The sequence below is a fragment of the Lutra lutra genome, chromosome 3 (assembly GCF_902655055.1).
Source record: "Lutra lutra chromosome 3, mLutLut1.2, whole genome shotgun sequence".
In the NCBI taxonomy this organism is placed as follows: Eukaryota; Metazoa; Chordata; class Mammalia; order Carnivora; family Mustelidae; genus Lutra; species Lutra lutra.
This window is the reverse complement of record NC_062280.1, coordinates 124,196,411-124,268,499: the sequence shown is the minus strand read 5'-3', so window position 1 is coordinate 124,268,499 and position 72,089 is coordinate 124,196,411. Positions and strand designations below refer to the sequence as shown.

At 43.8% G+C, this 72,089-nt stretch overlaps 1 pseudogene; it reads right to left on the bottom strand.

Annotated features, from left to right (window-relative positions):
* Nucleotides 1–23,522: 23,522 nt before the first annotated feature.
* LOC125095610 (60S ribosomal protein L7-like 1) lies at nucleotides 23,523–71,366 on the bottom strand (annotated as a pseudogene).
* Nucleotides 71,367–72,089: the final 723 nt, after the last annotated feature.

Genomic DNA, 72,089 nt, shown 5'->3' with positions numbered 1-72,089 from the left:
CCCACGAGTGGAGTCATTCAGTCTTTGTGCTTTCATGCCTCACTTATTTCCCTCACCATCATGTCCTCACTGTTCACCCGGGGAGCAGGTGTCGGAACTTGTTTCCATTACAGGGCTGAGGAATACTGCGTTATGTTACATATCCCATGGGTTTGTCCATTTATCTGCTGATAGACAGTTGGGTTGTTTCCATCTTTTGGCTATTTTTTTTTTTATTAAAGATTTTATTTATTTATTTGACAGACAGAGCTCACAAGTAGGCAGAGGCAGGCAGAGAGAGAGAGGGGGAAGCAGGCTCCCTGCTGAGCGGAGACCCTGATGCGGGGCTCGATCCCAGGACCCTGAGATCATGACCTGAGCCGAAGGCAGAGGCTTCAACCCACTGATCCACCTAGGCGCCCCCCTTTTGGCTATTTTGAAGAATGTTGCTGTGAAGATGGGTGTGTAAATATCTCTTTGAGTCTCTTTCTTTCTTTCCTTCTTTCTTTTTTTGAAGTAGGCTCCACACTCAGCATGTAGCCCAACACAGGGCTTGAATTCACGACCTCAAGACCTGATCTGAAATCAAGAGTCGGTTGCTTAACTGACTGAGCCACAGGCACCCGCCTGCTTTCAATTCTTCTGTGTATATATCTTACCATGGATTTGCTGCATTGCCGGGGAATTCTATGTTTAGCTTAGGAGGACCTTCCATAGCGCTTTCCACAGCATTTTACGTTCCCATCAATAATGCCCAAGGATTCTAGTTTCTCTGCTTTTCTTGCCAGAACTTATTTCCCCTTTGTTTGCTTGATAATAACCAGCCTAACAGATGTGAGGTAATATCTCCCTATGATTTTGATTTGCACTGGATAGTAATAATTTCAAAAATTCCCCAGGAGGTGCTAATGAGCATTCAGAGTTGAGAACCACTGAGTAAATGCCCATTATTTATTGAGCACATATTATCAGCCGTGGAATTTTTCTAACTCCCATTTGTTTCCCACAACCACTCAGTGAGGTAGGAGACACTCTCTTTCCTACAGATGAGAAAAATAAAGCACCCAGCAGTGAAGACCACTCATCCAACAGGTGATGGGGCTAAAATTCAAGTCCAGATCTTTTTTTTTTTTTTAAGATTTTATTTATTTATTAGACAGACAGAGATCACAAGTAGGCAGAGAGGCAGGCAGAGAGAGAGGAGGAAGCAGGCTTCTGGCTGAGCAGAGAGCCCGATGCGGGGCTCGATCCCAGGATCCTGGGATCATGACCTGAGCGGAAGGCAGAGGCTTTAACCCACTGAGCCACCCAGGTGCCCCTCAAGTCCAGATCTTATGGTCCCTGGAGCTCCTGAGCTCATTTGGGGTCCTCCCACTTCAGGAAGAAGAGAAGGTGCCAAGGGCTGTGAGGGAAGCTGCAATTTGCAAAGGGTCAGTGCCATCTGAAAACAATATCAGCGTGTGATGTGATCTTAGTTAAATTCTTGAAAGGAACTTTTTTTCACCTCCCTTTTTTTTTTTTTTTAAATAAGAAGGAGGTTTAATATAGAAGAGTGTTTCCTTTTAAATAATCATAGTTCTTTCCCTTTGAACTACACTTTAATAGTTATTTTAAAGTCATTTATTCAAATAAAACTCAGGCTTCTGTGTTTTTAGAGGGACAGAAAACTAGAATCCATTCTGTGTGTATCTCTACGTATTAAGAGCTTGGAACGGGGCCATGGGTTAGCATTGGAGTGTAACAATACTGCCATCTTGTGGGAAATTAAAGTGTGGTCATTCACATTTACAGCAACTTAATCCTCAAACCAGAGTTAAGAATTTCTGTGCACAGGCTTGTCTAGTCAAGGTCAGGGCAGGGGCGGTGGGGGGCGGGAGAGGGGTGAGCAGTGTGTGCGGAAAAAACGGTGATCCGTCAGAAGCAATTCATACTGTTGAGGGCCAAAGTCAGAATCATGCCCTTGGGTGACAGGGGCAATGGCAGATACAGTCGTTGTTCCCTTTGACACTCCCAGACTCCACTGCCCAGAGGCAAAGCTGTGGCTGGAGCCATGGGGGCATCAGGAGGAGGGCTAACTACCCAGCAACCGTGGTTCCACCCCACCCACAGAGATAAGGAGGACAAATCCGAGCTTGGGAGGCCTACCCATAATGTCCTGAGCTGAAGAAGGTCTAGAATGGGCAAGGGCTCTCTCCCCAACCCCTCCCCTTCCCTCCTCCTCCATCTTCTTCATAACTACTCTATTGAAATATAATTCATGTGCTCTACATTTCACATATTTCAAGTGTGTAAATCAGTGGTTTCTTGTATATTCACAGAGTTGGGCAACCATCACCATCATCAGTTTCAGGACATTCTCATCACCCCAAACAAAAACCCCCATATATATACCTTTTAGCCATTATTGCCCAATCCTCCCATGCCTCTGAGGCCAAGGCAACCACTGATCAACTTTCTTTTTATTTCTTGTAATTTAAAAAATATGGTTATCTATGAATTACATTTATTATTTATTTATTTATTTATTTAAAAAATTTTTTTAAATTTATTTGAGAGAAAGAGAGAGAGAGTGCTCGCACAAGCAGGGGGAGGGGGCAAAGAGGGGAAAGCAGACTCCCAACTGAGGAGGGAGCCCCATGTAGGACTCGATTCCAGGACCCCTGGATCACGATCTGAGCAGAAGGCAGACGCTTAACCCACTGAATTACCAGGCGCCCCTACATTTGTTTATTTGTTAGTTGAGATCTAAATGGATGTATAACACATTAGTTTCATGTGTACAACATAATAATCTGGTATTTGTATATATTACAAAATGATCACGCCAAGAAGTCTAGCTAACATCTACAGTTATAGTTATAATTTTTTTTCTTGTGATGAGAACTTTTGAGATCTATTCTCTTAGCAACTTTCAGACATACAGCACATTATTTTATTATTATTTTTTTTAAGAATTTATTTATTTAGTTGACAGAGAGATCACAAGTAGTCAGAGAGGCAGGCAGAGAGATTGAGAGGAGGAAGCAGGCTCTCCGCAGAGCAGAGCCCGATGCGGGACTCGATCCCAGGACTCCGAGATCATGACCTGAGTCAAAGGCAGAGGCCCAACCCACTGAGCCACCCAGGTGCCCCATACAGCACATTATTATTAACTCTAGTCACCACGCTGCACAGTTCATGTCCAGGTCTACTTTATTTTGCAACTGGAAGTTTGTACTTCACTAATTTTACTTTCTATCTCTGTTGATTTGTTTATTCTGGACATTGAACGTAAACAGAATCATATGATTATGTCATCTTTTGTGAAGAACTTTCATATACAATGTTTCCAAGGTTAATCATGGATTGACTTGTAGTAATAATTCATTCCTTTCTACTGCTGGATGCTACTTCCTGGGACACATACATATATCACTTTACATTTATTTATTTGTTAGTTGCCGGATGTTAATGGAGGGTTTTTCCCTCCACTTTTTGGCTGCTAAGAGTAATGCTGCTATGAACACGAGTTCTTATGTGAACATGTGTTTGCTTTTCTCTCATGTATTCTCCTTGGAGTGGATCTATGGGGTCAAGTAGTAACCCTCTGTTTAATGCCTTGAAGAGTTGTCACACTGTTTTCCAAAGTGGCTGCACTGTGGTGCTTAGATGGTTCTGGGGGTTAAGTGTTTGCCTTTGGCTCCGGTCATGATCCTAGGGTCTTGTGACTGAGTCCCCCATTGGGCTCCCAGCTCAGGTGGGAGCCGGCTTCTCCCTCCGCCCCTCCCCTAAAGTGGCTGCACCATTTTCCGACCCCACTGACAGTGTAACGAGGTTTCCAATTTTTTGACATTGCCACTTAGGTTGTACATCTTAAGTATAACTCTCTTATTAAATGTATAATTTGTATTTTTTTTTTTAACCATTCAGTTGGTTGTATGTTCACTTTCCTGATGGTATCCTTTGAAGTGCAGACCTGGTTAATGATGAATCAGCAAAATAAAATGATTTATTTTATCTTTTTTTGCTTTTACTTTAAGCCTTATATTGGAGAAACCTTTGTCCAATCCAAACTCAAGATATATTCTGACCTGTTTTTCTAAGACTTTTATAGCTTTATCTCTTTTTTTTTGATTTGATAAATTTGTATATTGTAATATGATTACTGTCCTATTGTTAGCCAACACCTCCATTATGTCACAGACTGGTCATTTTATTTTGTGGCCAGAACATTTAAGATCTAGTCTTTTAGCAACTTTGAAGTATGCAATACAGTATTGTATCTTCTCCCTTTTTTTTTTTTTTTAGTCTAGCTAGAGGTTTGTCAATTTTGTTTATCCTTACAAAAAACAAGCCCTTAGTTTCATTGATGCTCTATTATTTTTCTGGTCTCTACTTCATTAATTTCTGCTCTAAATTCTGTTATCTCTTTCCTTCTGCTAACTTTGGGCTCAGTCTGTTTTTCTTTTTCTAGTTACTTGTTTTTACTTTTTCTAGTGAAGTTAGGTCGTTCATTTGAGATCTTACTTTATTCTTTATGTAGGCATTCATGGCTATGAACTCCCTAAAAACTGCTTTTGCAGCCGCCCTTATATTTTGGTGTGTTAAGTTTCTACTTTCATTTGTTTTGAGATTTTTTAATTTCTCTTTTGATTTCTTCTTTAACCTCTCGGTTGTTCAGGAGTGTGTCATTTAGTTTCAACATATTTATACATTTCCTAGCTTTGCTCTTGTTGATATCTATTTTCATACTATTATGGTCAGAAAAGCTATTTGTACAATTTCAATTTTTCTGAATTTGCTAAGACTTGTTTTGTTGCTGGAGAATGTTCTGTGTGCACTTGAGAAGAATGTGTGTTCTGCCATTGTTGGATGGAATGTTGTTTATATGTCTGTTAGGTCCATTTGCTTAGAAGTATGTTTTCAAGCCCTGCGTTTCCTTGTTGATTTTCTGTCTGGATGATCTATCCACTGCTGAAAGTGGGGAACTGATGTCCTCTGCTGCCATTATTGTTTCTATTTCTCCCTTCAGATCTGTTAATATTTCCTTACTATATTTAGGCACTCTGATGCTGGTCTGCATATGTTTACAACAGTTACATCTTCTTGATAAGTTGGCCCCTTTATCATTATATAATGACTTCTTTGTCTTTTATACCTGTTTTTTTTTTGTTTGTTTGTTTAAAGTCTATTTTGTCTAATATAAGTGAAGCTATCCCTGCTTTCTTTTAGTTTCTATTTGCATGGAGTATCTTTTTCCATCCCTTCATGTTGAGCCTGTGTTTGTCCTTAAAGCTGAAGTGGGTCTCTTGGAGGCAGCATATAATTTGGTTCCTTTTTTTCTTACCCATCCACTTTCTTACCATGCCACTTCGGGCATTTTGATGGGAGAATTCCATCCATTTACATTTAGAGTGTTATTGGTAAGTAAGGGCTTGCTAATGCCATGTTATTAATTACTTTCTGGCTGTTTTGTAGTTCCATTGTTCCTTTTTCCCCTCTCTTGCTGCCTACCTTTGTGAATTGGTAATTTTCCTTGGTGGTATGCTCTGATTCTTTTCTCTTTATATTCTGTAAAGTTACTATAGGTTTTTGTTTTGTGGTTACCATGAGGCTCACCTAAAACACCTTACAGATAAAATGGTCTGTTTTAACCTGATAGCAACTTATTTTAACCACATACAAAAACTTCCTTTTTACTCCCTCTACTTTTATGTTTCTGATGTCACAATGTACTTTTTTATACTATGTATTTGTTAACAAATTATAGTAGCTATAGTTAACTTTCATACTCTTTTCCCTTAACCTTTACACCATAGTTATGTAGTTAGCACACCATCATATTACAGAATTGAAGTTCTCTAAGTCTGACTATACATTTACTTTTACTCTTGTGTTGTATATTTTCATATGCATTTATGTTACTAATTAGTAGCTTTTCATTTGATTCTGAAGAGCTCCTTTCAGCATTTCTTGTAAGTCTGGCCTAGTGTGGCTGAACTCCCCAGCTTTTGTTTGTCTGGGGAAGTCTTCATTTCTTCTTCATTTCTGGAGGATAATTTTGCCAGATGGAGTATTTTTGGCTGGCATTTTTTCTTTCAGCACTTTGATTATATCATTCCAGTTTATCCTGGCCTGTAAGGTTTCTATTAAGAAATCTGACTGCCTAATGAGGGTTCCTTTGTAGAATTAAAATCTTTTTTCTCTCTCTTGCTGCTCTTAGGATTCCCTCTCTGTCTTTCATTTTTGACAGTTTCATTATAATGTGTCTTGGAGAAGACTGTTTTGAATTGAAATAATGGGATGGTCTATTAGATTCATGAACTAGAAAGTTCTCAGCTATTATTTCCTAAAATTAATATTTTTCCTCCTCTTCCTCTCTTCTTCCTCTGGAACATTAATAATTCTGGTATTCATTCTTTTTGATGGTGTCCTATAGAACACTTAGGCTTTTTTTTTTTTTTTTCACTCCTTTTTGTTTTTCTCCCTTGTTCTCCTCCTACTGGGTTATTTCAAAGTTCCTATCCTCTGACTCACTGATTATATCTTCTATTTGGTTCATTCTGATGTTAATGCTTTCTGTTGCATTTTTCATTTCATTTATTCAATTCTTCAGCTTCAGAATTCCTGTTTGATTCTTTTTTGTGTGTGATTTCTATCTCTTTGTTAAATTTCTCATTTTGTTCATGTATTGTTTTCCTGACTTTGTTGAATTGTCTTTCTCTGTATTCTTGTAACTCACTGAGTTTCTTCAGAACAGCTGTCTTGAATTTCTTATTGGATAAGGTCACAATATCTTGGGATTTGATGTCTGCAGGATGATCTTTTGGTGGAGTCATGTTTTCTTGATTCCTTGGGTTCCTTGGGGTTTTGCGTTGCTATTTTTGCATTTAAAGTAACAGTCTCCTCCTCCAATCTTTACTAGCTGCTTCAGGTGGGAGATACTTTTCATTGGTCCTACTTGTGTCTGGAGATTTTTTTTACTTTGTTTGGAGGTACCTGCTCCATGCCTCTTGTTCCCTCTTGTGGCTGAATTCTTCAGCTTGTGTGTCTTCTTTCTTATAACAGACCAGGCTGACTGTTGGAAACCACTCTTTTTTTTTTTCCCTCCCAGAAGGTGGCACTATAGCTCAACATGGTAATTTCTTCTTAGCTTATAGATTCTGGCTTGTTTTTCACGTGTTTTCCTGGTCCACTCCACCTCACTCTCACTGTTGCCTCCAGGAGTGACCCCAGAAGCTGCCTTCAGAGCCAGAGAGGTGTGAGTGTGGCACTTAGCATGTTGGGGATGCCCATGGGCCAGGTGGGAAGATCCTTGGGTGAGGTTTTCTCAGCAGCTCATAGGTGGGCTTTCTCCTGGAGGCCAAAATGCAGTTAGCAGGAATTGTGTTTCTTTAACACCCTTGGATATTTGTATCTGCCACTTTCCCAATCTCCTCCCTACCCCATCGCCCACCCCCTACCAGCCCATCTTGAAGAGAGAGATGGGAGAGAGATGGGTTTCTTCAGCAGCACCCTGTACAGCCAAGCTGGATGCTGACACTCACTGCTCTTCCCTTTTCTCCACAGGAGAGATCTCTGGTGTCCTATAGCTCTGGCAATGTTCCTCTTACCGACTAAGGGGCCAGGATATATTTTTCTCTTTTTTACACAGTGGAGTGCTGGAAAGCATTCTCTGGAGAACCTGGTCTTCTACAAAGGATCTCTTGTTCATGGGTGTCTGCCTAAGTCAGTGTTCCCTAGTTATGCCCAGAATGTGCCCAAGAGGACTGAAGCCAGTTTACAGGCAATAGCCAATACCATAGCCTGTACTATTCTGTCTGCTTATTACCTGATTCACAGGTGGGTGAGACTCTTCTGGGACCCTTGGCATGTGGTATTAGATCTCACAAGTCCCACAGAGACACTTTTGGTCATGGATGGATGCTGAATTTTAGCTGTTGAAGTTGGGACAAAAGGGACGGACATCTTATGCCACCATGATGCTGACCTCTCCGACTTTATCTCTTACATTTAGGTCTTTGACCCCTTTTGAGTTATTTTTTGCGTGTTCAGTATGGGGTAAAAGTCCACCTTCATTTTTTTGCATGTGGACATCCAGTTGTCCCAGCACATTTGTGGAAAGGACTATTCTTTCCCCCATTGAATTGTTTTGTACTCTTGATGAGAATCAATTGACTATGATTGTGAGGGTTTATTTCTGGACTGTCATTTTTTCCCCCACTGATTATATATCCTTCCTATGCCAATACCACACAACCTTAATTACTGTAGCTTTGTAGCAAGTTTTGAAATAAAAAAGTGTGAGTTCTACTGCCTTGTTCTTCTTTTTCAGGATTGTTTTGGCTTTACTGAGTTGCCTGAATTTTCTTATAGATATTAGGATCATCTTATCAATTTCTGCAAAGTCACTAACTGAGATTTTGATAGGGGTTTTATTGAATCTCTAGATTACTTTAGGGAGTATTACCATTTTAACAATATTTTAAGTCTTCTGATCTGTGAATATAGAATGTTTTTCAATATATTTGTATCTTAATTTTTTTCCAGCAATGCTTCATGGTTTTTAAAATATAAGTTTTGCATTTTTTGGTTAAATTTAGTCTTAAGTATTTTATTCTTCTTGTTACTATTGTAAGTGGTATTGTGTTTTTTCATTTCATTTTTGGATTGGTCATTGCAAATATGTAGAAATACAATTGATTTTAGCATATCAGTGTTGTATCCTACAACCTTGCTGAGTTATCCTATTACTTCTAAAAGATTTTAGCCGATTCCATAGGATTTTCTATATAAAAGACATTGGGGTGTCCTGTCTGGTTCAGTTAGTGGAGCATGCAACTCTTGATCTTGGGCTTGTGAGTTCGAGCCCCACACTGGGTATAGAGATTACGTTGAAAAAAAAAAAAGGACATGTCATCTGTGCTAAACAGTTTTAGTTCTTCCTCTTCAATCTATATTTCCTCTATTGTCTTGCCCAACTGCCTGGCTAGAACCTCCAGTACCAGGTTAAATGGAAATGGCACAGTAATCTTTCTTGAGACCTAACTGTTGTCCCATCAAAGTATGTCACCTGCTGATATGTGACATCTTTGAGAATTGAGTGGATCAGAACAGTACCAAGAACTGGCCCATGGCACAATGGCAAAAGATTTTTCTTATTTGGTATACATAAATCTTTTAATCAATAGTCTGAGTATGACAGAAACAGTTAATACACATCCCTGTATCACTATTCTAAATTCCTTTATTTTGACCAAAAATATTCTCCATGAAATGTTGTCAATTATCTTCCTGAAGACCACAAACATTATGTCTGTAGATATTGTCATCTACCAGGCTAGTGCTAGTGACTTGATAGGTTCTCAAGAAAGGAAATTCACACACACACACACACACACACACACACACACCCCACTCTTCCCTCTGCCTTCTCAAGTCCCCCAAAGCTGGACCAGGTTCAGCTGAAGATCTGTTCATTCTCTTTTCCAAATTAATCTGAATATGGAATGAACTGAATTTGGTGCTGGTGTTGGGGTTCTTCAGCCTCATTAGCATGTGAGGCCACTGAAAGATAGGAACTCATCTATCTTTTTCATTTCTGTACTCTAGACCCTATACAGGGTTTTCCACACAAGTGGCACTTATTAGGCAGAGTTGCCCCTTGAAAAATGTGGAGGTTAGGGATGCTGACTCCCATGTAGTCAAAAATCTGTGTATAAGTTTGACTCTCCCCAAACATAACTACTAATAACCTACTCTTGACTGAAAGCCCTAACAATAACATAAACAGTTGAATAACACATATTTTGTATGTTATAGGTATTATATTTGTATGATAAAGTAAGCTAGAGAAAAGAAAGTGCTAATAAGAAAATCATTAGGAAGAGAAAATACAATAACGTACCGTTTCATATTTATTGAAAAAAAATCTGCATATAAGTAGATCAATGCAGCTCAAGGGTCAATTGTATTTGCTAAGTGAGCAAGTGAAAAGGGCTTTTTAGGCATAGGGAGGGGGTAATGATGGGATGATTGTGGGCTGGCGAGTGTCAGGTAGAAATGGAGCCAAATGGACTCAGGAGTGACCCTTGGTGGGAGAAGGAAAAGAGGCAAGGACCATGTTGGTACTCTTCACCACTCTGTCTTCTGTGCCTGATGGTGTCTGCAGTACATGATGCTCAATAAATATGATGTTCATAAAGTAATGAATGTAAGAAACAGAACAGAGAGTAGAGAAACTAAAAGAAGAGCAAAGCAGAAATGTACTCGAAAGGTGAAAGAAACAAAAAAAATCTGCAACCACAATAGGTTCCCATCACAACTCATTAAAAAAAAAAAAAGTTTCTAGGATCTGCTTACGAAGCCAAGATTTTGTAGGGAGAGTATACTGGGGTGATCTGGTTGAATGACTAATATTTGCTCTTCCTGGTCATAGAATTTGCCCTTTATCTCTGCTTCTTTCCTACCCTAGTGAGCTGGGCTGAATGGCATCTTTTCTCTCTTTCTCTTAAGGACCATAGTTCCCATGGTCCTTGCTTCTTGGTTCCACTGCTCTGGGCCTCCCTCTGGTGTAGTTCAGATTCTTAGGGAACTTCCAAGCAGGTGACACACCAAGACCAAAATTTATATTGAGAATGTTAGGAGAAATGGACACTAGAGTTCAAAACCCTCAAAAGGACAAAGGTCCAAAACCAAGTCTGCCCCTCCACCCCCATTTTCTTGGCCAAGACATCCTTCTTTGTTTCACTGATACTCAATGTTAAAATATCTTATTACCAAAGGCCCTCCTGCACTTAAGGATTTGGAAACAAGGTTTTCCCCACTAATGTCTAAAGTGGTGGTAGAGGAAACAGGTCTGCAGTGGGGAATGAGAGAGGTAAGAGGGAACTTGGAAGAGCATAGCATCAAAGAAGAGAGTTTTGAAAGGGCAGGAAGACTCCACAGTACCAAGTGCGGAGAGGAGTTAAGAAAGATGGAGACTAAAGAGTGGGAGTTTGGGGATCCGGGGCCCTTGTTTATGAAAACAGTTCCCATTCTCATGGAGCTAGGAGTGGAATAAAGGTAATAGTAGGTTAGGAGTGACTAGGAAATGAAGCAAGGTGGGAAATGCTTATATATTCCCAAGGTCAGAGGACTGCAAGGCCTTTTGATGAGATTGAACAAGAGTGAGGCAGATAATTCAGCAACAGTGTTCACAAGTAAGGAATAGCTTTGGGGAAGAACAGGAGAAAACGCAGGAATGCTGGGCTGGACTGAGAGCTCCAAGGGCAGTATGGCTGGTGGGGTCTGGGAAAACCAATGTCTGCATGGGCTGCTGCCCTTGTGAAATGTGGTGATCTTCTTGGGAAGGGACCTGTTGCAGTGACTCTCAAATGTCTTTGTCTGAGGTGGAATTGCTCCACCCTTGCCAGGGGCCTGGCTGAGTAATCTGCTCGGTTTGCTCTTGGGAGCTTTTGTTCCCTGAACGCTTTCTGTAGAGTTCCAGAGGATGGGAATGAAAATGGCGGCCTCCCAATCTCCAGCCTGGAGGAGCCCAGAGCTCTGGGCCCCACTCCTTAGTCTGCCCTTGGAGAAAAGCACTCAATCACTCCCGCTCCTTGGCCTCCGGCGCCTCTCAGAGCTCACCTGGCCTGTGAGCGAGCGTTTCTGTCTCTGGTACACAACCCTGCCTGGAGTCTCTAAACCCCGCACATTCCTGCTGTGGGATCCCAGAGGAGGAAGGTGAGTCTCCACGGATCAGCCACTTGTGGGGTCCCTACTCAAAGAGCAGTGATCTGACTGTGTCACGGAAAACAGTTTAAGGTGACCCAGAGCTGAGAGCTCACTCCTCGGCTCCGTCTCTGTAGCCGGCTTCCCCGCTCTAATACCTGTGAGCTCTGCCACACTCAGACACCAATGATCCTTCTGTGACCCTGTGGGACCTGAGACCACGCTGTACCCATGAAGGCTCCAGACCCACTTAGCCTCTGGAGTGCTATCCCTCAGTGGAGCAGACTTCTAATCGTTCTGATTTTGTGCTCCACTGCTCTACCACTTGCTGGGAACCAGCCCCTCCTCCTGCAGTCTCTTGTCTGGTAGATCACCTCAGATTCACTTCTCTGCATGTCTTACCTTCCAGAAAGTGGCCGATTTTCTGCTCTTCTTCTCGTCTATCTCCTGTTGAGTTTGAAGGTGTTCAGAATGGTTTGATAATGCTCTAGCTAGAACTCCTGGGACACCGTGATATCTAGGTCTCCTACTCCTCCACCATTTTGCTCTTCCAGCTGTTTTCTGAATTCTAAACCACCCTCAAACAGCTCAAGGTTCAACTAGCACCCTCCTCGAAAAGAACAGGAGCCAGCAGGATGAGAGGACTTGGCCAGAGCAAGAGGGGGCCCAGGGAGAGCTTCTAATGCTGGGGCTGATTCAGATTAGATTTCCCTAATGTCAACCCCAGGGCCAGCTGATAGGTCATCTGTCTGTGTCACTGCAGGGCTCTGGGCCCCCTAAAAGCTGTGACCATTTTCTTGGACTCTTATTGGGGTGGAGAGCTGCTGGGAGAGGTTCCTCCTAAAGGAGGCCTGGTGTGACCTGTTGTGGCAGGTGTGCATCCCCAGACAAAGAACCCAGGGGGAGCATCTCTGGTTGCTAAGTGACCTCTCCTAAAACCAGAGGCTGAGATGTCTGTGACGGGAATGCCACACCCTGCACACCATCGTGTACCCCTGTGTGACTGGCCCCTCACCCCACACTCCTGCATGTCCACAGCCTCCAGATGGCTTTATTCCAGTCCATCTCAGCTTTTCTCTGAGCACTGAGGAGGTCAGGACCATGGTCCCTATCTTAGACAGACCGGCACTGCCATGGGAAGTGAGAACCACCAGCAAATTGGCCTGCATGTCCTGCTCCTGGCCCCAAACCCAGAAGCTTCTCTCTTCAGAGAAACTCTAATTCCTCTGCTCCTGTGCCCTGACATGACTATCTCCCTTGGGCTTCAGGGCACACCCTGGCTTGTTTTGTAATATGAGGGCCTGGGAGGTATGGATTGAGTGAGTCAGCCGTGGAGGGCTAAGGGTAGCATTTCCAGGCAGGAGTGTCCTGCGCAACCCTCCCTCTCTCCTTTCCTTCTGTCTATCCTTCCTTCCTTCCCTCTGGCATTCGGTGCACGACCAACACCCCTCCCCCCCCAATGGCAGCTTTCCTTCCTTCTCACTGATCATTTAAGCAAAATATTTTCCCACTTATTAAAGCCCCTTCCTCCAGGTTGGATGCAGACTCCTGCCAAGGAGCCTGGTGTGGAATCAGGCATGTGTCCAATGTTAGCCCCAACATTCCCCCCAGACTGGTACCATTGTGCGGTGCACAGACTGCACAACTATATGTGTCAATCCCGAGAGCTGCTACTGCTCTAAGGCCCTGATGTGGACAAATATATGACATATTTATCTCCCAGTGGTCACCGTCCTGGCTAGAACACACTTCGGACCCAGTATCATAATAGTGGCCCCTTTTATTGAGGATCGCCATGTGTTAAAGTCTGATTTATGCTTGCATTAGCTCATTTAAGTCAGGACCTTTGCAGCTTGCCGCTGCCCCCGGTTCCAGGGCTCAAGCTTCTTGTTGTGCCCACTAAGACTGGACCACTGAGATTTCAGCTCCTCTCTGAACTAAATGAAATCTGTCTTTAAGAAGGAAGCTGTCTGCATGTACGCATTTCATTGTTTGACTCTTAACTCAGACTTGCCTTTTGTTTTGTTTTGTTTTGTTTTCGGCATTGGCTTCAAGGACAAGAAAATGAACATTGTTTATTGACCTTTGACTGTGAATCTGATGTAGTAATTCATGCAATCCTCACATCGGTCCTTTGAGGGAGCGGTTGTCAATCCCTTTTTGTACATACACAAGTGCAGGGAGGTTTCCAACTTCCCCAAGCCACACAACCAGTATCCAACCCTAGACATCCTGACCTCACAGGCTGGTTCCCAACCACCACCCCTGGCCATGACTTTATGATCTGCTGACATGGAAACTTGGAAGATGGACATTTTCTTTCTTTAGGGATTCTTTAAATAGGAAAAATGAAGTTGAGGAGAAGAAATATTGGTTAAAAGAAACACAGTGATTACAAGTATGTACTTGCCCAGGGTGACCCAGACACAGGTGCCACTGTGCCACCTAAAATCATGCGGCCTTGTGCAAGTGACTGAATTTCTTCCTGCCTCAGCATGTTCATCTGTTAAGCGGGCTTAATAATGGTACCTTTGGGATATGGCTGTTATGAGTAGTAAGGGAGAAAATTCAGGTCAAGTGCTGAATATGGAGTTAGGCTCATATTAAAGGCCCACTCATGAGTGCTCTTGTTATTATTCTTATGAACATAACCTTCCCCACTGATGTCATCTCATTGCCTGACAGCTCCAAGCAGCCTATGAGGGCGTCCTATACCCTCCAGTGTCTTGGGTGTGTTGGCTGGCTATCATGGGGATGAAGACATTGCCCTGAGTCAATGACAAAGGTTCTAGAAAGGGGCCAGCAGCTTTCATCACCTCCACATTTGCAAAAGAAAAAAAATGTAATTTCATTAGAAACCCCTGTAAGGTCCCCGGATCAGCAATGCTGTGGCATTCCTCCTCAACGTTGTGCTGCTCTGAATTGTTTTACAAGATGTGGTCAGAAAGAGGCTGGAAGGCCACCCATGTTTCTTGAGAAAGAGGTCCACCAAACCCCAGAGCTTCACCACCAACTCTGGAAGATGATATCCTTGAGCATTCCTTAAATAAATTCATTTTCAACTCAAGACTCAGCAGCTGAGTGGGGAACAGTTACCACAGGCCACCACGAGAGGGTGCCCCAAAGCCACCTGTAAACGTCGCCCACACCCCTGCAGGCAGGAGACCAAGGTTTCAGGATACTTCTCATTGAAAAGCAAACACATACCAGGATACAACCTGCTATCTTAATCTATTTGCGAACATTCTAAAAGCCTATAAGTGTGCAGTCTCCTTTTCTTGCTGTACTCGGCCCTCCAGGAAAGGATTGGAAAATGGATTGAGAAACAGTTATTAATAACCAATAATTAATGACCCCATTTTAGGTAGTGGGAGAGACATTTTTTTATTCATTGCCTCTAATTCCTACAGCCACCCTGTCTGGGAGATGCTGGTATGCTCTTTTTCTTTTTCCTTCTTTCCAGGCATATTCTAGAAAGCACAGGAATGGTAAGGGTGTGGACAACATGACCTTAGATTTATCTATTATTATATGTACACTTTCCAGGGCACTTCTTTCCTTCTTATATTTCCATGCTTCCACCTGGGATCATTTTATTTCTGTCTAAAGAATATTATTTAGTTGGTGTGTGCTGGAAACACATTTTCTCAGGTTTTGGTGTCTGGAAGTATTACGAGTTTACCTTAAATTTTGAAGAATATTTTTGGTGTCTATTGAAGGATGGTAGGTTTCAGCTGTTTCCTTTCAGTGTTTTAAAGATATGATTCCATGTCTTTGGGGTTCTAGTGTTTCTGATGGGAGTTAGTGGTCAGTCTTATTTTTGGTGTTGTGAGGGTGACATTCCCCCTACCCCCACCCCCAGTTTCTCAGAACTTGTTCTCTTTGTCTTTGATTATTATAGCACTATATTATCATATATGCTTGGGGTTCCTCTTCTTGAGTCTGTAGCTCTATGTCTTCAATCGGTTTTAAGTATCTTTTAAAATATTGCTTCTTCATTATTTCTCCTTTCTCCATCTAGGATTCCATTACACATATTTTATTTTATTGAAAAATTTTTTTTATTGTCTTGTGTTAATCACCATACAATACATCATTAGTTTTTGATGCAGTGTTCCATGATTCATTGTTTTCATATAACACCCAGTGCTCCATGCAGTACCTGCCCTCCTTAATACCCATCACCAGGCTCACACCACCCCCCACCGCCCTGGTAAAACCCTCAGTTTGTTTCTCAGAGTCCACAGTCTCTCATGGTTTGCCTTCCCCTCCAATTCCCCCCTTCACTTTTCCTTTCCTTTTCATAATGTCCTCCGTGTTATTCCTTATGTTCCACAAGTAAGTGAAACCATATGATAATTGACTTTCTCTGGTTGACTCACTTCACTCAGCATAATCTCCTCCAGTTCCATCCATGCTGATGCAAAAATTGGGTATTCATCCTTTCTGATGGCTGAGTAATATTCCATTGTGTAAATGGACCACATCTTCTTTATCCATTAGTCTGTTTAAGGACATCTTGGCTCTTTCCACAGTTTGGCTGTGAACCCTTCTTTTTACTACATCTGTATCTTCAGGGTAAATACCCAGTAGTGCAATTGCTGGGTCATAGGGTAGCTTTATTTTTAATTTTTTGAGGAATCTCCACATTCTTTTCCAAAGTGACTGCATCAGCTTGCATTCCCACCAACAGTGTAAGAGGCTACACTTTCTCCACATCCTCTCCAATATTTGTTGTTTCTTGCCTTGTTAATCCATTATACATATTTTAAATCTTGTTTTACTTGACTAATATATATCTCTTATGCTCTTTTCTGTGTTCCTATCTCTTTTTTCTCCATGCTTTGGCCTGGATAGGTTATTCTGATATTCTTGACTAATTCTCTCTAAACCTAGCCATTGAATTTTTAATTATAGTATAGTAGTCATCCTTTTGTTTTTTTCTACTTTGCAATTTACTGCTAAAATTCACCATCTTAGTATTTATTTCTTTTAAAGATTTATTTATTTATTTATTTGACAGACAGAGATCACAAATAGGCAGAGAGGCAGGCAAGGAGAGAGGAGGAAGCAGGCTCCCTGCTGAGCAGAGAACCCAATGCGGGGCTCGATCCCACGACCCTGAGATCATGACCTGAGCTGAAGGCAGAGGCTTTAACCCACTGAGCCACCCAGGCATTTAATTCCTTGAGCTTTTGATCACAGTAATTTAAAGATGCATGGTTGAATACTCCACTTTGTGTCTGGATCTCTTGGGGCTCAGTCTATGGCCTGGTTGTGGAGGAGGCTGTTGTCCATCTCGGATTGATGGGAAATCCCTCTAGCCAAAAGCACCAATAGGCCTTTTTGCCTCTGCTATTTCAAGTCACTTAGGCCCACCCTAATTTCTTCTAATATTACACTCAGATTGCTTCTTACTGGTTTATATTTTCAAAACTTGTTATTTCAATTCAAATTATCCTCACCAAGGACCAAATTGAAGCATGGAGCAGCTCAAAGATTTTGCCCAATATCAGTGGCTTTAGTGGACATTTGTTAACTTGACTGCAGCCTGGTGTGTCAAAGCCCATCTTATGTTTGCAGCATAGGAGTCAGAGCTTGGGATATTCTCTCTGCACAAACACATGACCCCTCTCTTGGTCAACCAGATGTTCCCACTGGGACTTAACATCTGGAGTGAGTAAGGTAGACGTGTAGGAAAGCCCATTGACCTCATGCCAGTGTTGGTGGTTGGTTCTGATCCAGCAGCAGGAGGCATGGCATGCCTGCCAGATTTGTCCCACTGCATGAGTTCCGGTGTCCTTGTAGCCACCTGCCCCCTGGCCCCTTGGTTCTAGCCTCTTTCTGAGACTTCCTTTTAATTTTGTGAGTTATCTGATACCCTTTCAATCCATTCCTGTTGTGTAGAAACTAACCAGGGTGGGTTTTTATTGTTTGCAACCACGGATCATGACTAATTCAGTGACCAAGCAGTTGAGAGCTCGAGAGGGCCAGGTGGCTGCTTTATCCTTTGCCGCAGACTCAGCTGAGAGATGGCTGTGTTTCAGACCCAGAAACTTGGCGTGATTCAGTCTCCTGCCCAGGAAGATTGTAAGGGATGCTGAGCTTGCTATGGAGTACTCACTAAATTGTGTGCAATTTCCCTGAAAAAGTAAAATAATAATTTAGGCCCTTTAACAAGCGAGAAGGGACTCATTAGGGAGAGAACAATGAGAAACAAATTAGGGAGAGAACAATGCATGGGATTGTTCTGTGGTTGACACAGATGGAGGCTGGGCCTGTGTATTGACCTGGCTTGGCTGGCCTGATAGGCTTATGAGCCGTGGTCTGAGCAGCCATGGCAGAGGTGATGGAACCTTCCTCATCAGGGCCACCCCTCTTGGGAGGCTTCTCTGGGTCTTCTCTAATGTTTTTGTAGAGGTCAGTGTTCTTAGGACAGCCAGGCTCTGGCAGCTCCACTAGCCAAGGACTTGGCTCAGTTCCTGACCCTGAACCTGACCCTCAGCTGCACTGCACCTGTCCGGTTACCCCATAAAGAGGGCTAAACTCAGTTTCCATTGCTCAGACGATTGAAGGCTATGACATGTATCGCAGATGCCTCTGTCCTGCCTCTCCATCCAGAAATGAGTTCCAGAAGCACAGGGCCAAGTTCTTATATCTCCTTATATACTGTGCACTCAGTAGGTTTTACTTTTTTTATTTTTATTTTTTTTATTTTTATTTATTTGACAGACAGAGATCACAAGTAGGCAGAGACAGGCAGAGAGAGAGGGGGAAGCAGGCTCCCCGCCGAGCAGAGAGCCCGATGTGGGACTCGATCCCAGGACCCCGGGATCATGATCCAAGCCGAAGGCAGAGGCTTTAACCTGCTGAGCCACCCAGGCACCCCTCAGTAGGTTTTAATAAATGTTATTTGGCAGTGATGTGGCTGGCAGGTTTCTCCTTCTTCTCTTTGCTAACCCTTACTTCCAAATTGCCATGTTGCTCGGCAGGTAGATTCCAGTGGACAAGTACACGTGAAGTGAGAATGTTGCTTCCTGTCAGATGTTCTGAATTTGGGGATGACAGAGAGAGGAGGACTTTGCAGGAGGATGGGTAAGTCTTGTCTTTTTTCTTGTTATAAAGCCAACACTTGGCTTCATGCTGCTACAGACATGTTGATGTCTACTTGATGGTCTGCACGTTGATGGTGTACTTTGAAGATTCTATCATATATTTTCATATACATTCAGGATGTCTTTGCCCCATGTATTCCAGATGCAGTCTGGGGGTGTTCTCCCACTTGTGCCCCATATTTACATCAGCCTGGGCTTCTCACTCAGGGGAGAAGTGCATATAAACCAAGAGTAGCCTTCCAATACGTTTCCCACCTTCACTTTTGCCCAAGGTTGCTATTTAAAGTATAAATCAGATCAAATAACCCCACTGTTGGACGCTCTCCCAAGGCTTCTTCTAATCCTGGGCGCTCTTCACCATGGCTTTTTAAAAAGCCTGTAGAAGCTGGTCTCTTTCAATCTCTGTTGCCATTCCTTGACTTTTACTTCCTTGCTCACAACTCTCCAGACACACTGGCCTCCATTCTACCTTTTATACTCTTTAACCCTCAGGACCTTTGCGTTTGCTGTGTTCTATGTCTGGAACACCACCCATAGGTCATCTCACATCTTGTTGCTTCTTGTTGTCATCCAGATCTCAGCTCAAATGTCACCTCCTTCCCGACCATCCATCTAATTTAGCCATCCCTCCCTCTATTTTTTTTAGTTCCTTTATAACACTTATCTTTTCCTAAAATTATCATATTCATTTATTTGTACACCTAGAACCATGCACGGTGCATGGTTGTTCCTTGGTAACATTTTGTTGAGTAAATGAATCAAGGAAAGAACTAGTGGGAAATGTTTTTAATGTCTGTAGTCATATTTAAAAAATTTAACATGAAATTTTCAGTTGACTCAAAACCTTTATGTTAATTTACTATAAAACTATAATTTAAATTACCTATGGGTTAAAAATACTTAGTATATGGCAAATTGAGTAAATTGATTATTCAACAAATGAAAAAATTTACTATTGAATGAATGGATGAATGAGTGAAAAGTTGATTCCCCAGAGATGGGCACCATTTTTATCCTGTGGCATCTTGCACATTCTGGCACCATGCTGGGTACACAGACCAAAGAAGAAACAATCTTGTGAACTTGAAGGGAACGTGCTGCTCTGTTGGTCTCCTTCCTCCTTATGGAGAAGGAAGAGTTCTCTGAGTCACAGAATGCTTCCCAAAGCCAAAAGAAGCAAGACTTTCAGATTGTTTTCTCCTTGGGATTTCACAACTCTGTATGGGTTCAGATGACTAAGAACCAGGTTCATGATCATTATCATCACTGATCCAGACTTCCCACAAAACAGAAGGAACAAAGTTCCCACCCCTGCAAAAACATTCATGTCCAATCCCTCTCTTCCTCGGTGAGCAACTCTGAAGGAGACCCCTTCATGGTCTCTGCCCCAGTAAGTTTTCTAGCCAGCTCTCCATCCCCTGCACTGAATCAGCTGCCTTTTAGATCACGTTCAAGAAAATTACACCTGCCAGATTGATTGTCCCCTTGCACCCAACATCCTTTGGATGGTCTTTCCTCCCAGGCATATGTTCAAGAAATCTCTCTATGCAGATCGCTGGCATATTGTTAAGTAGAATCAGATAAGGGAAATTCCGGGGGGGGGGAATTCAGTTTGTTTCCTTTTTTTTTTTTTTTAATTTATTTGACAGAGAGATCACAAGCAGGCAGAGAGGCAGGCAGAGAGAGAGGAGGAAGCAGGCTCCCCGAAAGAGCAGAGAGCCCGATGCGTCAGTTTGTTTCCTTAATCAACTGGAAATGCCTCTTATCTTTTTAGTTGGATAGAATGCAGTCTTTCTCACTTTGCAACTTCTCATTTATAGATTTTTATAGCTTTTTGGAGACAATTTTCTATGGTACTTTTGCTTTTTTGTGTATCTTATTAGCAGAGGCAATGATAGCCTTTATTCTGGATGAGTTTTCAAGGACGTTTGTGTAGTAAACAACTTTAAAATGTAGAAAAAGTGACCCCCTCTGGACACAAAGCACATTTTAGCCTGACCAAAATAATAAAGATAATATCTCCATCCAGGGCAAAGTTTGGGTGGATTTGCCAGGAGTCTCTTACAGGATTGAGGGTTTCCTAACTAAGCATAGTGACAGAAACATAGTTTACTGCCCATTGGACTGCTCCACTGTGCCCCATGAACTTGGGGGAGTGGTTCAGGGGAACATGCTTCTTTATGTGCCATGAGTAATTAAGTCCTTTGTCTGCGCCACTAGAGTCTCATGTCTTCTGCCCACATCCATGGAACTGTGGCAGGCTAATTTAATGGGAAAGCAGGGTAAAGTCCCACACCCATCTTGATACTCCTCTGGTTTATACTCTGTAACTTAACATAAGTATGTATACTTATACATAAATATGTATTATTAGTATACATTATACATAAAATTGGACTGAATTTCAAATAAATGTGTCTTATCTCCTCAAAGAGAAGCAGGTGCACTCTCTAAATTATCTAATAAACATGGGTATGTACCCTGTGATAAGTACCCTGTATCTTCTTGCTGTCATTTCATTCTTTGGATTGCCTTAGTCGGGGATGTGCCTCTACTATGTCCACAAGGGCCACCACTGAACATTGACTCTGTGGTGGTGGTAGTGGGTCTCCCAGTTTTTAGAGGTCTTCAAATTTAACCTAAGGTCATCTTCTCCACTACTCTGTACCATTTCCCACCACCCAGTGAGTCAAAGAGTGCCAGGTGGGATGGCAGGAGTGGGTAGTTAATAAGAACAGACCAGATGAATGGAACAGGAGCTCTGGAGCATGAGTCAATGAGGCAAATGCTGAGACATGATGTGCTGAGAGAAAACATCAAATCCCAGCTCCAAATAAAGGGCTAATGTCCAGACGTCCAGGAGGCCACTCTGCCTGGGAAACAGAAACCCATTACCTTGGGTATCAAGAATACTATGAATAGGAGACCTGGGATCAAGGCCAAGTCTGGATCCATTCCAGGCTGTCCCTTGGCAGGAGACACAGGCCTTCAGTGAAACAGAAAGGAACCAACATAAGGAAACCACCAAGCCCATCTCTGAATCAGGATTTGGCAGCTTCTCATTCCTCTTTTCATTGTGTTATCCTCTATGATGCTATAGATAGAAGAAGCAATAATCATGATTTTATAAAAGCGAAACAAAACACAAAAACTGCTACCAAGTGTAACTCTTGCAGAGAGAGCTAGGCGGGCAGAAGAATGGGCCTCGAGTCTGGAGCCAGAAGTTCTGAATGTGGGTTTTGGCTCTGCCACCTGTGCACAGAGGGGACCCATTTCCCCACTTATAAAAAGGAGGACCAGAACATGACACTAGGCATCGTGTGTGCAAGAGCTCTCAGGCAATTGGTGTGCAGAAGTGGGCATAGAGCAGAAGGCTCAGGTGAGGTGGAGGGAAGGGAAAATTAGCCCTCAAGGGGTCCACTGAGAACACCAATGAAGTCTCCTTCTAAAAGTCGTTCCCCCAAAATGAAATCCCACACTTCCTGGCTCTCAGTCATAGTAATATTAATAGTAAAGGCCATGATTTAGTCAGTGTGTGTGATAAGCCAGATGTTTCACACATACGTGATGTTACTTCTAATCTTGAATCATTATGATAGTTGAAATATTTACAAAAACGCTGAACTATTCTCATATTTCAAATGGAGAAATGGGTTCTCAAGAAACATGCAATGCATGTCCAAGGTCACACAGAGACCTTAGAGCTGGGAGTCACACCCAGGAACGTCTGACTATGAAGATGGCCAGAGAGGGAGAAGCCCTAGTCCTGGGATAGTTCTACAGCTGCCCAGAGTGACACTCAGTGGAAGAATGCGGTTTTCTCCTTGGCAGCCATATCCCTAACACTGGTACCACGGTTTGTTAGAATGAGAAGTCCTTTTCCATGTGTTGACTATTGAACCCTCACATCCGTCCTGCTGGGTGGTTTTACTATTTGCACTGGAGCTAGTGTGGCTCCTGGAGGACTGTGACAGCAGCAGAGTCTGCAAGGAGATGCAGAGAGCAACCAAGAAGTCCTGCCAGGATGGGGACAATGATGTGGCCAGTCATGTAGATGGGGCTGTGGATGCTGGGGGGTGGGACAAGTACCCCCAAGGGGACTGGTCTTGACCTTGTGGACAGAATAATAACATATTTTTGCCAAATACATCCTGTGCTCCAGGCCTGGTCTGGCCCTGCCTCTCCTCACCACTACTGCCCAATACCCCCAGCTTGGAGCCGGCCAGTGAACCACGGCAGCATGTTGCTTGGGCTCCCTGACACAGCCGATGTAGTGTCCAGGCTCTAAGTAAACTGGAAGATAACCTGGGGGCCCAGGGCATGGTTTTGGAATAAGACGCCAGAAGTACCAACCTCTGACACAATCTTTCTCATTCCTCAGGATGCTCTAGACTTGCCCTTGGCCCACAGATGGACCCAGAAGGCATTCAAGGTCACCTTAAAGGCAGGCAGCCTTGTCAATTGGCTCTCAGAGCCTAGGGATTGTTTATTACTTTTCTTATTTTGCAGACTAGGAGCCTGAGGCTTAAAGAAATTATCTTGCCTCTCTCTTTCCTTGCCCATAGCACCATCAACACTTCAGGCATTGGCCAGGGAGGTGAGCGGACCTCAGTGGTTAATAAAGATGAGCATGTGTTCCTGAATTGGTGGGCCTAAAGTCAGACTCTAATGGGGAAGCTGTGCGGTTTGGTTGTATCAGGGCAGGAGGCAAGGCTGAGCAAGAGAGAGAAGGCAGCCTTAGGCAGCAAACTGGAAACCTGGGCAACGAAACAGGCAGATCTTAGCAAGGAGCCTAATGGTGCAACTTTACTGGTGGTGGAGGGTCTAGAAGGGTGCCTGGGGACACCGTTATTCTTTTCTTGGAGTGATGGAGCCGGGAGATGGACGGAATCATGGGAGAGTGCATTCCCACAAACAGGGAAGAATGTGGAGGCAGGACCATAGACCCAAATGTGGGTGGGCTTGGAATCTATGAGAAATGGGTTCACTGTTCCCCCAGAACTGTGGTTTCAACTTTGCTTGCCCACTGGAGTTGCTTGAGCAGCTTTAAAAATACTCATAGTTGGTACCCACAGAAATTCAGATGCAATCAGTCTGGGTTGAGAGCTGGGTATTGGTATTTTTAAAAGCTCCTATTGTGATTCTGATATGCAGCCATGGTTGAGAACTGCTGGCTTAGAGAGGGAAGGTAATTGTGCATGTCACAGACTGGGCCTGAGGTGAGAGATGGAAGTGAACAGTGCTGTGCAAGGAAGAGGTAACGTAAACGACCAGTCTGTGGGTTCTTAAAACAGGAATTAGATTTCCTAAACAAAATCCTACTAAAATGCCCCACAAATATCTTAAAGCAGCCCTGTGGTGGAAAAAAATAGAGGAATCGCCTAGTTTATTCCTTCAGTATGAGGAGATTTGCATCCATTTGTCTTTTTCATGATGTGTCCTTGGAAAGAGAGGAACAGTTGGATGCCCTAGGGTTTAAAATTGTGGGACCAGCCTTCAGCTCATCTCATACAGTTCCTAAAATCATGTGCAAAATAAGTTTGTTTGAAATGCAAACCCCCCACCTCTGGGCCCAAAGATCGGAAAGCACTAATGTTTTGTTTTGTTTTAAGATTTTATTTATTTGAGAGAGAGAGAGAGAGCACATATGCATGCACAAGTGGGGGGTTGTGGGCAGAGGGAGAGTGAGAAGGGAGCCTGATGTGGGGCTCGATCCCAGGACCCCAGGATCATGACCTGAACTGAAGCCAGACTCTTAACCAACTGAGCCATCCGGGCACCCTGGCACTAATGTTTTTAGATGGAACCTAGAAAAGCTGTGTCTGACAAACTAACAAACTCCCCAGGTGATTACATGACAAAGATGATCTGTGGCCCCATATTGAGATATGCTGATTTAGGGACAAGGATATAGGCTTAATGTATTTGGTTTTCTTAAGAGCTCTGTAAGCCACCCTATCAGCATCCGCTGTGAAGAATATTCACAGTTTAATGGAAGCTGGAGGGAGGAAAATCAATTCCTAGTGCTCCAATCTAAGTGTCTATCTAGAGCGAGTGCAAAGGATGTCCCATTAGGTATGTCCTCACATATCACAAAACTCATGCCGGCGCCTGCATGCAGAATTTCAGCCTGTCAGGAAGCATTTTACACTCCACAGCCCAAGGCAGCCTCATATCTGAAACACTGTTGGAAATGCTGAAAGCCCTCCAGAGCCTTCCACCTGAGGCTGGGGGAACATGGGGTAGCTGGCATCCTAGTTCACCTTTGCTTAAGGCCCTCGTGGTCTGAGAGGGAAGCTCTAAAGATTGAAGGTTGCCTAGGAGTTTTGCCTGAGGGACATTGTATGGTTGGGATACTCCATGAATATTCCCTCAGCACCCGCAAGGTTTCTAAGGTGACCAGAATAGTGGGGATGTGTTCATGAGCCCTCATGCACAATAGAGAAGCAGGCCCGTGCTAAAGAAAGAGAGACAGGTCTGCTTCAGGGGGAGTCATCTTGTTTTCAGTTAGGGATGATCATCTCGTTTTATTGTTTCATTGGGGTATTATTAACCACCCTAACTACAGGGAGAGAGCACATGTCATGCATGGTCCTGAGCAGAAGAATGCCAGGCTAAAGGGAGGGGACACAAAATAATAGTGACGGGATTCAGGAAGGGAGTTAGGTAGCCAACCCCACTATAAGTCTTGGACGTGATTCCTCTTAGCATCTTACTTTTCCCTCATTGAAAGGATTCATGCTGGCTGTCCCTTTGGGGGTTAAGGAGATTATGTCATCCTCCCACAAATCAGGTCAGCTGCAAAGAATGGAGACCAGAAAGTGAGTTGTACATTGGAGAAGACCTTTGCTGATGGTTTGACTCTTGCTCGAAGATCAAGAGACCATGACAGAGCAGCAAAATCTCTCTATGAGCAAACCAGGCTCTCAAGAGGAGCAGAAGTAATGAAGAAATATTAGGAAGAAATTCAGGAACTGAATGAAGACTCAAGATACTGGTGAAGGCACAGCCGAGATCAGATGGAGACTGGTAGCAGGAGCGCAAAGAACTTCATACATCCCTGGAGGGACCTCAGTAGGCTTTGGGACTTCAAATGAGCAAGTACTAAGGCAAATGTTTGGGTTGCTAATGGCAATCCAAAAGGATGACCTTGGTATAATAATGAAATATAATGAGCATCACTCTAAGATACTACGAGCCCGTGCTGACCAGGTAATGGAAATAGCAGCAATAATGAGGAAAGCCACTGAGATGGGTGAGCACCAGGGGTGCTTGAAGTAGGAAAAGAATTTTCATCTTAAACAGGAAATCAAGGATTTGAGGGAAATCCTTCAAACTCGAGATCCAAGTTTTAGCCTCAAGGAAGATGATGCATAAGAAAGTACACTCTTTATCAAGTTATCAGTCTCTGTCAATTCGTACCAATTGATCTGAACCTGAGAAGGACTGAACATTTCCGTGACATGGCCCCAAAAAAGCCTCAGGGCTGGCCTGCTACATTAATTAATTAGTGGAATAATAGTGAAGAAAGAAATCACCACCTGAATCATTTATTACTTTTAGATTATGTACAATACACTGGCAAATGATCACCTCTGAAAATGCATAATAAATTAACAAGGCATTATTCTTATTAAAATATAATAGAAAAATAATTCAATACAGTAAAAGTTCTCAAGATGATATCATAGGGCAATTTCATGTTTATTTTTTGAGGAATTCCTGCTCTCCAAAGTGGCTGTACCATTTTACATTCCCATCAGTGATGCAGGAAAGTTTCAATCTCCCCACATCCTTATTATTTTCTCTTTCTTATTAGAACCATCCTATTAACTGTGAAGTGGTACCTCCCTGTGGTTTTGATTAGCATTTCCCTAGTGATTAATAATATGCGCTTTTTTCCATGTGTCCATTGACCTTCTTCATATATCTTCCTTTGAGAGATATCTGTTCATATCCTTCGCCCATTTTTAAAGTGGCATGTGATTTCAAAGATACAAATTCATCTTCTTCTTATGGAGTGTTGAGAGTTCTTTACATATTCTGGGTACAAGTACATTAACAGATAAGTGATTTGCAGCTACTGTCTCTGAGTCTGTGGGATGTCATTTTTTTTTTCTTTCTGATTGTATTTCAAGTTCTTTCCCAAACATGGCTCTAGGAATGGCCAGATTCAAGTATACCCATAGGCTTGGTCCACTACTGTCTTGTATTCATGCTTAGTATTCATTCGCCAACATTAAGCTCCAGGATGGAAGATGTGACAAAGCAGGACCCTCCTCCATGGCAAGAGTCCTTTGCTGATTTCAGAGATGGCAGTGGCAGCCAGTATTGAAAACACACTGGAACTTCCCCCTGGAGCTGGGCTGTGATGGGATGTGTCTGCCATGGACATCATCATTTTTTCCCTGACCTCTCTGCAGCTTCTGAAGACATGGCAGAAAATAATCTTCTTTGAAGATACTGTATAACAGTTGCAAAAAGCAAAACAAAACAAAACAAAAACACTTCCAACACATTGTGCTTACTGATATTTTTGGTTTCGTTCAGTTGTCGAATGAGCTGATTGATGCATTTATCTGGAGAGCCGGGTAAGCCCACCCTCTTGAGGAAGCCCACTCTATTCTCTGTAGGAGGACAGGCTACTGTCAAGATATCATGAGATGGAAAGGGTACAAGAACCCTGAGACTACCTGGAAGTTTTTTCCTAGAAAGGCAATTTCATGAATGATGTCTTTTAAACAAATGACACCAACCTTCCTCAGGTAGGTTGTCTGTCAAAGAGATGCTTTTATTCTTGACCTTGGCTTGTCTGCATTTCAAGATGAATTCTCAGACAAACTTCATATTGGGAAATCCCTAAGTCACATAGGATTCCCATAAGCAACATTTTTATGGCCTGGGGGATTGCTTTGACAAATACACTACTAAAAATAATCTTCAGGAGAAGTCTTGCAGTGGTCCCCTGCACCAGAAAACTCACCCCATTAATCCCTTGGATTCAAAAAACAAAGGCCGAGGGATGTTTATCTGGCATTTCCAAGACATAAAACTGCACTTTTAATCATCTTAGGTGCACCTTGTCATCTTGTTGCCTCCAGGAACCATGTAGGAACCAGTCCAGTCATTTAAACTTGACCCCTTTTCCTTTCTATTTCTCCTTCTTTTCCAAAAGTGCCTGCCTTGCTTAAGTAGCTTTGAGGGCTTGATAAGATTTCTTTTTTTTTTTTCCCAGATTTTCTGGAACTAAAGGGATCATGTTTCTTTACTCTTGTTCTATCGTCTTTCCCCCTTCTTACGTTCTTAATGGTACTGTTTGAAATATAAATGTTTTTAGTTCAATGAAGTCTAATTTATCTACTTCTGTAGCTTTTGCTTTTGGCGTCATATTTAAGAAAACATTGCCAATCCCAGGGTCATTAAGACTTACTTTTGTACTTTCTTGTGAAAGTTTTATAGTTCTAGCTTATACATTTAGGTCTACGATCTCTTTTTGAGTTAATTATTGCATATCGTGTGGGGTAAAGGTCCAAGGTCATTCTTTTGTATGTGGGTATCTAGGTGTTCTAGCACAATATATTTGGGGAAAAAACTATTCTTTCCCCAATAAAATGTCTTGGCATCTTTGTTAAAGATAAACTGGTCATAAATGTAAGGGCTTCTTTCTGGATTCTCAATTCTAGTCCATTTACGTATCTGTCCTTACACCAGTAGAACATTGTCTTGATTACTACAGCTTTATAGTAAGTTTTGAAATCAGGAATTATTAGTCCTCCCAACTTGGCTGTTCCTTCCATGATTATTTTGGCTACTTGGGCCCATATGAGTTCTAGGATTGGTTTGTCAATTTCTGCAAGAAAAGCCAGCTGGGATTTTGAATTGGTAGAGTAATTGGAAGGATATTGCCATTTTAACAATATTAAGTCTCAGCATCCCAGCTCTGACAGATTCACTGAATACATCTATGTATCACGAGTCACCAGTTTCCTCAAGAAAGGACACCAAGCACACATCTAGTATTTTCTTTTCATCTAAATTCAGGTTACAACACTGAAAAGTTATAGAGACACCACTGGGTGAAGTAAACAGATTGTGCTTTGATTTTTAAAAGGAATTGCGAGAGATTGTTTGAAAGTCTTCCGCCTTTTAATCATGTCCCTTAGTTCTGGGTTCCGTGTGTGTGTATGTGTGTGTGTGTGTTTCGTTTTTGTTGTTTTTATTTTTTAGTTTCCCTCTGTGCCTGTACGGTGCTAGTCATTACAAAAAGCCAGTTTATAATGGACAGTCTCTGGCTGTCCTCAGTGGTTGATAATAATGAATCACTGGCACCTGGGTAGGACAATATTGAAGATGGAAATGTGACTGTTTTATTTATTTTTTTTCTCCAGACACTGTGGTGTTTGTTACTCATCTGTTACAGGTCAGTATTTGTAGCTCCCAGGAGAAAATTGCTTTTCCCTGAAAATTCATTGGCCCTGGACACAAGTAGGCAGTCTGCCGGAGTGAGGTGGAAAACCCCAATGGAGGTTAAGAGCAGGGGTCCATGTCCCCACTGCACTTGCGTGAGCCAGGGGAGGGGAGCAGTTGCAGCGGGACACTGCAGTGGGAGGGATCATCCGCTCTCCCCGAACCTTAATGAAACAACACTCTGAGACACAAGAGGTGTGAATGTGGTTGAATTTGCAGAAGTCACAGTTCCTGACATCATCAGGAGGTGTTAATGTTTTTGCCTTGGACTTGGACTTGCCAATGTCTGCTCAATACAGGCTCAGACCTTTCCTCCTCACTGGCTTCCCTCCGGAAAGTCAACAATGTTGTGATATTTAGAATGGGAACTTCTTACCCAGGCCTTGCATGAGCAGTCCTTTGATCTTTTCATCCCTCGGCTGGGTGGCTGATGGTGGTGATGCTTTCAGGAACTCTTCCCCTGCACTTGACCTATGGAGGGCCCCGCAGAGGGCTTGGCAAGGAGCCAGTGAGGTGGAGAAAGAATGACGTGCTGGAAGTAGGTCTGCAGCCTTTGGGTGGATGAGCCAGAGTCTTTCGGGGACCAGAGTCAGGGCCTGTTTAAGAATCATTCTTGATTCCACTCCAGGGTCTCAGTCTGAGCTGAGGATTTGGGATCTAACCACACACATTCTCTTGAGAATTTTTAAATGTTCGAATTAACACAACCAGATATATTGTCAACATAGTAATTTATATGTGACCAGATGTTCACCTTCTTTTCCTCTCTGAAAGCAGGATGTAGGAAGAAGGGCTAGACTGGTTAGTGAAGATTTGAGGGTCAGAGGCTGGGGGTCTGGCTTTCTGGAAGCCACCCCAGTCCTTCCCGTGCAGCTCAGCTGCACCTACTAAGGAGGGAGCACTGGTCCACTGAGGAAGCCCTGATTCCCTGAAGCATGCTGGGCTTGGGCAGGCCTGATTATGGATGGAAAACAGGATTGTTAGTAAATCGTTAGGCAGTAACTATGAAGGTCCACTAAAGTAGAAGTTCTGCTTATGCCCTTCCAGCTGCCAACCAGTAACCTGACTGCTGGCTGAATCAATCTTTTTTTTTTTTTTTTTTTTTTTCTGTACCTTTGTTTTCATAAAACCAAGAGTTATTTAGGGAGGAGCAGATCACTGAATATAAAGTGAACAATTCCTGGGCACTGGGGTCCATTCCAATCACTGGGTAACAGTGATGGTAAGAGAAACAGCCACCGCCCTCACGGGCTGGTGATTGTCTAAGCTAGAGAAATGGTAAAAGTGGAAACCAAGGCAGAGCCTTCAGGCAGATAGACAGGGCTAGAAGAACACAGGCAGCCATACAGCGTTGTAGCCAGAGTGCTAAAGCTCGTTGGGACGGAACATGTACTCACTGAGATCCTTAAACAGGTGGTTCATGTAGAATATCCCATGAAACCCCCCATGCGGGGAGGAATCCCATCCTCCGAATGGACTCGGTAAAGCTGAGGCTCCCTGAGGCCAGGATAACATCTCCTCCCCAACTCCCTCCAACCCCCATGGCTATGCAGAAAGTTATTGTACTATCAGGTTCAATTCCGGGTCCTCTGAACCCAGACCCTGTGCTCTTTCCATTATGCTGCCCACCCAGGACCCTCTTCCAGCCCCTCATTTTACAAAGGGTCTCCGAATGAGCTCGTGGGAAACTGAAATCCGGAGACTTCCACCGCGCTGTGCGCAGTGAAGCCCTCTCTGTTTTTGACTCATTGTGGGAATGAATCAGAATGGGCTACAGTGGAAATCCGGCAGCAAGACCTTGTCCCAAGGTCAGGGCGTCCAAGGAGAAAGTCCTTCAGTTCTCACAGAGGAGTCCTGGGGCCCCAAGGAGCTCCCGAACTTCTCCAACCATGCCCAGCTGTCTCCCTCCTGCCGCCTCCCTGACTGCCAGACAACGGCTCTCAGGCTCCCAGCTGTCCCCATCACACCCTGAGTGTTGGTGCTATTTTTAAACCCCTCTTTTCTGTGCCCTTTTAATCTGACAGGTGAAGAATTGCTGTCATTTTCACACTGAATAACATTCATTATTTAGTATCTGTGGTAAAAGACCCGATTTAATACCGGGGTACTTCCTCCTAAACCGTGCCCAGGAGGCCGTTTTAATACAGAGAGGGAACTGGTTGGGTTTTAGACCTGCTGACATGGGACAATAAATGGAGGATGGACCTCTCTGTTTAGGGGGAGGGGAAGGGCTCTGCCGACTCAGGGGGTGGGCCCTGAGTCATGCCCAAGGAAGAAAGGGTTTTCAGGAACATCTGAAGCTATCAGGATCAGCAGCCCAAAATTATCCTCTGTGTCTGGAACGCGGTCACCAAATAAGGACAGTGACTTCTCAGAATAATAAGTTATTCAATTTAGTGCACCAAGTTCATTTACTGGCTTATGCAGAAGAATATCCCATCGCTATGAGGTCTGTAAGCATGTGTCTATCAAATGTCAGGCATTTGAGCAGTTTCCTCTTGCCCTGCCTCATGTGGCACAAACCCAGCCGCCGTCCAGTGAATGTGTGTAAGAGCGTCAGGAGCCCACCTGCCCAGGTGGGAGAAGTTGCCCCCCTGGGGCACTGCACTAGTCTGTGGCTGGTGTGGGGCACCCAGATGGAGGGCCCTTGCTGCAGCCCTGTGGGGTGCTGACTTTAATTCCTGGCCCGACTTTTCTGAGGGCAGGTCTCTGGGCGGGCACCGAGCACCCCAGCTCTCCTGTCTCCTGCCCCAGACTCTGGGCCACACGACCGTCAGCATTCATCTATCCCAGAGCCCAGGCACACTTGACTGGTGCTTTGTAAAGCAGCCCGCCTCTCAGAGCCTGCTCTCGCCGTTTGGTTTCTCAGGCTGGAGCTGACAGTGCAGACCCAGATTTGAACTTCACACACTGTGCTTTCAGGCTTGCCAGCTGCCAAAATAGTGCAGGAGGGGAAGAGTGGGCAGAAGGAGAGCCGGTTCTTCTTCTGAAATCTGTGGCTAGATCAGCTCTCTTCTTGCTTTTCCCCTCTCTGCCAAAGCCCCTCACGGAGGTGGCTGCTTTGGTCATGGCCATGGTGAGTGCTGTGGGCACAGACACCTGTTAGGGAACACTGTGACACTGCTTGCTCAGACCAGCGAATGGTGGGGAGGGGAGGGAGCTGGCTGTCCCCTGTGGATGTTCCAGGATGCCGAACCAGATCAGCGGCTCAGGATCCTGGCACGGAGCTGACCAGAGCTGTGGGGCAGAGGGTCAGATCCCCTCTGCACAGACCACAGGTCCGCGAGTGAAACAAAACACACGGCATCCTTGCTTTTGGCTTTCGATGACCTAGAGGCATTGGGGTCATTCTGTCCCGTGCCTGCTATGGTGTGTTTCAGAAAGAGTTTGCTCTACAAGCAGAGGCAGCAAAATGATTTAGAAACTGTCTTGATTTTTCATGTGGGTGGTATGTTTCCATAGGATAAAAATGAGTTGTTTGTGCCTTCACTATAAAATGCTAATCTAATTATTTTCATTTCTGACACCAGAAGTAAAATCCAAATATTAACAAATATCTGTTTGTTAAGTCAGCGGTCTTGTGTTAAAACACAGCCCCCAAGGTCTTGTTTGCTGGTCACTGTATACTTCTATATAAACATTGGCTTTGGGCCGTTGCTTGAATGCAGTTTTGGGGAGCTGTGCTTCTGTATTTTCTCCTGTGGTCTGGATTTTCATCTCTCTACCATTAGAGCTATTATAGCACAAGGCCCCTTGGGCTGCTGTCTCCAGGAGCCATCAAGCAGCTACAAGAAGTAGCAATAGGACATTCTGAGCCCTACCTGTGCCTCCTGCTACCTCATAGCCTGCCTTACTCCCCGGATACTGCCCGCTGTACTTCTATGGCTCATATCCAGGAATACGTGAAGACTGGGCACTCACCCATTTGACTGCAGGTATGAAAGCTGACATTTATGGAGTGCTTACTATCTGTTAGTGCCTTTATTAATTCCTTCAGTTCTCAACATGATTCAGGAGCTGTGGTTGTCACCCCCACTTCTCAGACAAGGAAAATGAAACTTAAAGAAGCCAGGTGACTTGTCCAAGGGCATGCAGATTGAAAGGGGGGAGCTGGGATTTGGGGCCAAGGCCTTGAGACTCCAAGACCCACCTTCCCCAGGTCATCACAGCATCCTGGTTTTCTAGAGTAGGTGGAGAGGAGAGCAGAGAGCCTTCCTCATGGCTGTACAAGTGAGATGCTCATGAGCCCGAAACCCCTGCCTTGGTCATGATCTCCTTTGGGGAAAGTGGCCATGGGTAATTTTCCCCCCAGTGCATCATGGCATGTGTCAATCAAAATGACTTCTGCTATGCTGGCTATAACTGATTGGGCCACCAAGTTCTGTGAGAATGGAACAGTGTCTCTTAACTGTTGGTGAAGCTCCAGTACCTAGCACATAATGGGTGCTCAATAAATACTTGTTGAGTGAATGAATAAATGAATGGATGGACCCTGGACCTGAAGTTGGTGCCCAGCCTATGGCAACCACCTTTGGGTTATAACATGATCTCTGAGGTGAACCAACACAAAACTTTATTAATAAATGGTCCACATTGGATGGTGACAAATTGATGACATGGTATCTTTAGAAAGTATGGAAGCCAGGTGTATTCTGAGGGGGCGCATCCTTTCCACAGAGCCTGTTGTAGGTCCCAGTCTGGAGAGGGCAGGAAGCCAGAAGGACAGCAGAGCACCGATGTCCCCTGCCACTTGGGTTTCTGGTGTCTTTCACTGAATGGCCAACATCACAGGTGATCACGTTCTCAGAGCATTGACAAGCATGTGCAGGACTTGTCCAGTCTGCAGAGAAACTGAAGAGGTTTCTAGGTGAAACTTAGGCTCTTGGTGAACCATATCTTCCCCCAGAAGGGCATGGGGAAGGCAAGGGCCCATCTCTGTCCACCTGCTTCTTCCCTTCAATTGATCAAGAAAATTCAGTGCCCCAGTAGCCGTGTGTGTGCACGTATGTGTGTGTGCATGTGTGTGTGCAAACACGTGTGTAGTAGGGGGGAATGACTGTCCGTTCTTTGTGTCCCAAGGACACAGGACTGTGACAGAATAGTGGTGACATCTTTGAGAATGAAAAGAAGGTAGGACATTATGTCCTCAAACACCTGGCCAGCCCTCTGTCAGTGGGAAATGTTCTCACACTCATTCATGTAGCAGAGAGCATTCCCCGTGTTTATGATATGTGGGGCCATGTGGTCCATCAGTCCTGAGCTGTGGGAATCCACCGAAGGAAGAAACATGGCTACAAAGGAAAACAAAAATGCTAGTAAACATGAGGTAAGCTAACACACCATTTGTGAGCTCCTTAGAAGTGCTATGGTACAGACTAATGGTTTTCTTCTTAGCTTTCATCAGGGTTGGCAAATTCCCATTAGCACTGGTCTTGGGTAATCTGGTTTCGTATTTTAGAGTAATATGTACTGTCTGTGATCAACACCCTAGGCTTCCCATTGTTATGGATCCCCTGGGCCTGATTGGGTCAGCAAGTGGGCAGGGATCACAAGGCAGTTTTCTGGCTTGTTCCTGAGCCTGTAGGCTATTGCTTTCTGTTGTCGTTGCTGCCATTACAAGTACTGGGTCACAATCTGGAACAAAACATAAAGCCTCATCCTGCAGGCACCACTTCTTACAGTTGCCAGAGTCTTCTATCAAGGATAAACCCTAATGATGCTTCCCGTGGGTGGCTGGCCCACTGAGCCCACTAGAGTCCTGCCGGCCTCCTGGTTTTGCCCAGAGGAGACAATGAGGTATCAAGACACTGCAGGCTAGACATTCTGCAGTTTGTCCCTTCCCAGAGCACAGGCACATTGCATCAAGAATGGGGTTGGGATGACACATCCTAATTAAAGGCTGAAGACATAATTTTGTGTTGTGACTATAGCATTGGCTGCCAGTGTGGCTTGTGCATCATCTTATCCTGTTTTTCAAATGTCAAAAAATGTAAGTGTACAGGCATGGCAGTGCCTATAGCTGAGGAGGAGAGGGCTTTCATCTCAGGATTGGCTCTGAGGATCAGTAGTGGCTGCCTGGAGGGCTTGTCAGCCTGAGTCCAGGCTCTGCTGGTGAGAGCTCCAGATTGATTAATCATGTCTGCCATCAGAGCAGGCATGGGGACAGTGGGGTGGTTGTGCAATATTTTGCCAATGTGGTTTATAATGTGGACTTATAAGAGGAATTCTGTAATGCCACTGTAATGGCAGTGTCCAACTCTCTCTCCTCGTCCCTTTCACAAAAATATTCCAAAGATTTTGCTCATTAGATGAAACTGAGTCTTTACTTACTACTTGTCCCTGCAAAACGAAGAGCAGCCAGAGAAAAGTCTAAGGAATCATGGCTACCTCTGAGATTGTCTGACGTTCCTCAGTAGGGCCATGCTGGGCATTCAAGGGGCTGGTTACAGGGAAGAGTGCAAGCTTTGTGTTTGAATCCTGATCCACCATAGCCGAGTGACCTTGAGCAGGTTACTTCACCTCTCTGAGTCTGTTTCTCCATCCCTAACATGGAACAAACAATTCCTACCATCCTGAGTGGACGTGAAAATTAGAACTTGCTTATGCAAAGACTAGGGAATTGTGCTGAGTCCTGGAGGAATGACAAAGCTATGCATGACTGAGGAATGGGGAGCTCTGGTTCATACAACATTCTGGTAACTGGTCTCAACACCATAACTGAATAACCACTTTTCCCTCAGATCTTTGGGTGGCATAATGGGAAAAGCCATGGGATGAAAGTCAGAAGACTGAGTACACATTCCAGTTTAACTACTTATCAGCTGGGGGATCTTAAAAAACTGATCTTACCGAGTTTTAAGGTCTCCCTCAGTGACACAGTGAATGCTAACATTCCCACCATCAGGATGGTTTCAACCATACAATTGTTATGAAAGTGCCTGCTTCACAGTAGTTGCTCAAAAACTATAAATCAAATCTTTAATTTTTAAAAACTTTTATTTGGTAATACACTTCATCTTTTTAAAAGAACAGTTTTCAGATTTACAAAAACAAACAAACAAACAAACAAAAAACTGAGGAGATAGTACAGAGAGCTCCCATATCCCCCTCCCACGGTTTTCCCTATTATTAACATCTTACACTGGTGTGGTGCATCTGTTAGGATTAATGGATCAATATGGACCCATTATTATTAACTGAAGTTCATGATTCATTCAGATTCCCTTAGTTTTTACCTAATGACCCTTTTCCATTCCCGAATTACACATTACATTCTGTTGGCTTCTCGCTGTGACAGCTTCTCAGACTTTTCCTTGCTTCCAACGACCTTTATGGTTTAGGAGTGTTGGTCAGTATTTTGTAAGATGTCTGTTTGGAATTTGGAATTTGTCTGATTTTTCTCATGATTAGACTGGGGATGAAGACCACAGAGGAAGGAGGCATTCTCCTCACACCATTGCAAGGGCACATCCATGATTCATCACTGTCTATAACGCACTTGATCACAGGGCTGAGGGAGTGTTTGTTAGATTTCTCTACTGCAAAGTTACTCTTTTTCTCCCATTCCATATGTTACCCTTTACAAGGAAGTCACTATGCAAAATCCACACTTAAGGAAAGAATTATGTTTTAACTCCTTGAGGTGGAGTATCTACATAAATTATTTAGAATTATCCTACAAGAGAGGTTTGTTTCTTCTCTCCATTTATTTATTTTTCAGTCATTTGTCTATATTAGTACAAACTCATGGGTATTTATTTTATACTTCAAGTCATAATGCAAAACTATTTTATTTATTTTGTTGTCCACACGGCTCCAGGTTTGGCCATTGAGAGCTCTTTCTGTTGGCTGCTATGTGCCCTGACATACTACCATTAGTGTACATTTTTTTAAACACTTTCTTGCTTTCTGACACCACAAGACATCTTTTGTACCTTTTCTCTCACTCTGTTTTCTCTCTCTCAAATAAATAAATAAATAAAATCTTTAAAAAAAGAAGTATTTTAACTCTTTATTTTGAAATAATCATAGATTAAAAAAAAAAAAACTACAAAGAATTGTACAGGGAAGTCCCATGCATATTTTCTCCAGTCTTCCCCAAAGTTAACATCTTGTGCAACAAGATAAAACCCAGGAAGTTGACATTTGTACAATCCACAGAGTTGTTTAGGATTTCTCCAATTACACATACACTTGCGTGTGTGTCTGTGTGTCTGTGTATGCGTGGAGTCCTGTGCAATTTAATCACACATGTAGCTTAATGTAACCACCGCCACAATCAAGATCGGGGCTATTCGATCACCACATGGCTCCCTTTATAATGATTTCCTCCCCTATCCATCCCTCACTTCTGACACCAGTGATCTGTTCTCCATCACTGTAGTTTTGTTGTTTCAAGAACATGATATAGATGAATCACACAATAAACAACACTTGGGATTGGCTGTTTTCATTCAGCCGGTTCCCTTGAGGTACACCCCAGCTGTTGTATTTATCAATCGCTCCTGCCTTTTATTGCTGTATCGTATTCCACGACATGACTGTTTACTTTAATCATTAGTTTAAACATTCCCCATTGAAGGACATCTTGGGCAGTTTCTAGTTTGGGGCTACATTGAATAATGCTGCTATAAACACTTTCGTACATCATATTTAGTACATAAGTTTTCATTTCTCTGAGATAAATGCCATAGGAGTACAACTGCTAAGTCACCTGGCAATCCATTTTAAGTTTTAAAAGAAACTGCCACACTGTTTTTCAAAATGGCTGTGCCATTGTGCATTCCCACTAGTGATATCTAAATGATCCAATTTCTTTGCATCCTTGACAGCATTTGGTGTTGTCACTGTTTTTTTTTTTAAGATTTTATTTATTCATTTGACAGACAGAGATCACAAGTAGGCAGAGAGGCAGGCAGAGAGAGGAGGAAGCAGGCTCCCTGCTGAGCAGAGAGCCTGATATGGGGCTCGATTCCTGGACCCTGGGATCATGACCTGAGCCGAGGGCAGCCCCTTAACGACTGAGCCACCACCCAGGCGCCCCTGGTGTTGCCACTATTTTTTATTTAGCTTTTCTGGTGAGTGTGTAGTAATGTCTCTCTATGCCTTTAACTTATGTTTCCTTAATGTTGGACATCTTTTCATGTGCTTACTTGTGAATCTTTTAAGTTTTTAAATGACAAAAATAAAGTAACAAATATATATTGTCAGACTACTTGAACATGGGTGAATTTTTCTTAGAGTCAGAAAGTATCTACTTAGGGCCCTTTGGATTGTTTTCTTTAGGAACCTAGTACCTTCCAGCGGGCTGCTGAACATGCAGAAGATAAAGGAGATTGAGCCCAGGGGTTTCCTCGGTTGAGGTAACAGTGGGTGTTAGTGGAACACTTTATACCAAGTGAGACCAGGCACTTGCATTTCATTGAACGCTCCCACCAATCTGCAGTGAGGTAAAAGAGAGCAACACTTTACTATTTACCCAAACAGATAGCAATTCAAATAACCAGAATTTAAAACTAGGCCTGTGCGACTCCTCTTGTACTCTCTATCAGAGAATTTTCCGATGACAGTCTGGAGCGGAATAGGGACCAAGATTCTAGATGATTGAACTTTATTTTATGATTACATATTTGGCTCCTTCAGTTTCTGGCCCCGGTTGGGTGAATATAAAACGAATTAAAATGCATTTTATCTACAGTTGCTAATTCACCTTTTATCACTTTGCTTCCTGAGGCACCAGAAAAGATTCAGATTTCTATTATCCAACCCTTCATCTCTAATTAAACAAAGCCTATTAAGGGCAGTTTATCATTTTTCCTCAGATTTTTGCATCAGAGACACATTCTGCCACCCAAGGCAGGCTCCCTTCAAAGGCATCACACAGCTTCTCATGAGCATCCCTGCTACAGGCCCCAGAGGAATGGACCTGGCAGTGAGCCCAGGGAAGGCGTGTGGGACAAACAGCCACTAGGTCCCCAGGGCTCTGCAGAGCAGCCACCACACTAGCTCAGGCTTTTCTGAGAGAGAGTAATACACTTCTTCCTTGTTTAAGCTGCTGCTCTTCTGGGTCTCTGTCACATACCTGCATCTAGCCAATGCAGATGAGGAGTGAGCAGCCCTGTCTCCCATACCTCCTTTCTCTGCCCCGTGAAGACAAGACTCATCTCTCCATTTAAGGGCCCCCTCATGAACTCAGTGCTCCAGATACTACCAACCAGTTGGAGCTGCCCCATGAAATGAACCCAATGCCATTGATGTCTGGAAGTGAAAGAGGCCATGACCATGTCCCAAAGACTCCCTCTCCACTGACAAGCATGTGGCCCTATTGGTCTGTGAAGTAACCTGTGGCCTTCGAGGTAACCTACTCTTGTTGCCTTTGAAGGGTAGGGTACACAAGGAGTGAGACTCTTAATGGCAAGGAAAATCTTAATGGCCCAGGAATCTGGCCTTGCTCACTTGAGGACACCCAGCCACGGCTCAGGAATAGATTTTGCATTCAGGATTTATATTCATCTGGGTCTGCTGCTCAATGTTCTGCAGCAAAAGGAAGGTACCCCTTGGAACAAAGATGTATTTTCCAAACTCTTTGCCCCACTGTTGGCTCCTTGCAGAATTTTTTGAAACGTTTTTTTGAAAAGAGGAAAGGAGAGAAACAGGCACCCACAGAGTGGGTTGTATTCATTGTTTAGAGGCAGACTGATTTTCCTACCTCTGGGCTGCTTGCTCTTAGAATGCATGAACAGACACATCCTGGGGGCCATCCGGGCTCTTAGGAATATGGAGCTATGACCAAGAATGTCAAGGTCCTTCATTAGAAGAAGCATCAGTTTGGAGCCATACTCGTCACATATATTTGGATGTGAAGCTTCTGTGGGATTAGATCCACTGATCTAGGCAGCAGGGATACTGTGATCTCCAGTAGGAAACATACATTAGGTCCTCCTCTGGTTCTGGCACAGAGCTCCTAAAATCCTTGGAATTTCCTAAAAGGGCCCCAGCAGGTAACTTTTGTTATGCTAATGAGGGCACTTTGGGACTGTGCCTAAGGATGAGAGCCAGTTCCCAGGGAAACAGACCAATGGATTAGAGGGTCGGAAATTTCAGTCCCTCCCCTTGATCTCTGGGAAGGGAGAGGGGCTGGAGGTTGATTCAATCACAAATGGGCAATGATTTAATCAATCATGCCTATCTAATGAACCTTCCATAAACCCCTCAAAAGGATAAGGTCTGGAGAGCTTCCGGCTTGGAAGCTTTGGAGGCAGTGCTACACTCAAATAGAGCATGGCTTTCCCTATACCTTGCCTTATGCATCTCTTCCATATGGCTATTCTTGATTTATAGCCTTTTAATCTAGTAAGTAAAATGTTTCTCTGAGTTTTGTGTGCCACTCTAGCAGCTCTAGCAAATGAACCAAACTCAAGGAGGGGGTCATGGGCTCTCTGACCTACAGCTGGTCCATCAGAACCTGGAGTTGTGATTGGCACATATGAAATGAAGGGCAGTCTCGTGGGACTTAGTCCTCAACCCGTGGTATCCAATGCTGCCCTCAGATAGATAGCGTCAGAACTGAGTTGAACCATTGGACCCTCAGCTGGTGCTGTGAAGCATTCCTTGGATGTGTGCTGAAACCCCCTTCTTCCACTTCCCCACACATTAGAAATCGGGTGTCAGAACCTCTTAGAGCCAACCGTCTATAAGGAGAGCATCGCTAGAACATGGGAAAAAAAGGTTTCTTTTCAGGATAACACAGTTGCAATGTCAGGTCAGCCGAATTATGCCAAAGCCTTTAAGGTTTTGGTTTTATTTTTCATGTACCATCAAAAGTAAAATTTTACATTAGTACAAAAGCAATGGAATCTTGACTTTGGTTTTCTCAACTTACAAAGCTGCTTTCTTGTGCCTTCAACAGTTTTATTCCATGGACTTTTGTCAGTTAAAAAATTGTTTTGGGGAAGCTATCCTACTTTCCCACCGAAGGCTACCATTGGGACCACATCGATGCAGTAATAGTATATACGGGGATCACTCCTTGTGGGAGGGACCCAACAAACAAGTCAGTAACACGTGCCCCCAGGTCACGGGATTGACCAAGCACTCATGTTCGGATACAGCTCCCTGACCCCCAGGGTCATATCAGTGGTGTTGAGAGAAGATAAGTAAGAAGGCAGCCTGGTCAAGGAGTATCAGGGTCAGAGCCCCCAAGTCAAGCTTCTACCCCACAAGGCATGGGCTGGACTTGTGAGGGAGTCTGCAAGTTCTGGGCCACACAAACAGAGTCTGATGTCTTAAATGAGCAAAAAACATGCAGATGGGGCAGTAATGGCAGCCCAATGGCAGACTTGGGGGGCACTGGCTTTTACTCAGATCCTGGGTGTGAGCCCTTCTTTCAAGCCTCCAAAGTCCTGGGCAAGGAGTAGCCTTTGTGTCCCCGGAGCATTCCCTGTCTGGGTCCTATTTGTCCCACTCCCAGGGTACGTGGACCCCTCATCCTGTCAAACCACAGTGTGTCACTTCTGACTTAGAGACACCTGCCTACCACCCTCCAGGAGGAGCCACACAAGGAAAGGTAGGCAGCTGTGGACGCTGTGGAGGGCTGTCTGTGGCTCAGGCTCTCTGGCCCTAGGTGCTGTCTCTCAAGGCTTAGTTAGTGTGACAGTCTCCCTGCAAGGAAAGGCTTGCTTGTGGGCAGAGGGGGAGCCAGCCTATGAGTGACTTCCTCCTCAGCCAACCAGTGGCCCAGCCCTGGCTCAGGCTGATGCCCACCAGGCTCTCTCTGTCTTCTGAGGGCCACCCACCTGTGCTTACACTTCTCAGAACCTCACCGTCCACAGTCCGGAGAAATCTGATGAGCTCTCTTTCCTCCTGGCCTCTTGCATTAGAGGAATCTTGACCCTCAGATGCCAGCAGGGCTTACAGAACAAAGCAGAGGCACTGGGGCACCCCTTATCTGCTAAACCCATTTCCAACCTTATCGTCATCCAGAAACCTTTCCCCAGAATTACTACTTTTTGCTAGCATCTTGTCCAAATGCCATATCCGTGTCATACAGGAAAGAACAGTTTTGTTGCAGCGGCCTCCCTTTTGGGGCAGACACTGGTTAACTTAGCTCTGCTTTCCATGGCTGGTCTCACTTAGCATCAGGGTTCTGTTATCACCTGGGGTGATCTTATCTTATCACCTGGGGTGCCTTCCAGCACCCCTAGCGGATGCCTGAAACCAAGGATAGAACCAGACCCCCTTTACACTATGTGTTTTTCCTGTACATGCATACCTATGATAAACTTCAATTTATACAAGAGGCACATGAAGAGATTAACAATAATTAATAATAAAACATAATAATAATATACAAAAAGTTAAATGAATGTGGTCTCCCCTTCTCTAAATACATTATTGTACTGCACTCACCCTTCTTCCCTTGATGATGTAAGATGGCAAAATGCCTACTAATGAGACCGAGCAAGGTCAATTATGTGGGCATTGTGACTTTCTGACTCAGAAGGAGGACTGTCTGCTTCTGAACCATGGTTGACCACAGCTAACTGAAATCACACAAAACAAAACCCTGGATACGAGGACCTACTGTGCTACAAAGGCAGTTCTCCTTCAGCTCCTCACAAAGGAGAAAGGAATCCACAGACTGATACCTAAGTGGGCTTACCTGCCCTCTTGGGTCTAGGATCTAGAAAGTGGCACTCTCATTTTAACTGCTAAATGATTGGCTTTTAATTAGTTTGTGTCATGGGAAGAGAGTATGTGCACTTTTATCATATTATATTGATGTGTTATTTATACCACATAGGGTATTTATACCACATAGGTATTTCCCCCATTGGCAGTAGGGGGAGAAGGTGGATACCACCTTGAAGAAAGAAATCCTTATGCATTTTGAGACTCCAATTAGAGATTCTTCAGAAAAGAAACAGTAGTCTTGAAAGCCAGACTTCATTGATGCAGAAAAGTTCTAAATTCAAAAGCTTCTATTTATATGAGATGAACAAGCATTGGCCATTGGCCATGTCAACATGGAGTGTTGCCATAAGATGTAGTATATAGGGAAAGCAGGAAATGGTGTCAGAGGACAGCCTGCCACCCAGAAGGGGAAAATCCCTCCTGGCACTGGAAGATACTTAGAGAAGTCTGAAGGAGATGCTTCTTGAATTAAGATGTTGCTTGGGCCTCCATGAAGGGTTGGGTGAAAGGAACCAGATAATAAAAATCTCAAGGGACACCTCAGCTAGGTCTGGAGCAAGCCCAAGAGCACCAGGCTGATTCTCCTGGTAGTACCCCTACCCCAAAAGAAGTTGGCATCATTAGATAAGTCTGGGAAGGGACCACACACAGCTCATGGAGGGGAGGGGAGGGATCTGCCAGTTGCTGAGCCCCACCTGGAAAGGGGTGAGAGCGCAAGGATCTGAAGATGAGGACTGGCATGGTGTCAAGGAAGCCCACAGGTATATGGCCTCAGGTGAAGCAAAGGTACAGACATAGGACTGTAGCCTTGAATGTCAGCCCCATATTTCAAAGGCTACATGCCTAGGCACCACACTGTCAGGACTCAGACTTGGGACTGAGGCTGTTGAACAGAAGAGGTGGTTCTGAATGGAAAGACACTAACAGTGTTGCAAGGAGAGGTGAATGTCTCACAAGCCAGCCCCACTCAACTGTAGGAATATGGGCTCCTGAGCAAGACAGGCACAGGCACCATCCTAATCTTGACAAAAGCTCACCTTTACTGCGTGGTAATCTGGGACCAGCTTTTCAGAGCAGCTCTATGTCATCACAGCCCCTTCCCATCCTCTGCTTCTGAGCCCCTAGTTTGTCTACTTGGAGCTTAGGTACCTTTACAGCCTGGCCTGCAGCAGTGGGGGGTCCCAGAGCTCAGCTGGAAGAGGCATAGTCTCTGGCCTGGAAACAGGAGGCGGGCAGTAGGGTGTCGAGAAAGGACCAGCAGTGGGGAGCACATCAACAAGGCAGAGGAGGATGAGGCCCAGGGGCAGGAGAGCTCCTCCCATACCATTTTACTGCTCTGGCCAGTCTACCTCGGAGCAGTTTCTGGCTCCAGCTGGCTTATCTAAAAGTAAGGCTGGGGGTGATGCACCTTGCCATGGAGACTTTTGGACCTGATTTGATTGTTCCCTCTTTGGGTTTCCAAGCCTTGGCTGATAGCACTTGACCCTGAGCTGTGCTCCTTCGTGGTCCTTCCACATGTCCTGAGTAGCCTCACACATATATCTTGACTCTTTTGAAGCACTTACTATGAGCCTGGCTGGCCTTGTTCTCAGCTCTTTACAACTATTGTGCCCATTTTACAGGTAGGAAACTGAGGTCAGCTAACTAGTAAGTGGCTAAGCCAGGCTTTGAAACCAGGTGCTATCTGGCTCCCATGCTCATGTGTTTTGGCTTCCTTCTTGTGCATAAACTCCTTTGGTCTTATTTCCATCCTCACTGAGATTACCCTGGCTCATGCCCAGGCCCTTCTCCCCCACTGCATACTCCAGGAGGGGAGACATTGCCGTTGGGGGGAAGGGGGAGGAGGGATTCTCACTGTTTATTCCAAGGCTGTACAGTGCTGGCCAGAGTGGGGCTCTGTAAGTCTCTGTAGAATGAATGCGGGGTTGGGGGTGTTGTTGAGGGACTCTATTTTCTCAGATGGTGTCTAATTTCTGAAAGTATTGTCTGAACTGAAGAGGACTTTAGAGATTCACCTCATCTACAGAAAACTGCTCCCCAGAAGTAAGGCAGACTTCTTTATCCTTCCGACTGGAAAGTTGATCTCTTCTGGTATCTCAATTCTCAAACTCCTGAGCCTGAAATTCTTCTGCTTTCTCCATCATGAATCATTATAGGCAGAAGAATATGTATGTTTCTGCCTTTCCACCAAAATGATCATTTCAATGCATTTCTAAGAAACCCTAGTTTCCAGCTTAGCTGACCCACTTCTGCCACCTTAGCACTTCATCTTGGGGCTCCTCAGGCAGAAAAGGTATGGTCTGTCTGTCTTCCTTTCTCCTTGTCGTTCCACAACCCCAATCACCATCCCTTTCTCCTCTCTTCTCCCTCCTTTCTTTCCTCCTTCTTTGCCTCCTTCCTCTCTCTCCCTCCCTTCCCTTCCTTCCCCAAATAACCTAGAATATACTCAACATAATTAAACATATGGGAGGGCATAAACAAAATAAAATGTAAATGCCTCTGTCCTTATAATTCCATCTCTGGACTCATTCTGGGGAAGTTGACTGTCTTTTTTTTTCTCTTGCCTTATTTTCTAAAGCTCTTATGATCATTCCTTATAGCTCTGTTTCTTATCTTTCAAAGCAGATTGTCCACAGATTGAGAATAGTATCTGCAGACAATCTGCTTTGAAAGATAAGGGATTTACCTTATACTACTTCTCACCATCTCCTCTCTTTATCAATTTTGTTATGGTGCTATTTTTATTCTTGGTAATAGTTAATTGCCTGTATGAATTTAAATAATATGCATAATCCCCAATTTCTTGATTCATTTACCTAAGATTTTTATCTATAGACTTACAGACTTAGGGAATAAGAAGTAAGTACAGTTAGTTATATCAACTTTACATCCTCCAGGCTTGCAAACTTTACACATTTGGTTTTGTGACTAAATACGTCATTCATACTTCTTTAAGTTGATTTTAAACATCGAAATTGCATAGATAGATCTATAATATTACACTATAAAAACCATTGCGTGAATGAAAGTGTTATTGGATGTCTAGGAAAGGAAATAGAATTTTTTTTTTTATTTATTTGACAGAGAGAGAGATCACAAGTAGACAGAGAGGCAGGCAGAGAGAGGGGAAAGGAAGCAGGCTCCCTGCTGAGCAGAGAGCCCAATGCGGGACTCGATCCCAGGACCCTGAGATCATGACCTGAGCCGAAGGCAGCGGCTTAACCCACTGAGCCACCCAGGCGCCCGGAAATAGAATTTTTTGCCAACAGAGTCTTGCCTCTTAAAGAAGAATCATCCAAGCATCAAGTTGAAATGGTTTTCTTTGATCCGTATCTAATTCAGTGACTACTGCATATTTTCCCATGTCATTCTCCATCTTTGATTCATTTTTTATTTTGCTGGTGTGTTTCCATGAATAATTTTGTTTGTAATAGTTTGTAAAAATGTGCAACTTTATCTGAATCCTTGCATACCCCAAATATCTATCATTTATTCCCATTTGTTTGACAATTTCTTTTTGCTTTCATTTTGGGGGTTATTATGGTATAATTCATCCATTGTAATGAAAAAAGACTTTAAGTGCATATAGTAGGATGAACTTTTGTATGGGACCACCACCCATATTAAGATAGAGAACATTTCCATTACCTGGGAAGTTCCCTCCTGGGTCAAAGCTATTGCCTCATCAATTCAGAAAACTATTGTGGTTTCTCTTGCCATGATTTGTTCTGCCTGTTCTGTAGTCACATAAATTGATTAATTTCTACTCCATATTTGTCTTCTTTCATTCAATGCATTAACTATGAGATTATTCCATGTTGTTGTGCGTACCAGTAGTGTGTGTTTTTAAAATTGCTTGGTAGTAACGTGTGCATCCATTCTCTCGTCGATGGACATTTGGACTGTTTCCAGGGTTTGGCTATTACGAATGAGTGTGCTATGAACATTCATGCATATGTCTTTTTGTGGACATCTCTTGGATAGAGAGTAGATACAGTCAGTTTTCCAACATGGTTGAACCATTCCCATTCCACCAGCAAAGGATGAGATTTGCAGTCAACCCACTTCACTGACACTCGGTAGCAGCAGCTCTTACTTTCCGTCATCCCCATGGGCATCTCATTGTGGCTTTGGTTTGCATTAAGTAAAGATGTTGAGGACCTATTCATACATTTACTGGGCACTTGGATATCCTTTCTTTGATCACTGGACTGGAGACACAATCCTAAACTCAAAATAACTTTCAGAACATGGAAGGAATTTTTTGGTGGCAATTTTAGTCTTGTTTTTATTTAGTCCCTTGCTTTCATCCTGCTAGGGAGTTTTCAAACTATTTCCCCATTATTGAAGTCCTGTAGTTTTACTAGGATGAGAGTGGATGGGGAGAGGTATTTCATTAAAATTGTTTGGGCTTCAGTGAATCCTCTTAATGTGAAAACTCCTATGTTTGTTCAGCTCAGGAAATGTTCTTTTCTTAGTGACTTTTGTCTCACATCCATCTTCTTCTTTTTTTTTTCTTAAAGATTTTATTTATTTATTTGATACAGAGAGAATGAACATGAGCCAGGGGAGGGACAGAGGGAGTGGGATAAACAGACTCCCCACTGAGCAGGGAACCTGATTCAGGGCTCTATCCCAAGACCCTGGGATCATGACCTGATCTGAAGGCAGATGCTTAACTGATTGAGCCACCCAGACACCCCATCACCTCCATCTTCTTTAGTGGAAATGCCTATTAGACAGATGTTAGATAACCTGGATACATCCTCTACCTGTTTCAACTTTCATCTCATTTTTCTGTCTCATGTTTTATCTTTCTGCTTCAAGTCCTGGGAGATCCCTTGACTTTATGTGTAGCATAGTCATGAAGTCAAATGAACTTGTGTCCTCCAAGAGACCCTTGGAGGATGAATCTGTGGTTCTTTCTGGGCCAAAGAGCCATGGGGTTTAAAAAAAAAAAGAAAAGCCTATCACACTCCACATTCCTCTCAGCTCATAGATAAGAAAGACAGAGAACAAAGCCTAAGTCAAAAGCATTAGCTACCTTGTCAGGGCCATCCAGTGGTGAGGAGCAGAGTCAGGGCAAGATCACCAAATATTATTTTTCCATTACATCAAGTGAATGACCCCGGAGGGGAAACCACTTTAGCGGGAGCCCTACGTGGCCCCACTAGATACAGTATCCAGTCATGTTTCTTTCTACAGAAGCCCTCTCCCAGCAGCTGGGCCTCTGTCATCTCCCACTTTGCTTGTCGCCCTGGAGCATGTACCTGTCCTACATGCTCTAACATCTACACTAACTGACAGGCATGTAAGGTGTTGGCTTATTCTTGGACAACTCTGCCTGAATGTCTTCTCTTTCAAAGGCAGAGATTCACATTATTCTTCTTGTCCCTTCATAACATAGCAATGGCTCCACAGAGGGAGTGACATATATTTGGGGCTCTCTGGGCTCCTATAGGTGGGAATATATCTTACTCAATCCCGAACACCAACCAACCCAGCAGGACGCTTGAGGCATAGCAGACACCCTATGTCTTTATTTATTTATTTTTTTAAGATTTATTTATTTGAGATAGAGAACGTGAATGGAAGGAGGGGCGGGGGGTTTAGAGAGAGAGAGAGAAGCAGACTCCCTACTGAGTGTGCAGCCTGACATGGGGCTCAACCCCACGACCCAAGATCAAGACTTGAGCCAAAACCAAGAGTTGGACACTTAAATGACCAAGCCACACAGCCACCCACCTACCCCCACCCCATGTATTTTTATTGACTGAGAGAATTTCCCATCAGTGTGAACCAGAAGATCATACATATACCGTTTTTCTGAAGACCAAATTTTCAACTCTGGGATTCCATGTGACTCAGTTAGTTAAAAACAAGTTGGCTTTGGGGACAGGAAGATCCTTCTCTTATTATCTCTGGATTTTCAAGCAACTTATAAAACTGTCTGACCCTCTTGTGAAGCAGGACATTTCCAGGAGACCCAGGCAAGGAGAGTGGTAGGGGAGAGGCTGCTACCGTGTAGGGTTGTTGCAAGGGAAAAATGGGATGGAGACATAGAATGTCTGTTGGTTGTAGATCACTAAAAAAGCCAGTTCCCTTCTTTTTCCTTTCCTCATCCACACATCCATCACCACCAGCCCATCTCCTCTCTCCTCAGCCCCTTACACATGAGTTAAAAGGAAAGGCTTTGTTATAAATTAAATGGACATGTCTTGAGTGATCAATCCATAGAGCGTTGATGCAAGAAGGGCTGTTAAAATTTAGAACCCTTCACTTTGTTCTTAATGAGCTACCTGGGACTGGAGGGGGGTGATAAATACAGCCTTTCTCATACATTTGACTCAGCTGGCTACAGTAAGATTTTAAAAACTCATTCTAATTAAGCATTTGCATGGCCTGTACTCAATATTCATTCAGGTCTTTCCCTTTCTAATAAGCTACAACTTTCACTGCCGCAGGGCAGAAGGCTCCAGGGACCTCACTGTTCTACTTGAAAGCAGAAGGCAGTCCCTGCCCCACTGAGGAACCTATGTTCATTCCCTGCCCACTTTAGGGACTGGCACTGACCTGTCGTCTGGTGAGCCCCGATACCCAACTATCTGTTAGTCCCCTCCTTGCTAGGGGACCCAGCAGTCTGAAAGACAGGCCAGGGCTGCAAAGCCACCCATTTATATGTCGAACAAGAACAGGCCCCCCACTTCATTGCAACTTCTGATGGAGGCTAGAGGGAGGTGGAGCGGGGTTTTGTATTTTTGATTCCCTTCTGTCAAAATGCGGGTGGGAGTTTCTAAAATGACACACGCAGATTCGATCCAAAAGGATTTTCTGAGCACCAGCAGAAATCCCTGTCACCTCACTCTCAAATTCTTTACAGGGAACATTCCAAGCTTTCTCCTCTGTTCCTAACCTCAGCTGACTTCCTCACCTCCAGGTTTGTGAAGATGGTTAGAAACTCTCAAAGCTCTTATCCCCAAGTCAGGGCAGCTACTGGCCACTCCCAGCTGGTCTCCCTTCCTCTCCCTTCCATAGGGGGCAAAAGCTACTTCCCCTCCTCGCTCTGGTTCCCAGTCTCTTGCACTTTCTCAGGGACATGGGGTCTTGGGTTGTGTCCCCCCACCCTCAGCCGTCCTCCCTCCACATAACTTCCTCTTCACTGCCACCCCCACTGTATTTCTGGAGCACCCAGTGTGAAGATGGGATCCACTTCCACACTGGGTAGAGTCTCCCAAGTCCCCCTCCACCCCCAGACTAACTCTTAGTCTGCCCTTCTCAGACAAACTTCTCAAAGGACGGGTCAGCTGAGCCTGGTGGTCAACAGACCCTGTGTTTGCTGGTCCTGCGTGGGCTTCTGACCCTCTGATTGCATTCTACAAAAGAGTCACAGACATTTTGAATAACATGATCAAATTCCATAAGTTAGCCAATTGGCTTATAGGCATTTAAAACTGAATCAGTTAAGTTACTACCACAAATTACATTGCATTCATGCTATATTCATTAATTTTCTGACTGTCTTCCCTACAAGATGAACCTAAGTTCCACAAGGATGGGGATTTTGTGTGTCCTTGTCACCAGTGTATCTCTGGGCATGGAGCAGTGTCTGGTTCCTATGGGTTTGTTCTCAATAAACATTTGTCTTTAAATTGTTTAAATCATAAATGAACACAAAACTGCCAATACTATCAAAAGACATTAACCACCCAGTCTACCATCACATGTTAAAAATTGGTGAAATCAGGTGAAGAATACCCAGGTGTTCATCAAACTCTTCTATTCATTTCTCCATAAGCTTGAAATTAAAAAAAAAAAAATCAGTGGAAAAAAACCACCTCACCTAAAATAGTATCTCTGTTTCAGAGCTATTTTTCATGACTGAAATTAATATTCCAGTAGGAGGTTTTAGAAAATCACCTTCATCTTTTTATTCATACTTGAGAACTAAAAACTGAGCAACAAAATTAATTTTTCACATCTTTTTTTTCTTTCTTTCTTTTTTTTTTTTTATTCCTATGGCATGAACTCATTTTGTCTTCACAAAGTCAGGAACATGCTGCCACTGTTGTTAGAACTACAAACCAGGCATTGTTTTCTCTGTCTGGCACCTTTGGTGGGCAGACAGAGACCAAAGAAGTCAAAACTCCCAGAAGATCCTAGGATACTCTCCAAGAGAAATGAAGTACTTGTCAGGGTCTGGTATACTAGGTTTCATGTCTGTCCACATTCCTGTAGAATCACTTTCCTCTTTGGGCTCAGACATAGCATGTTTGATTGTGATTCCTTTTAGTTAATCTGGGGGGCTTTGCCAAGCCCATGTCAGTTCCCCTTATCACCAGTAGGAAAGAGCAGTGAACACGGCCAATCTGTTTATCGTAGCATATGGTGTAAGATCAGTATTCCAGAAGAGTGGAGACATGTTCTGATGCAAGTTTTAGGTTTCTCATTGCTTTCTTGGACGTGGTTGTAAAAAAAGGTGGAATTAAAATGGGATCCAGGGGCGCCTGGGTGGCTCAGTGGGTTAAAGCCTCTGCCTTTGGCTCAGGTCATGATCCCAGCGTCCTGGGATCGAGCCCCGCATCGGGCTCTCTGCTTGGCCGGGAGCCTGCTTACCTTCCTCTCTCTCTGCCTCTCTCTCTGCCTGTCTCTCTGCCTACTTGTGATCTCTGTCTGTCAAATAAATAAATTAAAAAAAATATTAAAAAAAATGGGATCCACTCACCAGTGGTGACGTATATCAAATGAGCATGGCTAATAAAAACCACAAAGCAACATAAGCTCAGGTCATTAATGACCCAATAATTGAGAGACCTCTTTCGCTTCCCTCAGTCCAATCCCAGGCCTATGAATCAGTGGGGGTTTACATGGGCATTCAGGAGACAATACAAAATGGGTCATAGGTCCTGATCACAGACAAGTTAGCAGAGGAGAGGCAAGGACTCAGGAGTGTCAGAATGCAAGTCTCAACTAGAAGGTCACCTTGAGAGTGTACAGAAGAAGCAAAGGAAAGAGCCAAAGGAAAACTTGATAGACTAGATAGACAAGGATAAACAAAGAAAGAGGAACCCTTAAAGAGTACTTTCAACAAGTGCACAGGGAGGGTAATGAGAAAACTAGAAAGGAGAGGCATCTCAGAAACCACAGGAAGGAATATAGGAGGTTCGAATGGAGGGAACAATGAATGTGGGCTCTGGGTGGATAGGGAAGGAACTGAAGCCAAGGGGCAGCTGATGACTCAGAGAACAGGACTTGTCTAGGGACCACATGGAGTGATGAGATGGGAGAAGAAAGGTATCAGTAGTAAAAAAAGTAAAAGTAGAAGGAGGAGGTCAGTATGAGGATGGGAGGCTGGCATCACAGCCCACAGATGGAACAGTGCTAGTGGATAAGCAGAGAACAGGGAGTCCCCTAAAGTGGTTGCTGAGGATCACCTGAAACTTCCAGGATGTGGGTGTCCTGATAGATAGACAAAGAATCCCTCCCAAGGAAGGGCAGATTCCAGGGCAGAGACTAAACCCAAGAGCCAAGATGAGTGTGGACGCAGAGGATAGTGATGCAAACCACCCTCAACATTTCCCTGTTCTCTTTCCAACCTTCCAGGTTATTGATTGTCTATACGACCCCACTAAACTGCGAGCTCCTTTGCGGGCTGGCATATTTTCTTCTTATGTAACTTACAGCATCAGGAGCAGTCTCATTGAAGCAGAAACACACAGAGTGAGAGGTGGGAGAGTCACGATAAACCCACCAGCCTGTGCCCTTGGCTTTCAAGTTTGTCCCTGTGACCCTCTATAGCTGACAAGAGCTAAGCTGCATTTAAATTCAGTTGGGCTTGAGATTAAGAACCAGAGAGCCCGTTTTCTATAATTGTTTTCCCACTTGTCAGTTTATCTACCTGTGATGAACATGGGCACCTCCCCAACTTCACCCAAGATCATTTCCCCCAGGTCATCTCCAGTGGGCATTTCTGGCTTTGTTTAGACTTTGGTATTTGTCTTTAGACTATCTTCCAGTTCCCTGGTCCAGTCTCAGCCAGAACACTCAAGAGCTGTTGCTACTTTTCTCCTGGTATCCTACAACACCACTGTCCTTTGGAAGCAAAAGAGGTAATAAATGGTTCCCTCTTTTTCCAAGACAGAGTTCTCTAACCCACACTCACTCCCAGGAATATATTTTTACATTCACTATCTCAGTTGTCCAAAGAGAGCACTTCTGTGCAGGAGCTTGGAATTCCCATTTCATCCCTTGCTTAAGAAAAGTTTAGGGTGAATCAAGGGCCCCTTTAATATCAGGGAGCTGCAGTTCTCAGGGAATTGGCATCCCATATTAAAAAAAAAACATTTATTAAAGGCAGTCAAATGCAAAAGAGTGTGTTTGGGGAAAATGAAAGTGAGAGTGGAGGGAAAGAGGAATAAAATATTTATCATGGTTTGGGGATGGGCATATTCAGGCTGGTGAGCACAGTGGTAAGTGATTTAAGTGGAGCAGGAGCTTTCTTGAGCTTGAATTTTAATGTCAGAGGAGCCAGAGGAAACCATCAGTTCACATTGCCCCATCTTTGTGGTTTTGCCTGTGTACACCAAATTTGGAGCCTTCTATTTCCACATCTCCATGACAACGGAGGATTACCGAAATTCATTCAGTCACAATTCTGGGCTGACAAGTGCCAAGCAAACATTTCATTCCTGTTTTTATAGCTGATGGTGGACAGTGTCGGGTTCTGTGTCAAGAGCCAGATTTTGGGGAGCTGGAAAACAAAAGCAGTTTCATCAGGCAAAACTCACAGCCCATTACCTTGGGGGAGCAGAGAATGGTCCTCCTGGGGAGCAGGAAGGTTGGCTAAAAGTCCAGAAAACCCCACCACTGCTGCCAGGTGGGATGCCTCTGCCAGGGACAGCTAAAAGGGGAAAGAAACTCGGATACATTCAAGGCTATTGTTTGTCCCAGCTGAACTCAGCTCTGTTTTAGCAAAGGAAAAATTCACCTTCCAGGACCTCAGTCTGCATCAGACTGCTGACTCCTCATTGCTGCCCTGACAAGCCATCCTCATCCTTTCCCCTTCTGCTCACTAACACCTCCCAGCTCCCTAGATAGGGGGCCTCTCACTACCCATCTTTCCTCTTTGATATGCAGTGGTGAATCATAGCAAATAATGTCACATCACATAACAGTTCCCCTGTAAGACTAAAGCTCTGAGCCCTGATTTTATGCAGATGGAGTCACTATGAATCACACTTCAAAATGTTTCTGAGTCTCATTTTCTCAAGAGAGAACAGTAAAAGAAAGATATGTGTATTTGAATCCCAGTCTCGGGGCCACTTAATGTGCCTAGGATCTGGGATACTTATCAGTTGGTCTCCTTACCTCTGGCTATATCATGCTCAGAAGAATAATTCCTTAGATGTCCCCCCTTTACTGAAGAATGCCTTGGTCCCACCTAGTGCAGTGATTGTGAATCCTGGACTGGAATTAGTTTGCGATAGGTTAGCTTACTCCATGGGCTTAGAATTAGGTCATTGGGAGAACACAAAGTAACTTATGTAAATTAACATACACCAATATGCAGAAATACGACAAATCCATTTTTCCAAAATTCTTGAAAAATAGTATCTTGTCAGTTTCTCAGCATGTTAGTCTTTCAGTTTGGCAGATATATTTAGATTATATCAACTAAAATGTATTCAATGCCCAGTATGTGTTAGGTGTTGTCCCATACCGAATCTCATTTAATTTATGCAAAGACCAATGCTGTCCTCACTTTGCAAATGATGCATCTGAAGGTAAGTGGCTGATCTAAGATCAGATGGAGATGGGGGTCTTGGGCTTTCCATCCTGTGCTCTCCTACCTCCACATATCTCTGCATAGATGCCTCCCTGACCAGCAAAGGGACCTCCCTGTTTGGGGTCTATTTGAAGGACTTTTCCAGAGTCCGAGTCCTGACTTTGGTCTTTAGTACCTATATAGTGCAAAGCTCTGTACCGAATCTGCCAACTTCCTACCCAGTGGACGGTGACCCAAGTGGTTCTCAAAGCCCTGCTCTGCAGTGCTAGGGAAGGAATGATGTCAGACTAATGGGCCTGGGATCCCACGGTGCTCCTTTGACTATTCAAGTGTATCAGACCCTTCCACTCACTTCTCTGTGGGACAAGTCTTCAAACTGCACCTTTAACAGAAATCACTAACTTTTTAGTTCTGATAATCTTATGGTCATATTAAATAAAAGTCTGTATCTTTAAGAGATACATACCAAAGTATCTACAGATGTAGTAATAGAATTATTATTTCAACATTATCCAGGGAGGGGGAATGGGTGGGATAATAGATGAAACATTCATTTTGTTGAAGCTTGGTAATGGATATATAAGGGTTTGTTATATCTTTCTTTCTATTCAAGATAGGTTTGGAATTTTCCAAAGTTGTAGATAGATAGATAGATAATCAGACAGATAGATAAATAAGGGTACAAGCAAAAAAAGAAATTAGGCCCTTGTCCCAGGACTACCTTCTTACCCTCTCTCAACTTACAGTTCCTTTTTAAAAGTTGATTTATTTATTTCTTTGACAGAGAGAGATGACAAGTAGGCATAGAGGCAGGCAGAGAGAGATGAGGGGAAGCAGGATCCCTGCTGAGCAGAGAGCCCGATGTGGGGCTTGATCCCAGGACCCTGAGATCATCCCAGGACCCTGAGATCATAACCTGAGCTGAAGGCTGAGGCTCAGCTCACTGAACCACCCAGGCACCCTCAACTTATAGTTCCTTCAGGATCACTCTGCTACTCTCTGGCAGGGTCTAGTCCTTTTTCTGGGATAGGTAAAGCCTTTGGACCTGGCTCTCTGACTTGTTAACTAGGATTTTGCCTCAACTCAAAGCTTTGCTTGCCGCTCTTATTTTAAATAGGCCTTGCCCACAGCTTAGAGTACAATATGATTCTCCACAAAGCTTTGTGGCAGAAATTATCTGATTCACCCTGGGAGAGGCGAACAATCAAAACGTTATTTCCAAAGCTCAGAAACTTTCATGATCTTATATTTAAAGGATGAGAAAACAGAGCCTTAAGTTAGCCACCCAGTGTCACATCACTAGAGGACTGGTAGAACCAGCCTTGTGAACACCAACAGTGACTTATACACACACACATACGTAAAAAGAAAAGCTACATTTCACCTCATTAGTGCTGCCAACATACACAACAATGCATGCTCATAGAAATGGCCTCTGACCCCTCAGCAAAACATTGTTCGGAGAAAGAAGAGACTGGAAGAAATGTAACAGCATCAGGTGCTGACTTGTCTTCTTTACTTGGCCCGAGTTTTGCCATTTAATAATTCAACAGCAGTTGTGAAAACAGCTCTTCCTTCTATGGATTTCTTCATAATCCTCTGCAATTGCCCCCTCAGTCCGAGAAAAAAAATCTCTTTCAAGTTATTAAGTCTTGATCGTATCTTTTTCTTTTAAAAAACTGCAATTTTGTTCTAATTATAAATTTAATGAAAACATGCAAATTATAGAAAATCTATAAAACAGAAAAGTTTTTAAAAGGGAAAGAAAGTAATTTGCAGTCCGTCATCTCAAAAGCTCACTCTTTGATGTGTCTGTCCTACTCTTACCACATATATAAAACAAAATTGCTACCACACTATATTCAGTTTGGTAGCCTGATGTGTTTCCATTCAACATTATATTGTGAGGTCTCAAAAGGTCATTAGATATTTTTTTAAAATAATTTTTTTAAGATTTTATTTTTAAGCAATCTCTACACCCAACTTGGGGCTCAAACTTACAACCCTGAGATCAGAGTTCCTTGCTCTACTGACTGACCCAGTTAAGTGTCCCTAAAAATGATTTTTAATATTTGTATAATATTATATAATTATAATACACAATATATAATTATATAATATTTAGATAATACTTTTATAAATATTTTTATTTATTTATTTGACAGAGAGAGATCACAAGTAGATGGAGAGGCAGGCAGAGAGAGAGAGAGGGAAGCAGGCTCCCTGCTGAGCAGAGAGCCCAATGCGGGACTCGATCCCAGAACCCTGAGATCATGACCTGAGCCGAAGGCAGTGGCTTAACCCACTGAGCCACCCAGGTGCCCCAATATTTAGATAATATTACCTAAGTATATCACCATTTATTTTTTGGTTTTCTTAATGTTAGCTATCTAGATTGTTTTCAAGTTTTCACTGTTATAAATAACACCCCAGGGGACATGCTAGTCCATTTATTTGCAGAAACTCAATTTAAGTAACAGGAGAAGCAATGTGTTCTTAAGGACAAAGGCTCCACAGTGGGAATCTTATAGGACCAGGAGCTGGCTGGCTTTGTGATTGTGTGACTCCAGCAAAGGCATGCCATGTCTCTGAACCTCAGTTTCCTCATATTAAAACAAAGGGTCTAACTAAATGATCTTTCCAGGTCCTTCAAAGCTAGCATTTTATATGTATAAGCTAAAGCCACAACTTTCTACTTATGAACATTACACTTCCTCAGATCGCCATAGAATTTTATAGTTTTTTTTTAATTTTTGCTTTCATACATGTCAAGTGAGAATATATATGGGAACATTTAGTGACGATAATGAGAGAACCACTCTTGAAGCTCGTTATATGTGGAATGTCTAAGCTGTGCTCATTAGCAAGCAGAGTAGATTTAGATTACTGTGAGCAATTAAGAGGAGAAAACAATAATTAAGCAAGCAGAATCACACGAGATGAAACAGAGTCTATACCATCTACAGAATATCTGTACATGTATACAGAATATATGGTGGGAGAGGTGGACATTTTTTGTGGCGAGTTTGAAATAGGAAATCGAAAATTTCCAGCCGAAAGTCTCTCTGCATTCAAGGGCAACTAAAGATAATACAGGGCAAAAGAAAATAAGAACTGGAGTAATTGAGGCTGCCAGAAATCCCCCAAGGTCTAGTGCAAAGGCTATTATTAAACCTAGTTATTGTCATGCTTTAATACCCTCCAAAACTCTGGCACAGAACTGACCCTACTGGGTCACTGGTGGTTTATTTCACAAAGCCCAGAGAAAGGATCTAAGCCTCGGTAACATTTTCTTCTTGGTTATGAAAATATCTGAATATAAGCAGAGAACAAAATAATTCCATATGTTCCCCTTTGATATTAGCACTATCCTAGCTCTGGTTTGCTAGCCTGGCAATCACCTGAACGTTTCTCCTAGAGTCACAGGAAGAAAAGAGGTAGGATATTTCATATTTACAGTGTCCTAGAGCCAAAGTAACAGACAAGGTAGAACAGGGTGCAAAGGACCACATTCGGAAAGGCTTTGCAGGCCATGATGAAGACTTTGGCCTTTTATTCCAAGTGATGGGAAATCACAGGCTCGGTTGAGTAGAGGAGTGACCATAATGCAATTTATGTTTTAAGAAGATCTCTCTGGCTGCCTTGTGGAAGATAAACTGGGGCAGAAAATGGGGTAGGCAAAACAGAAGCTGGAGACCACATAGGGCCTAGCAATAGTCTAAATGAGAGAGACAGTGCTTTGGAGTAGATGGTAATGGGTTGGAGGGGGATGAAATATGTTTGAATACATGTTTTAAAGGTAAATGTAGAGCTTACAGTATGTGTTGATTGGATATGTAGTTTAAGAGCAAGAGAGGTTTGAGAATGCACATGAGTCTTTTGGCTTGAGCAGCTGAATGAATGGTACATAATTTACTGAGATAGGAAGCTGCAGAGGGAGAAGATTTGGGGAAAGCCAAGAGCCAATTTTGGGGCATGCTAAATTTGGGAAGCCTATTGGATGACAAGGTAGGCAGAATAGTGACCCCCTACAGATGCCTAACTCCTAATCTCCAGAACCTGTGAATATTTTTTTTAATATGGCCAGGGAAAATTAAGGTCGAAAATGAAATTAAAGTCGCTAATCAGCCGACCTCAGAATAGGACTGTCTTGGATTATATGGTCGGGCCCAATATGATTATGGGAGTCAAATGAGAAAGAGGAAGGCAGAATCAGTGTCAGAATTATATGATGTGAAAAGACCAGCCAATCACCGATGGTTTTGAAGATGCAAGGGGCCATGAGCCAAGAATGTGGGCAGCCTGTTGAAGCTGGAAGAGTCAACAAAAAGGATTCTCCCCTACAGCCTCCAGAAAAGAATTCAGCCTTCTGACACCTTGAATTTAGCTCAGTGAAACTCACTTTGGACTTTTGACCTCCAGAACTGTAAAATAACAAATTTGTGTTGTTTTAAGCCACTAAGTTAGTTGTAATTTGTTACAGCAGCCATGGGAAATTAATGCAAGTGGCCAAACAATATATTGTCCAAACTGGGACAATTTTAAATGGAAGATGTGCTATTAATACTTAACAGTCATAAATCAGAACTATCCTAGAAAAATGGATTTGGGGCCATCCCATACTTCTGTCATGTGATTGGAAATGTCAGGAGTGGTGTCTTTTGTTGAAGGGAGAAGTGGGGGATAGAGAATTAAATTTGGCAAGTGCCCTCATGTAGATGGTATTTAAAGCCATGGAACTGGATGAAATCACAAGGGAGTGAATATATAGAGAAAAGAGAAAACAACCAAAGATGGAACCTACTTTTAAAGGTTTATAAGAAGGGGAGGATCCAGTAGAGAAGACCACTATCTATCCAGTAGAGAAGGGAGGTAGAAGGAAGGCCAGGAAAAAGAACAAATAAAACCAAATGAATAAAGTGTTTCAAGGAGGCAGGATTGATCAATTGCCTCAAATGGGGGGTGAAGCGTCAAGAAAGAAGAGGAATGAAAACTGATCCCTGAATTTGCAATGTGGAGATCAACAGTGATCTCTAAAAAGTAATGTTAGTAGGGTGGTAAGGCAAAACCCTGGCAGGAGTGGGTCAAAGAGAGAATGGAGACAGAAAACATAGCTACCCTTTTCAAGTTTGCTATAAAAGAGAACAGAGAAACTGGGACAGTCACTATAGGATATAGGCTAGGGAAGGTTTCTATTAGATGGGAAATATTAGGGCACATTTTTATGCACAGGAAAGATTTGGTAGAAGGAAAATATTCAATGCAGAGAGAATGTAACTCCTGGAGCAAAATCTTTAAACAGATGGGAGGAAATGGGCCCTGGAGCATAGGTGAAGGATTAGGTCTTTAGTGGACCAATCTTCCACTGAGGAGGAAGAAAGGATATAAAGACATTTATATTGGTACTTTTTTTTTATTGGAATGATAAGGAAGTTCTTTTTTTTTATTGTTTTCAACTCAGTGAAATAAGAAGTGAGGCCATCAGCTAAGAGTGATAGGGGAAGGAGTAGAGAGAAAGAGTTGTGAATTTAAGAAAGGTTGAGAAAAAGGAAGAAAAACATCCGAGAGTAGGAGAACTTGATTCTTCTTGAATTATCAATGACATGGTAAAATTTACAATAACAACAACAACAACAACAACAAAACCTTCAAAACAAAAAGCAAAACACCCACAGAAAATAAACTACAAAATTTTGAAGTACAAGAGATATAAATTCTAAATTGCTTTGGTCAGTGTAAAGAAGAGATATTTTAAGGAGAAAGTAAAAACAAAGACAAACTATCAGCACTTAAGAACAGCTGAGAATCTCACTTCAGTCTTTCTATTTCTGCCTATCTGGCATTGCCAGTCTGTGTGGATGTGTTTGTTCAAGTTGACACTTGCACATACAATCCTTACTCTCCTCCAGGGGTTCACTAGTAAATTTTGGGTTGTGGTTTCTTTCAGTTAACACCAAATGATTTGGATATGACAGCAATTCCTTTTTTTGTAGGAGTGCATCTCTCTCTCTTTCTCTCCCCCCATTTTTGTCATTCTCCTATTATTTATACCTTATAGTATCTCTCCTTTCCCCATAAGATACCTGGTAACTTGGTTTCTGCTTTGCCCCAGGGTTTGGAAATGGTGAAATTTCCAGCAGCACTATGTCAGGACCACGGACAGCAGCCCTGTCCTCTTCCCACCTTCTCTCCCCACTGCATCCAAATGAGCGTGTTTTGGTCATAGTCAGTCTGTATTACTCTGTGCCAGGAACTGTAATAATTGTTTGAATAGCAATATTTGAATTGAATTGAATAACAATATCAAAAAGATTTGAAGTACAGAGAGGGAAACAGGCTACACACACAAGTAAGATAGAGAGAAGTATAATGTCTAGCCATAAAAAACTATGGGAGTACTCAGAAAGGAGAGCCCCTAATTTAGTCTTTGGACATGGGATGGCATAAGAGAAAGCTTCCTGAAATAAGCTTTGATAAGTTGAAATCTTAAGGCACTACTTGGCCAGGGGAGATGGGTAAGGAAGAGTGCTTTTGGCAGAGGCAACGGTGTATGCAAAAGCCTCGAGGCAAGAGGGCATGGCTCACCTAGAGAAATGCAATTAGTACTCTGCAGTTAGAATGTTAGAAAAATAAGATGCCAGGGAGGAAGGAAGAAAGGCCTTGTGCTGTGTGATAGATATAGGCATATGTACAGTGCTAGAGGAACACAGCTGAGGGAGTAATTAATTCTCATGGGGTGAGGATGAGGGGACAGAAAGCTATAGTGAGACAATGATATTTAAATTTGTCATCCATAATATGCAGGAGTTTTCTAGATCTCCCCATGAGGATAAGGGGAGAAGAGAATAGACAACATTTTGGTGAGAGCTGTGCTATCCATATGGTAGCCACATTGCCTATTGAAATTTAAATTAAATTTTATTTTAAAAATTTATTCAAATTCAATTTAATTAACTTTATTATTAGTGAGTAAACTGTATTATTAGTTTCAGAGGTAGAATTCAGTGATTCATCAGTTGCATATAACACCCAGTGCTCTTTACTTCAAGTTCCCTTATTAATGCCCATTACACAGTTACCCTATTCCCCCACCCATCTCCCTTCAAGCAAACCTCAGTTCATCCCTATAGTTAAGAATCTTTTATGGTTTGCCTCCATCTCTGTTTTAATATTACTTTATTTTTCCTGGGTGGCTTGTCGGTTAAGTGTCTGTCTTCGGCTCTGGTCATAATCTCAGGGTCCTGGGATCAAGCCCTGGGTCAGCTCCCCAGTCAGTGGAGAGTCTGCTTGTCCCTCTCCTTTTGTCCCTTTCCCCACTCTGTAATCTCTCTCTCACACAAACAAATAAATAAAATCTTTAAAAAATTCTTATTTAAAATTAGGTAACATTAGAAATTCAGTTCCTAAGGTACAATGGTCATATTTCAAGTGGTTAGAACTCACATATGGTTAGTGGCTACCATGTTGGACAATGTAGATATAGAACATTTTCATTACTGCACAAATTCTATTGGACAGTGCTGGGTTGGGGGGAATAGCACATGCAAAGTCTCAGAAACTTGCATGTATGTGGTGTGTTCAGGAAATAATGACCAGATATGGGGGCTATAGCAGAAGGTAAGTGGAAGAAAGTGGCTGGAGATGCCACTGGAGAGATTAGCTGGAGCTGGGTGGCAAAAGACATTTGAAGTCTTTCTAAAGGAGGGTGGACTTGATGTATCTATCATTGGCACTGGGAAGCTGAGAGGGACAGAGGAGATCTAGATTTATAAAGTTAATTCAAGTAGCATTTACAAGGTATGAAAGGAATAGAGAGTAAACAGAAGGCATGAAGAATAAGCCAATTGGTTTTTGCCAAATAAATTTTGATAAAACAACACTTTTTATCACTTCACCTTATTTTTATGTTTCCATTTCTCCAAACTAAATTCAAATTTCTGTCTGGTTTTGAAGTCTTTACCTTGTTGCTCCCTACTATCCAACACATCAGCTCTACTCCAATGAGGATAATAGTTTCACTCTCCCTGTCATGTGAAAATTAACTTCTGTCTCTCTTCCTTATAGTTCCTGAGTGGACTGAAAACTCCTTGACAGTAGAACCATGTCTTAGAGCAGGTAAGCCCATTTGAGTAGCTTACACAGTTCATAGGATAGTCAGCAGTCATAGCTGGGATGGCCCTTCCAGGCTGTGGTTCTCATGGGTCAAAGATAAGAGTCTGTGTAAGTACACTGGTAAAATGTTAACTTATTGATCAGTTATGAAGGTGCTGACTAGCAATATTGCAATTCTCCCACTGGTCCTTGCCTCACTCAGTCCATCAGCCAAGATCCTAGAAGGAAACAGAACTCTATTAAAACATATAACCAAAAAATTAATAAAGGACCACTTACAGAGGTGTGGGCAGTTAAGGTTGCTAAGCGTCCTAGATATTAGCAGTATTGAGAAGCTATTACTACTTCTGGTCTAGACGGAAAACACAATATTATTAGAGTCCAGTGAAAAAATAGAGACAAAGAGGCAAGGCCCCCTGGCAAAGAAATGTAGTGTAAAAAGGAGCAAACTGCTATATCAAGGCACTGAAGCATGGGGTAAGCATGGAAGAAAAATATCCTTTTCTTCTCTCTCAACTCTTGCCCTCTATTCTCTTGGCAGTACCTCCCATTGGCTAGATATAGTCAAAAGCCAGAGGGCAAAGGAAGATAAGCGATGTAGCCCATAGGATCTGGTTAGGAACAGACATAAAATAATTACCACAATTATGATTATGACTGGCTGCATCCACAGACAACTGGGATAATAATAGCTTAACAATTTAGAAGTGTGTCTCATATAAGTGAAGTCCAAGATTAATATGTCTGCTCCCAAAGAAAGGAGTCTCAGGCTTCTCCTATCTAGCTACTCACTTTCCTTAGCATATTACCTCAAGGCACAAGATGGCTGCTTGAGCTCCAGAAATCGTGTTGGCATTCCAACATGCAGGAAGATGAAAGAAAAAGGAAGAAGCAAGGGCACACTTTCTAACTTTAAGGGCACTTATTTGAAGTCATATGTGACAAGTCCATTTACATCTAATTGTCCAGAATTTAGTCACATGAGCACACCTATGTCCAAAGGGGGCTAGAAATGTGTTAGGTATGCCAAGAAGTATTGTGTGCAGCTAAAAATCAAGAGTCCTGTTACTAAGTAAAAGGAGGAGACTGGATACTGGAGGACAACTAGATCTTTGTTACAATCTCAGGGAAAAGAAAAAGTCTGTGATCTACTAGAGATATTTCAAGATGAGCCCGAGCCTTGCCAATTTTTAGTAACCGAGAGAGTGAACACACTAATGACAATGACAGTGCATATCATGACACATCACATGTACTGTCATTACATGATAGTTACTTATACAACAACTTCTTAGGGAAAATCAATTTTGCTGTGCATGATAAGGCACATCTGATGGGGAAATGCCAGTTAGAGTCATTTGCCAAAAGAGATTTAAAGACTCATTCCTGGAAAATATGCTGTCCTTAGATACTGTGAAGCCAGCTGGTTTGATACAAAAGCAACAGATCGTGTTTTTGGAGTTGAAGGACAAATCTGCATTTAACACAATACTCTAAACTATGACTCACTGATTCTTATGGAAAAGAGCCCCAGTGGCTGCCACATTTACAGCATGCATGCCAATTGACTGGGCTCCAGAGCTCTTCCTTGGGGGCACTAGTCTCTTCCTCAGGCACCCAAGCATGTCCCCAGCCTGTGCAGTCTGCTTAGGCACTCAGAGGGAGCTGTCCCGAATTGCCTGTAAGCTGCCTCCACTCTCTTCAGCCTGGGATAGTCCCTGGCATGCCACCACCTTGCATTGCTCCCAAGACATGCAGGCAGAGGATGTCTCTCTACTTCTCCCTTCTAGCAGCCCTTGGAGGCCTTGGTCAGTCTGTCCAGAGAAGAAGGAGAAGAAGAAGTCCTGGCCTTTCATTCATTCAACCAACTTTTTGGAAGCAAAATTTGCACCCTTATAGGCATATTTGGTGGTGGCGGGGATCAGGATGAAGCAGTGTGAGGACTTACAGTCTAGTCTACATGGACAGGAGTTACACACATGGGGGTTAATCATCATGATGTCATAAAACTGCAGCATCTCATGAATAGCAGAGGTTGTCTGTCTCATATGTTCATGGATGGGCAGAGATACTGTGAGTTGAATGCTCAAGGAGGATCCATAGACAAAGTCACCATTGGACAGCACATTGGCATTATGGGTAAGAGTTGGCTCATGGGAAGTGACTGGGAGGATGAACAGAGATGCAGAAGTAAGAATGAGTTTGCATGCTCGGAGATAGGTAGGAGAGCAAGCTAACTGGGTGAATGGTCGTGTAGCTGAGTGCTGAGGAAGGAGGAGAGGCAGGCTTTGGAGGCTTTTGCTGCCAAGCTAAGGAGAATGGCATGCTAAGAGGAGCCAACTCTCTGAGCAGAGGAAACCACAGAAAGAAACCCAGGTGTTTGGTGGGGCACCTGGGTATGTCAGTGGTTTAAAGCCTCTGCCTTCAGCTCAGGTCATGATCCCAGGGTCCTGGGATCGAGCCCTGCATCGGGCTCTCTGCTCAGCAGGGAGCCTGCTTCCCCCTCTCTCTCTGCCTGCCTCTCCGTCTACTTGTGATCTCTGTCTGTCAAATAAATAAATAAAATCTTAAAAAAAAAGAAAACAGTGTTTGGTAAATGCTTTCTGGCAGTAACGGGAAACTACCTTAATTGTGTAGAGAGGGAGCTGGGCTATATACATAATTTTCTGAGTTAGACCAACAGTAATCCAGTTGAGTATTATGTTCATGACTTTCAGAAATAGCTCCCATAAAGGCAAATGGTACCTCTTTATTCAACAAATGTGTGCAGATGTTGCTTTTTGACAGGTACTGGGTTTCAAGTGACCAACACAGGCATGGCCCCTGCTCTCTGATGCGAGCCCATTCTTCACCCGGAGGCTGAGGGCTTATCTGGAGTGAGGTACATGGAGCTGAGCTGGGGGACACAGGAAGGAGATGCATCTTGGGAGGCATGGAAGGAGAAGGGGTTTGCCACCATAAATCAAGCTCCAAATGGGGCACAACAAAACTACAGTCAGACTCTGGGCAGGAAGTGAGATTCTGTGTTTGAGGGAGCAAGATTGGACAGGGCTTCAGAGATCCAGGTTGGAGGTGATGGGGTACTGATAGAGAGCTGGATCATGTTCAGGAAAGTCTGTCCAAAGGAAGTGAGGCAGAGGAGACAGTGGTACCATATTCTGGAAATGGGACTGGTTGGAGAGAATTGGGAATTCAAGCTCTAGCCTAGAAGGATGGATGCTATCAGCATCCTTCACGTCCCCCCTCCAGCCAGTGATCTGGAAATTCATGTAAACCCTTCTTGAGCTTGAATACATCTTGAGCCCACACAAATTTGTGCTCTAACCCATTCCACACACACACTACCCACACACAACCTCATGCCCTTCTGCTCATTCTCCCTTCTCTCTGAAAAAGAGCATGCTCTCTGCTCTCTGGAGCCCCATGCCTGGTCTCAGCAGGACAGCTCCACTGGCCCATGGGGCTTTAGGCTTATGTCTGGAATAAGGATGAAGCCACTCTCTCAAGCAGAGGCTAGATTTTTCCATTTTATTTTTTTATTTGAGAGGGAGTGAAGGAGAGAAAGAGAGAGAGAGTAAAAGAGAGAGAGAGAGGGAGCACCAGAGCAGGGGGGCGGGGAGAGCATACTCCTTGCTGAGCAGGAACCCTGATGCAGGGCTCAGGGATGCTGGGATCATGACCTGAGCCCAAGGCAGATGCTTAACCAGTGGAGCCACCAAGACACCCCATGCAGAGGCTAGATTGATGTTTAAGCTTGAGATGCCAAACAGGACCAAGGAACAAAGAAGGAATAAATCCTCTTCAAACTGGCAGCTTAGGGATCAAGCCCATTTCTATAGTTAAAGACCACTGATTTTCTGATTAGTGAAACAACCAGTTATTCAGCTCTTAAAACCTGGTTATTTGATTAAACAGACAGGCCAGGCAACGTTTTAAGTTGTGGTGTCTGTGAAGACGTAGCCTGAGCCCCAGCTGGGCAGCACAGCCGCCCCAATTGGCTCTGCCATAGAAACCGCCAACTCATGAAAACCCCCGTCATACTCAGCACCTTCCGGGATGATCAGCAGCCCTGGGCAGGGGAGTTGAGCTCACCTGTACCTTGCAGTGGCCTTCATACCACCTCTGAACGGAGGCCACCCCTTTCAGGCCTATTGCTGTTTACATTTTGCCCTACTTTAGGAAGCGAGGAGGTCTTTCTGAAGCTCATTATGTGCTGGCTTTCTTCAGGGTCATGTAATCCCAGCCCCCTGGAAAAGGGCATGGTAATTAAGTGTCATTTATTTCCCCTCCTGAACGTGAGATCCGTCAGCTGGTGAGGAGTCCAGTTTAGAATAACACTGAACAGTCAAAGCAGGCGCTCTTCCTTGGAGGGTATTTGAATGTTCCGGCAACTTCCTCATTCAGCGGCACTAACTGAGCCCTTAGGGATACAGAGCATGAATGTGAGCCACAGTCCCTTCCCTCAAGGACCCTGGGATCCAAAAAGAGCAGCAGTAACAGAAATGCCTGAAGGGAAACAACAGTAAGCTCCAGGTGTGTGGGGTTTCAGTCTAATGGATCGTGCCATTTTCATCCCTTGGGTCCCAGGATGTCGGCTGCCCACTAATACCCATTAATGCTCAGCTCAAGGAACTCGGATGCTCAGAGCCAGGAACCCTTGAAGGAGGCCCAGGACTGCTGAGGCCCAGCCAATCTCCCTGCCACCTCACCGGTCAGAATGGGCCACACTGAAGCCCCAAGGCTCCTTCCTGCCCTAGGAATTAGCACCTTGGCCTCAGGCTAGAGAAGCTCTCGTGAACACCAAGTGTCCCTTCTTCCCCACGGATAACTGAGAGATGGCTGTCAGCAGAAAGTAAAACTCGCTTTAACTGCATGACAAGTGAGAAGAAGCAGAGGCTAGAGAAGCGAAGAACCCACAAGCATTTCCTATAAAAATTCTTAGAATTCTGGCATTAGAGAGCTGGAAGAACTTTTTAAAAATTGTCTGATCCCACACCCTCATTTGCCAGATAAGAAAACCAAGGGCCAGAGAAATAAAGGGCTTGTCTGTGGTCCCACAACGAGAACATGACAGTCAGAATCTGAACCTAGATCTGACTCCCCGTTTAATTCTCTTACGACTACACTGCGCTGCTTTCCCCATGGTATTTAAAAAAAAAAAAAAAAAAACCTGGAAATTTGTTGTTTCATCTGAACAAAAGTGTGGTGGGTAGAATCATCCATAAGAGTATGTGGTCAAAAGTTAAGCCAATCTTTTTTTTTTTTTTAATATTTTATTTATTTATTTAACAGAGATCACAAGTAGGCAGAGAGGCAGGCAGAGAGAGAGGAGGGAAGCAGGCTCCCCGCTGAGCAGAGAGCCCGATGTGGGGCTCGATCCCAAGACCCTGGGATCATGACCTGAGCCAAAGGCAGAGGCTTAACCCACTGAGCCACCCAGGCGCCCCAAGTTAAGCCAATCTTAATGGCAATATTCTATGCCAGGCACAAGGCCCAGCTTTGCTATGTGCTCAATGCCTGGGATCTTGACTGTCCACTTCTCACATTCAGATGGCTTCTGAGGGCAGAAGATGTCAGGGTCTGGTGAGAAGCTTGGAATATATTCTAGCTAGAGTTCCTCTCTGACAGGTGAGACAGGAGGAGCCCCAAGAGCCCCCTGCCTTCAGCTTCCTCTTCCACAAAGTGGAGCTCATCTACTTCTTTTGAATAAAAGCAAGATCAGATATGGGGCTTGTCTTGATAAGAGTAGAAGATCAAATAGACAATGGGATTAATACTCAATAAGGAGAGACATGAAGGCATCTAAAAGTTTGAAGTCAGAAGCAATTAAGAATAAATCCCTTAATTTTGAGCAAAGGAGTCTATGTCTTTTCTCAAGATACCTATAGAACTTTTGTTTTTTTAAGATTAAAAATAATTATTTTTTTATTGATTAAAATTCAGACAAAACATTTTAAAGGGACTGTATCAGCTTGCTTAGGATTGCCATCACAAGTACCAACAGACTAGGTGGCTTAAACACTGGAAATGGACCCTCTCAACATTCTGGAAGCAGGAAGTCTACAGTTAAGGATCAGCAGGCTTGGTTCCTCCTGAGGCATCTCTCGTTGGCTTGTGGATGTCACTTTCCCTTCCTGTGTGTGCATCTATGTCTAAATTTCCTCCTCTTCCAAGAATGCCAGTTAGATTGGATGAGAGCCCCCCCCTCTCCCGAGATGACCTCATTTCTACTTAATTACCTTTTTAATAACCAACTTACGTCCAAATACAGTCACATTCTGAGGTATGATATATGGAGGGAGGCAGATACAATTCAGCTCATAATAGGGACTAAGATGAAGAGGTAAAAAGTAAAAAAGAAAAAGCAAAAAAAAAAAAAAAAAAAAAAGCCCCAGGACTCCAAGTTCTAGAACCCATGTTAAACACTCTCCCCGAGAAGCCTAGCCAGGGAGGCACCCATGACCCAGCTTCAGCATCAAGAGCCAAATTCTCATTGGAGATTATTACTTTCTGTTAATTGTGAAAATGATTATAAATTATTGGGTGGCACTGATCCACAGAAAGGCACTCGGACAGTTTACCAAACAAGGAACACTGGTGTACAGCACATACACGTGTACACACACACACACACACACACACATGCAGGTGCACACGCATGCACACACACACAGAATGAGAACCGTGTTCTGGTTCTAGACACTTTCCCAGACCTGTGTGATGAGCTGTGAGCAAGAGCCTCCAGAAAGCATCACTAAGGGGATGTTCTGCTTGAATGAGAGGAGGTTTGGGGCATGGGTCCTTGAGCAAGACCAGGGTGGGGAAAAGGGGTACCAGGGTCCGGTGCCCAGCGACTTGGGTCTGAGCCCTGGGGAAAGTGACTACAGAGAGACACTGAAGAAGTGGCTTCCAGGGACCATTCTGGAGAGGCCTGTCCCCTGCAGTAAGAAAGGAGGGGATGTCTGCTGCCCCATGAGGCTCAGGGAATGCAGACTGCCCCAGTACCTCCAAAACTGGATGATCAGAATACAGGAGTGAGGACCCCAAGGAAGCATCAGTGGTGAGGCTTTGAGGACAGCAGAGAACAGCCCTGGGATGAAGGATGATGAAGGCCTATTCATTATGTCAACTGAGGTATCCTCAGGGATGCGCTTGAAGGAGTGGTTAAAACCTTAGGAGGGGACCGTGCTGGGGCTAATACAGTGACAGTCTTATCATTACTCTTGGTGTGATCTACCGGTACCACAAGTTGGCGCGGCCTGGGAAACAGACTCAGGAATTGTGTGCCTACCAAGGCGTGGAGGATGTCTACCAACACTTGGGGATCTCTGAGATGCACTTACAAGTTATGCAGTACAGAAGGAGCCGTCTGGCTGCTAGTCCATGCAAATCCCGTGTGCCCCACAGTGACACTCAGTATAATTGGCACCTGATATCCTTGTGAAGATCCACATGTCTCTCTGCAGAGAAGCCAACGCCACAGGTGCTAATGATTGTAAGAGGGAAAGCTCCAGGCTCTCCGTTCAGATCGACTCAAGGTGAGAAAGGACTGCCAGGTGTCATCAAAACACAGAAAGTCCTTTCAGATATAAAAGAGCAGGCAGGTGGCCCTATGGTGGCTCCCTGACTGCTGAGCCACAGTTTACCTATTCAGGCTTTCCCAGGACAGGCAGCCCACTGAGCCACAGGAGCCTGCAGGGACTTTCCACTCCACCCCAGATCCCCTGTCTCCAGAAAACCTCCTGGACCCACACTGCTCCTTTGACACACTCTCACAGTGCAGGTTCTCCTGGGGCCCTGGGAGGGAGTGCAGAGGCTCCTGGGTCTGCAATGAGTGATGTCTGCCTAAGGAGCAAGTGCCATTTTTCTAATTAAAACAAAACAAAACAAAACAAAACAAAACCAAAAACAAACAAAACACCCAAAACCCAAAACCAAAAGAAAACACCAATTAAAATGGAAATAAAAACAAATATGTACTGGAAACCAGGCACTGCCTTAGGGCACTCTCATCTCCTTTACTCTGTTCTAATTTTTCTTTCTTTCCATGCCACTGATCACCTTCTAAAACACTCCGCGTTACCTCCTGTTGGTGGAGGGCTGACTGCCGGGTTTCCTAGACTAGCCGCAGTCGGGGCAGGAACCTCTCTCTGTCCGTTGTACTCACTGACGCCCCCTAGCGACGGTGTCGGAGCCTGGCACAGAGAGGTGCTCCGCGTCTGTCTGTGTGATGAATGAGACGCAGTCTCGCGGTCAAGGGGTTCCTTCCCTGAGCTCAGGGAAGAGGAGGCATAGGCAGTGCCGACAAAGGACAGTCCACAGATAGGTTCTACAGCCGTGAGCCCCAGCTGACTTCGGGAGAGTTCCATGCGGTCGGCGCTGTTTAAACTGGTGCGCGAGGAAGGGGTGGAGGTGAAGGGGGTGGGAGAGAAGACATTTCCAGAAGCAACCATGGACACGAGAGCCGTGACCGTGAAGTCGGGCTGGAGGATGCAGTAAAGCAGCTGTGTTGGAAGGGACGGCCCCATACCCGGGGAGGGGCACACGCTGCAAGCCAGACAATGTGGCGGGTGATGGTCTCTTGGGTCCAGCGACCTGCGGAGCAGCTGAGAGAGGGTGGAGGACCAGACATGCTCAAACAGGGCCCTGTCACATGCAGTTGGTCCCAGGATGGGATGACATCATCATCCAGTGCCTGGTGGGGGCTGGGTAGCTGGGGCTGCCATTCTATAAGGAACAGGAGACGAGGGACTATTCTGAGGTGGCTGCTACTTCCTTGTGTGGCAGCACCTGGCACCTGTCCCCAGGTGTAAATAAGCATGGAGGTGACATCTAAACCCCTGAGTTTGTGGGATAAGGGCTGTTAGACCCCTTTGGCCCCTTGAGGAGTGGAGGCTGAGGAGAACTGGCCTCCCATTTTGGGGTGGGAGACCTTGAGACTCCTAAGGAAAACAGATACAATAGTCCACATTGGACCCACTGTGTTTGGGGAGCTGTAGATCTCTGTGCTTCTGGCACTGTCCTGGAAGCCCGTGGCCTACACACAGGCAGGGAGACAGATGTCTGCCACCCCACACTCCAACAAAGTGGAATCATTAAAGAAATGAATCCTAAATCTACTTTCAAGCAGTTGTTAAATCCTTCTTGCAGGTAGAAATTGGATCCAAATGAAGAAACCTTTTTTTTTAGGCAACTGCAAACTGTAACAACTCCCAACTATGAATGAGATAGAATTCCTGTGTTTATTGCAG